Below are 51028 nucleotides of genomic sequence, written 5' to 3'. Positions count from 1 at the left end.
GGACACTGTGAAAGCTTAAACCAAGTTTATTCTTCCCAAAGGATCGAACAGCTGAACAGACAAAGACATGGTTACAATAGTGGTGGTATATGTACCCCACTTTAGGTGGAATCTCCTCCTTCTCGCTAAACATTGCTGTACATCTTTATTGCAAGGCAGGAAACCAAGTGATATGGGCAATAAACGGTTCCTTTTCCCTTAACGTGACCTGACCTCGACCCCCTTATCCACGGCTCTCTCCCCTTATCAGTACTGCCATGTGACTGCTTTCCCTGCATTCAGCCCCTCCCACCCACCATAACACTCCCTCCTACAGACATCTCCTGGTGTAAACTCTGGGCTATTGCACCCCTCATGTCTCTATTAGAACTAATGATTAATAATAGTTCAAGCTCAGAAATCCAAACCCATCAATAGTATAGATTCTGGAATGTTCATTCATGTTACTGCTTCTAACTCAAACACGACAGCAATTTAGTGATGGGTCCTTTGCTATTGAACGGATCTTTTTCGTGAACGTCAGGAACCAAATCGTGAAAGAGACGTTCATTTTGGCTCCCTGATTTGAACCTACTACTACTGCTTTTTGAGCTCAAAGTAAAGTTTTTCTGCAGATAAGATACAAAATAATTATCTAAAGAAACTGGCCATCTTTTATTTCACCTTTATTTAACCAGGTAAGCCAGTTCAGAACAAGTTCTCATTTACAACTGCGACCTGGCCAAGATAAAGTAAAGCAGTGCGACAAAAACAACAGAGTTACACACAAACAAACGTACAGTCAATAACACAAAATAAAATAAAAATATATGTACAGTGTGTGCAAATGTAGAAGATTAGGGAGGTAGGCAATAAATAGGCCCTAGAGGCAAAAATAATTACAATTTAATATATTAATATTGGAGTGATAGATGTGCAAATGATGATGTGCAATTAGAGATACTGGGGTGCAAAAGAGCCAGAGGGTAAGTAATAATATGGGGATGAGGTAGTCGGGTGTGCTATTTACATATTGGCTGTGTACAGGTACAGCTGCTCAGACAGCTGATGCTTAGGGTTAGAGAAGGAGATAAGTCTCCAGCTTCAGGAGATTTTTGCAATTCGTTCCAGTCATTGGCAACAGAGAACTGGAAGGAAAGGCAGCCAAAGGAAGTGCTTTGGGGGTGACCAGTGCAATATACCTGCTGGAGCGCGTGCTACTGGTGGGTGTTGCTAATAATTTGGAGAGGTAAAAAATGACCTAACATAATGGTAGCCTACCTTTTGCACAATATATTTGAGATTTGCTAATTTTTTCATGGTACTAGGTATATTTTTAAAATCATTTTAAACGAAGATTCAAAGGCCGTCACCGAAAAGACTTGGAATGCCCATAGCCACTTTTCCATCCACAGTTTTTATGAAAGTCATACCGTATTAATGAAAACCACGACAGTTATGGTAGAAAGAGGAAGGTTCGGTACAATTTCATTAATACCTACAGTGGGGCAAAAATATATTTAGCCAGCCACCAATTGTGCAAGTTCTCCCACTTAAAAAGACGAGAGGCCTGTAATTTTCATCATAGGCACACTTCAACTACGACAGATGAGATTTTTTTCTCTCCAGATGATCACATTGTAGGATTTTTAATGAATTTATTTGCAAATTATGGTGGAAAATAAGTATTTGGTCACCTACAAACAAGCAAGATTTCTGGCTCTCACAGACATGTAACTTCTTCAAGAGGCTCCTCTGTCCTCCACTCGTTACCTGCATTAATGGCACCTGTTTGAACTTGTTATCAGTATAAAAGACACCTGTCCACAACCTCAAACAGTCACACTCCAAACTCCACTATGGCCAAGACCAAAGAGCTGTCAAAGGACACCAGAAACAAAATTGTAGACCTGCACCAGACTGGGAAGACTGAATCTGCAATAGGTAAGCAGCTTGGTTTGAAGAAATCAACTGTGGGAGCAATTATTAGGAAATGGAAGACATACAAGACCACTGATAATCTCCCTCGATCTGGGGCTCCACGCAAGATCTCACACCGTGGGGTCAAAATGATCACAAGAACGGTGAGCAAAAATCCCAGAACCACACGGGGGACCTAGTGAATGATCTGCAGAGAGCTGGGACCAAAGTAACAAAGCCTACCATCAGTAACACACTACGCCGCCAGGGACTCAAATCCTGCAGTGCCAGACGTGTCCCCCTGTTTAAGCCAGTACATGTCCAGGCCCGTCTGCAGTTTGCTGATTAGGTTAGCCTCAAACAATCCCCACTGAATACAGGCTCTACTCCAGATAAATTGTATTACTTTAAATAATCATCACATGCATTCACGATCAGGATGATATGAAACTAGATTTGTACCACAAAGCAGGATAAATGATTTGCCTAAATATTCTGAAATAATTTTAAACTGTTTTAATTGGGCATGGGCTCGTTGACTCAACCAAACACATACGTTTTGCTTTCTTAGTGAACCAGAAAAGCAATAGTTATGGTTGCTTATCAAAGTTAGCCTGATTTCTAGTACAGTCATCTTTTTAGGTGCATTCTGTCGATAATGAAAAGCCTGAAACCAATACATCTGTAGTTTTTGTACACTTAGCTAAAACACATACAATATAGAGTAGCAGTCAAAAGTTTGGACAAACCTGCTCATTTCAGGGTTTTTCTTTATTTTTTAAAACTATTTTCTACATAGTAGAATAATGGTGAAGGCATCAAAACTACAAAATAACACATGGAATCATGCAGTAAACAAAAAAGTTAAGCAAATCTAAATATATTCGATATGAGATTCTTCAAAGGACCCACCATTTGCCTTCATGACAGCTTTGCACACTTGGCATTCTCTCAACCAGCTACATGAGGTAGTCATGGAATGGAATGCATTTCAATTAACAGGTGTGCCTTAAAAGTTAATTTGTGGAATTTCTTTCCTTCTTAATGAGCCGAGCAGTGGAAAAAAATAGTGGTCTGGGTCTGTTGTTCATGGTTTGGGCTAGGCCCCTTAGTTCCAGTGACCGGAAATCTTAATGCTACAGCATACAATGATATTCTAGGCAATTCTGTGCTTCCAACTTTGTGCCAACAGATTGGGGAAGGCCTTTTACTGTTTCAGCATGACAATGACCCTGTGCACAAAGCGAGGTCCATACAGAGGGGGTTTGTCTCAATCGGTATGGAAGAATTTAACTGGCCTGCACATTGCCCTGACCTCAACCAAATCAAACACCTTTCGGATGAATTGGAACATCGACTGTGAGCCAGGGCTAACCGCCCAAGATCAGTGCCAGACCTCACTAATGTTCTTGTGGCTGAATAGAAGCAAGTCCCTGCAGCAATGTTGCAACATCTAGTGGAAAGTCTTCCCAGAAGAGTGGAGGCTGTTAAAGCAGCAAGAGGTACCAACTCCGTATTAATGACTATGATTTTGGAATGAGATATTCAACGAGCAGGTGTCCACATACTTTTAGTCATGTAGTGTGTTTGAAATCGTAAAAGGGCATCCTCATAATTCTCAGTATAAAGCAACTTTATTTCTAAAGACATTCTCCAGCATCATTTATATATTGACAATAAGAATTGTTTCAACACCAAGTGATATTTGTCAACAGAATACCATAGAAGGTTCTTCCACAACCATAAGTTATTATGTCATACCTCTCCCAAAGTGTCACACAGCAGGATATAGTTCTTCATATTCCTACTTTCGGAGTTTAAGACGAACAAGGTTCGTCTCAATGATTTGTACATTATATAATCAATGTATACACAAAAACACACCACCACACCTAAAAGTATTCACAGGGAGCAGGAGAGAGGAGCATTGTTCATTTTGAACTGAGGTTGGTTTTTAAACAAGGTTTCTTGTTAATCTCAATTAAGGCTTAACTATGCAAAACAATCCAGTTGGGGAGCTTATGAAGGAACCAGCGTTTTCAACTTTTAATAGAACACATGAAAATAATTTAATGTACATTATACACAAAAAATAAAGTCTGAAGATTCACGTAATCACATGCTGCCCTCAGGGTGGGTTAACTTATGGAAAGGAGACCATCTCTGTCTCAAATGACACCCTATTTCCCCTGTAGTACACTACCAGAACCCTTTGTGCACTCCACATGGGCTCTGGTAAAACAAAATTAAAAACATGTTTTACATTACATGAGGTATAGGGTCTCATTTGAGATGTTCCTACTATAGTTGTCCACTCCACCGTTTGAAAGCCTATCACTGTCCAGTCCATGGCCAGAGCGAAGGCCGATAGACGTCCAGTCAGTGACCAGATCTCAGCTCTACAGTTGAGTTGTCAACAGTCAGTGACCAGATCTCAACCCTACAGTTGAGTTGTCAACAGTCAGTGACCAGATCTCAGCCCTACAGTTGAGTTGTCAACAGTCAGTGACCAGATCTCAGCCCTACAGTTGAGTTGTCAACAGTCAGTGAACAGAACGAAGCTCTACAGTTGAGTTGTCAACAGTCAGTGACCAGATCTCAACCCTACAGTTGAGATGTCAACAGTCAGTGAACAGAGCGAAGCTCTACAGTTGAGTTGTCAACAGTCAGTGAACAGAGCGAAGCTCTACAGTTGAGTTGTCAACAGTCAGTGAACAGAACGAAGCTCTACAGTTGAGTTGTCAACAGTCAGTGAACAGAGCGAAGCTCTACAGTTGAGTTGTCAACAGTCAGTGAACAGAACGAAGCTCTACAGTTGAGATGTCAACAGTCAGTGAACAGAGCGAAGCTCTACAGTTGAGTTGTCAACAGTCAGTGAACAGAGCGAAGCTCTACAGTTGAGTTGTCAACAGTCAGTGAACAGAACGAAGCTCTACAGTTGAGTTGTCAACAGTCAGTGAACAGAGCGAAGCTCTACAGTTGAGTTGTCAACAGTCAGTGAACAGAGCGAAGCTCTACAGTTGTCCACATTCGGTGATGACAATCTTCTTGCTGGGTTTGCCAGTCTTGGTGCCCAGCTCTCCCATGCTGCGAACCACATCCATGCCCTCTCTGACGAAGCCAAAGGCCACGTGTTTGAAGTCCAAGTGCTCAGCCTTCTTCAAAGTGATGAAGAACTGGGAGTTGTTGGTGTCTCGGCCGTGGTTGGCCATGGACAGCAGGCCCGGGCCTGTGTGGCGCACGTCAAAATTCTCATCCTCAAACTTGTGCCCGTAGATGGATTTCCCTCCTGTCCCATCCTGGTTGGTGATGTCTCCACCCTGAGGAAAGAGGACAATACAGAGACCGGACCAAGCAGAGTTATACATTCTTGCAGAGGTTTACAAAATGTTTTATGTTCCAAGAGGCACTAACTGTGACCTATGTTTTGGGAAACATGGTATTGAAGGTTATGAAAGCACTTTGGCTCTGATTGTTGTCTGGTTTGAGGCTAACCCCACTCTGGTTTGAGGCTAACCCCACAACTCCCCGCTTCTCACCTGACACATGAAGTCGGGTACGACCCTGTGGAAGACAGTGTTGCGCAGCCCGAAGCCTTTCTGTCCTGTACACAGTGCTCTGAAGTTCTCAGCTGTCTTGGGGACGATGTGAGAGAACAGTTCTATGGTGACCGTTCCCAGGGGCTCGTCGTCAGCGGAGATGGAGAGGTACACCTGGGGGCAGGGTTTAGTGGACTCTTTAGTACAATTATTAAACATTATTGTAGGTGGAGGGGACAAAAGTGGTAGGCGGTCCAGCTATACATTAGCAGACAGGGGAAACACTGACCTGAGGATTGGTGTCTCTGGAATGTTCCTGTACCCTGGACAGCTGGGGGGAGGAGAGGGTGGAGGCCTCTGATTGGCTCATTCGACTCTGACACTCACAGAAGATCTTCCTGAAACTCTCGGCCAGCTCCGCGGTCTTAAACTTGGCTGCCAACTGTTCCACCTTACCCTCACCCTCTGGATTTTTTTGTTGTTGATAAAAAATATTTATCAATTCAAATTATATACGAATCAATATATTTACGTATCTTTGTGTGTGTGTTGCCGAGCTATGTATAGACCTACCTGAAAAGTCAGTAGCTGTCCAGACTAGGGCTTGGTTAGAGGTGTTCATGGGTTTGAGCTCCATGCTCTGACAGATGGTGTGATTGGCACAGACCTTCAGCACCTGCTCCCTCCTCATTAGCACCCGGTAGAACCTCTTATCGGGGTGGAAGAGGATCTTGATGTCTCCCACACCCCTCTCCTTCCACTGGCCCAGGTCTCTCTCCCAGCGGTACAGCTTGGTACGCTCCTTAAACAGGATCTCCTCATCCTCCTCCCCTGACTTAGTCTCCACCTGCACAACACAGTTACACGCAGGTTAATGACGAGACCAAGGGCTCATTAATCAGGAGGGTGTAAGATTACAGAACTCATATAGAAATGTATTGAGTAGAACGTGCAAGATTCTCTGTCATATAGATAGTCTAGAGCTGGCATTACTCCACATTCTATGCCTCCACCTAGAACACATTTAGTCAGTTATAACGCTTGGAACTCATTATTAAAGGAAAGGTTCACCCATTTTGAATGTTATATTGTTTTTGTGCATCTATGAGTGATGTTCTATCGATTCCCTGGATCATTTCATGTTTTCATGTGTACCAGAGTTATTGTGGTACGAGCAGGCAGAAATGCCTCCGGTATGACGTAGCACTGTGATAAAGTCGCTCTCACTACACTGGAAATTAAGAGGAATAAGCCTTTTAGATCGCAAAATCATCTATCATACATGTCAGATTTCAATACTGGCTGATGTCACAACTCGGGAGGATGTCTTCTCTCAACGTTTCCCATGTACCTTAGAGACTCCACTCTAAGGCACATCGATCTGCAGTTTAAACACGGTGAGATTGTAGACTCCTAAATTGATAGTGCAGTTTGTTTAGCGCTGATATGATCTTCTGTATTATAGCGTGGAGCTATGTTTGCCCGTAGAGAGAGCATTGCATTGTGGATTTTGTAGACGACTTGAGATGCAACAAAATTCCATAACAATTTTCCATGTTGCTCCAAACCTTATTATGATGGCAAAATGAAAAATAAATTCACAAAAAATGTTTCTCACATTTGAGTGTTATTTAACCCTGTAAATTAAAGAATGAGTGGTTTTATTTGGATTTTTCCTTTAAAGAGCGAGCTTGGGGTAAGGCCCTGCGTTAGACTGGTGTCCTGTCCAGGCAGTGTACTTGTACAACAAGCTGCCTCACTACAGAAACCGGTCTGCTCCTATGAGCCGTTCTGGCTCGCACACGCCAAGGCTACTTACTTTACTTCATAACATGACATTCCCAGTAAGGGGAAGTGGAGATAGATGAGTAGCAGTGCATTGATAAGTACCTCTGGTAGAGAGACTATGGGTTCAAAGTCAATGCCCACATTATTAGTGTCCCCTTCATCACACTCCTCCTCCCCTCCCTCAGCTTTGGCTGGGGCTGCAGCTCCAAACAACGTAGCCCCGGCGTTCGCCCACGAGAAGTTGGAATCTAACAATGAAAGATAAAAAGGTTAAATGAAATGTTTGTTTTCACTGAAACAAAGCTCAGTTGTCATGGTGAAGAAAGGAAATCTTAAGAACACACACATTGAATTTTCTTCAGTCAATCGCATTCAGAAAACTTAGAAGTACCAACCTTGTTTTCCAAAGGCAAATTCCCCCCCAGTGTTCTGTGCCAGATCAGCAAAGGAGAACCCTTCCCCTCCTAGAGCACTGAAGCCCAATGAGCCAAATGAGTTAGGAGCATCTGTAAAAGAGAAAGTAAGGAAGAGAAGACAGCTCAGTTTGCTGCATTGGTGTCAGAAGTGGGATTGTGTTGCTGGGAGGACATAGAAGGCATTGCCAAGAGTTAAGTGAGGGTAGAATTCAAAAGGCTTTGCAGTGATAAATGTTTCATACCCTGAGTAGTGGTTGTAGTAAATGTAGTATTGGAGTCAGGCTCAGAGGTCTTCTTGGCAGACAGGTCTATAGGGCTGCTGCTGATAGCTGCAGGAGTAGAGTCTGGCTGATCTGGAGCCTGTTTCCCGCTGCTGGCAGCAGGGTTTAGAGTTTGACAAGAAACACAACTGCTTGCAGACTCCTCATTTCTAACAAGACACATGTCACACTCCCACTGCCCTGGCTTTTTGCCAAACTGTGCACCAAATCCAAAACCAAATGAGGGGGTTACCAAAGCTGGCGCACTAGCAGCAGGTTTTTCTGAAGGGTTTGGAGTGGTAGCCTGCTCCCTGCTGCAGGAGATGGCAGTCTGCGATGGTGTTGAAGTGGAGTCTGACTGATCTGGAGTCTGCTGCTCCTCTGTGGTGGACTGGACCTCTGCCTCCTGAATGGTTAATGACTGAACTGAGACCTGTTCTTCTGCTGTAGAGGACTGGACATCTGCCTCCTGGATGGTTACTGATTGAACTGGGACCTGTTCCTCTGCTGTAGAAGATTGGATGTCTGCATCCTGGATGGTAACTGACTGTTCTGTGGCCTGTTCCTGGCTACCTGGGCTTGGGATTTCAGCCTCCTGTATGGTTAAGGACTGATCTGGGACATGTTCTTCTGCTGTAGAGGACTGGACTTCTGCCTCTTGGATGGTAACCGGCTGATCTGTGGCTTGTTCCTGGCTACCTGGGGTTGGGATTTCAGCCTCCTGTATGGTTAAGGACTGATCTGGGACCTGTTCTTCTGCTGTAGTGGACTGGACTTCTGCCTCTTGGATGGTAACCGGCTGATCTGTGGCTTGTTCCTGGCTACCTGGGGTTGGGATTTCAGCCTCCTGTATGGTTAAGGACTGATCTGGGACCTGTTCCTCTGCTGTAGAATATTGGATGTCTGCATCCTGGATGGTAACTGACTGTTCTGTGGCCTGTTCCTGGCTACCTGGGGTTGGGATTTCAGCCTCCTGTATGGTTAATGACTGATCTGGGACCTGTTCTTCTGCTGGAGTGGACTGGACTTCTGCCCCAGACTGATCTGAAGCCTGTTCCTGGCTGCTGGGGTACTGGTCTGGGACCTGTTGTTCTGGCACTGTATCGCAGGTGCTGGAGGACACATCCTCAGGGTCTGAGCTTCTCTCAGCATCCTAAAACACAATAACTAAAACAGTTAACATTTGCTTGAGAGAACCACTTTTAATTTCTTAAAACCCAATGTCACAAAAGTTGTTTACCTTTGTGCAAACAAATGCATATCATATAATCTCACCAGAGCCTCCTGTGCTTTGCGGAACTCTGTCTCAAAGTCCTCTGGCTTGTCCTTCTCTGCCTCGCTGTCGCTGCCTACACCACAGAAGAAGGTTGAAGGCAGCTGCAGGTTCCTGGCTTTCTGTTCCTCCTCTGGAGTTGGCCTCTTCTCCCATAAAACCTCAACCTCCGGGTCCAGACCTTCAACACCTGCCTCGGCCTGGCCTGCTGAGAGGAGACGAGTGGGGCAGGTTATTCGTGAAATAACTTTTGAGGAGAAATTACACCCCAACCTGTTCTATTCATACCCATCTCTATAGCTGCTTTGGCCATGAAACTTACCAGAACCTGCACTTGCAGCCTCCCTCTCAGGAGGATCCCGGTACAGTTTTCCATTCAGGGCTTTAACTGCTGTCTCAAAGTCCTCATCTGCAATATTCACAGCACAAACTAACGTTAGCAACACTGTCAACTACAATTACCAAACGGTTGCTCATGCAGGTAGAAAAAGTTTGAGAGCGTTTCTCACCATCAGTCTGGTCGTCGCTGGTATATCCTGGTTCGTTCTGGTAGCAGAAGAAGGTGAGAGGCAGCAGGAGTTCCCTAGCCAGAAGAGCCTGCTCAACTGTTGGCTGCCTCACATACACCACTTCCACCTCACTGTCAGCCTCCGCATGGGAGGGTGCTATAACACAACACAAATGGTGAGACAACTCAGTCAGGAGGCTCCCTTCCTACAGAAAAGTGTACAGAACAGAGAGACATTGAGAGCAGGAACCGATTAATACAACTATATTAATCTCCAAGGTGAATTTGATTTATTATTATTGAAAATTGCATCTACAGAAACTGTAATATGACTTGACGTAATTATGCTCCAAGGTTATTGTTTGATTCTAAAAGGCAGGCTAACATTTTATTAACTAGAAAGTCACAAAACCATTTCACTAAGCAGATAGGTGCATGTCTAGGGTTAGTTCCTCATCAAAACACATGCTTCTAAAAAAAATTGACACCGTGCATTTCACCACACCGAGCGAGCAGTCTCCTATATCTCTGACAATGCTATTACTACTGAGTAAGTCAATCTCAAAAGCATCATAAACATTAGAACCATGGAGCTATAGTGTACTGTACATGAGGCCAACCATAGAGGATAGCAGTTATACCATTTCTTCCTGCTGCTCTAAAACCAATTCAAAGATTACTGTCCAGTGGTAGAACAAGTTTTGCTTGTGACATACAGAACATGCTACCGGAGTTTCAACTCTGGCTCTTTCACTGGGACATATTGTAAATCTCTGGAACAAACCGAACCAGACTGGGATTTGATTTTACACTGTTGCTACACATCCTGGACTACAAATGTGTGTGTGACAGCACATTTCTGTCAGCAAGCATGGCTGGAATCTCCCCGTGTCTCCTTTTAAACAGAGGGAGAAGTACTCTGAATCGCCGTCAACACAACTGGCTGCTACCAGGAACTTAGTCATTTCACCCCTCCAATAGCTAAACAGCTATCCTAACTTTCATCTGTAGAAATCTATATTTCACTAGAGTAAGTGTGACTGTTGAGTATCACACATGGGCATGCAGCTCATTAGGTTGTTGTACTATAGGTTTGTACAGTGCATTCAGGAAGTATTCAGATCCCACCCCTTTCCCACATTTTGTTAAGTTACAGTTACAAGTTACAGCCTTATTCTAAAATGGATAAAATAAATAAACAATCCTCCTCAATCTACACACAATACCCCATAATGACAAAGCGAAAGCATTTCTACAATAAAAATTAATAAAACACTATGCTTTTTTTTAACACCTTCTTTCTCCACAATTTTGTGATATCCAATTTATATTTACAGTCTTGTCCCATCGCTGCAACTCCCGTGCAGACTCAGGAGAGGCGAAGGTCGAGAGCCATGCGTCCTCCAAAACCCGATCCTGCCAAGATGCACTCTTTCTTGACACACTGCTCGATTAACCTGGAAGCCAGCCGCACCAATGTGTCGGAGGAAACACTGTAACTGGTGACCGTGTCAGGGTGCTTTCAACCGGACCGCCACAGGAGTCGCTAGAGCACGATTGGACAAGGACATCCCGGTCGGCCAAACACTCCCCTAACCCAGATGATGTTGGGCCGATTGTGCGCCGCCTCATGGGTCTCCCGGTTGCGGCCGGCTGCAACTCAGCCCGGGATCGAACCCGAATCTGTGGTGACGCCTCAAGCACTGCCTTAGACTGCTGCGCCACTCGAAAGGACCAGAATTTTTTGCATATTTCATTCAAATAAAAAACAAAGAACTTATTTACATAAGTATTCAGAACCTTTGCTATGAGACTCGAAATTGAGCTCAGGTGCATCCTGTTTGCATTGATCATCCTTGAGATGTTCCTAAGACTTGGAGTGCACTTGTGATAAATTCAATTGATTGGAAATGATTTGGAAAGGCACACACCTGTGTGTGGTCCCACAGTTTATGTCAGAGCAAAAATCAAGCCATGAGGTGGAAGGAATTGTCCGTAGAGCTCTGAAACAGGATTTTTTTCAAGGCAAACATCTGAGGAAGGGTACCAAAACATTTCTGCAGCATTGAAGGTCCCCTAGAACACAGTGGCCTCCATCAATCTTAAATGAAAAAGTTTAGAACAACAAAGACTCTTCCTAGAGCTGGCCCCCTGGCCAAACTGAGCAATTGGGGGAGAAGGGCCTTGGTCAGGGAGGTGACCAAGAACCCAATTGTCACTCTGACAGAGCTCCAGAGTTCCTCTGTGGAGACTGGAAAACCTTCCAGAAAGACAACCATCTCTGGTGCACTCAACCAATCAGGCCTTTATGGTAGAGTGGCCAGACAAAAGCCACTGCTCAGTAAAAGGCACATGACAGCCACCTTGGAGACAGGCAAAAAGGGTCTAAAGGACTGACCATGAGAAACAAGATTCTCTGGTCTGATGAAACCAAGATTGAACTCTGACGTGAATGCCAAGGTTCAGGTCTGGAGGAAATCTGGCACCTTCCCTACAGTGAAGCATGGTGGTGGCAGCATCATGCTGTGGGGATGTTTTTCAGCGGCAGGGACTGAGAGACTAGTCAGGATCAAGGGAAAGATGAACAGAGTAAGGCACAAAGATCCTTGATGAAAACCTGCTCCAGAGCGCTCAGGACTGGGGCGAAGGTTCACCTTCAACAAAGTAGTGAGTAAAGGGTGTGAATACGTTTATTTTTTATACATTTGCAAACATGTCTAAACCTGTTTTTGCTTTGTCATTGTGTGTAGATTGAGGGAAACAACAATTTTAGAATAAGACCAACGTAACAAAATGTGGGAAAAAATCTACGTCTCTGAAAACTTTCCGAATGCACTGCATGTTCCACTCGTTGCGTGCTGGTTAAGACCGGCTACCAGGCAAGGCCAGACAGGTGCCAGCTGTGTAGGTGACGTGTCACAGAACACACACAGTGTAGTGACAGAGTACCTGGGGGCTCAAATTGGGTGGATGAGGTGCTGGTCCAAAAAGTCTTTGGGTTATCTTTGAAAAGCCTAAAGTCCAATCCTACAAAATAATGGTTGGCATGTGAGACAAACTAGAATTGGGGGTGGTTGGATTAAGAAATGAAAATGTATTAATGCATCTTTGGTTAGCTTCCAGTTGCTGAACGTCATTGCATTAAGTAAGCGTAATGGATTAGGCCTATATCAATCTTTCTATATTTTGGTCCTGTCCCATAGAGAATGCTAGAGATATCTTTATATAGTTCCATTAAGTTCCATTATGGTGTCTGTAAACTCACGGGCAGCGCCATTGAGGCAATTTCCATTATTATTACCTCCTCCTTGGCAAACAAACTGAAAGGGTGCACACTGCCACCTAGTGTTTGCTCAGAAGTATAATTTACTGGCAGATGACTCGGATGAAATCATGTGATCCTTCCGTAACCCATAGAAAGTCCCACCCAGTTGACTACTTTAAGAATGGTGGGGACAGGGCATAGTTAGAGGACAAAAGTGTGACACCAATCTGGCCCTCGAGGACTGGAATTGCCCAGGCCTAATCTAGAGTCCTCTAACTATGTCCTGTCCCCATTTCTGCCTTCATGAAGACAAAGCCTGCAATAAAACCTGTGACTGCATTATTTTATATAATATGCTAAATGTAATGGATTATAATCCATTACATCAGCTATCATATCAAACAACCTATATCAAAATAGCAAATGTGAGGAAGAGTGGAGTTAGGCTAATGGGAGTGACGGTTATGTTCTGTCCTACGAACACAAGGCTGCTGGGAGGAGCAATGTGATAAACCAATGGGACATGAATGGAATCACAACACAATGGGTTCAAATTATGTGAAAACTCCATAATGGGCATCACCATTCAAAAACAAGCATTTTACACTGAACCACAAGATCAACAAAAACAATCAAGACAGGAAAACAAAAGGCTTACCCTTTTCTGAGATTTTGAATGCAGTTAAAGGCTGGGAGGTCCGACCGCTGTCTTTAACCTTGGAGCTCTCTGGAGAACTATCCTCCTTGGATGATGGTGGGCTGCTGCCGAAAAACTTTTGGAGAGAGTCTGTTCCAAAGAGGAACTTGGGTGGGGACATTACCATCCTGGAGAGGTTGAGAGGGCTATGTGGAGTACCGGTGGAGGACTTACAGTCAGGGGTGTGTAAAGTCTCATGATACAGCTCCGTCCGTTCTGTGGTGGTCTCCTCCAGGATGGCCACAGCAGCTTGTCCACACACGGTTGTCCCCGTCGCTATTGCTTCCTCCTGAGTAAGGGTCTCACTGGAGGTGGTTGGAGTGACCAGAATCTCATTCTCTTGGGCAGTTTTAGCCTGGTCAAATATATCTCTGAAGGAGTTAGCCACATCCTTCAGTTTGAATCTGACAGCTAACTGCTCAACATTTCCCTTAGTTACCTCGGCAAAGTCAATAGCGCTCCAGACCCAGGCCTTCTCAGCACCCTTCATCGGCTCCAACTTCATAGAAGATGTGACCCAATGGTTGGCACAGATTTTCAGGACTTGGTCTCTCCTCATGATGAGTCTGACTCGTTTGGTATCGCAGTTCTGCAGTATCTTGAGGTCTCCGATGCCCCTCTCTTTCCACTGGTTCAGGTCTTTGTCATAGCGATACAGCTTTGCCCTGTGGCTGAAACACACGTTTTCATTCTCCTCTCCAGTGGAGATCTCCACCAGGTCTGGCAGGGGAACCACAGGCTCAAAGTACAGGCCGTCCCGCTCCTCCTCCTGGCTAATGTCCTGCTCCTCGTCCGCAGACACCCCGCTCTGGTTCATCTTGGCCAGCGACTTGGCGGGACTGACGACAGGCTGGAAGCTGAAGTTGAAGCCCTCTGTGGATTCTCCAAAGCAGAATAGGTTCTTCCTGATTGGGCTGCTTGCCAGGGGTAAGGCGTAGACAGAGGTGTCAGCACTGTCGTCCAGAGCCTCCTCTCTCAGGTCATAGTTGTCCCATTCTAAGGTAGGGCCAGTGTTCTCTGCGTGGGGCTTGATATTAAGACCAGAGGTGTTACTGGCTGTCGTGATGTTAGCATGGCTGTCGTCCTCCTTGATCTTGGTTTTGTCATCGGTCAGGAAAGATTTAAGATCTTTCAGGCCGGACTTCATCTCCTCTGCCTTCTGGATGAGATGTGCAGTTCTACCGGTGTCAACAAGCTTGTGAGGAGTCTGCAGTGGGATGTCTAACAGGAGCCTCTGACACTCCTCAAACTTCAGCTTGAACTCCTCAGCCAGCTCAGGGGTTTTAAACTTGGCAGCGAGTTGGTCCAGTCTGGCATCTCCATCAGAGAAGTCATTAGCCAGCCACATCCAGGCCTTGTCGGAGCCAGCCAAGGGCTTCAGGTTCATGGTGGTGGTGATCCAGTGGTTGGCACACACCTTCAGGACCTGCTCTCTCCTCATCAGCACCCTGAGCCTGCCATTGGTGGCGTTCTTCAGGAACTTGAGGACCCCAACGCCCCTCTCCTTCCACTGGCTGATGTCTCCGTCAAACCTGAAGAGCTTCACTCTCTGGGAGTAGAGGGCCTGTTCGTCCTCTTCTCCTGTGACCAGGTCCACTTTCTCTGGCATCTGGACCACAGGCTCAAACTGGATATCGTCATTATCCTCCGTCTTGTATATGCCCTCTTCATCCTGGTCAGCTGAGGTGTCTGCCCTCTGGTTTGACTGAAGGGATGTGAACAGCTGCTCGCCAGCGCGGGTGAAGCCTTTGAAATTGGAGTCCGTCTGACCAAATTGGAAGTCTCCTTGTGAGTTTTTAGCCAAGTCTGCAAAACTGAAGTCGTTGGGTTTGCCAATGAAGAGGGGATTTTCATCCTGACCCGTCTTGTCCACTGACAGCACTGATGGATATACACTGACACCAGATTCCTTCTCTCTGTACTGCTCTACGATATTCTTCAGAAACATTGACGCAGACCCTGAAGCAGGAGTCTGAGTTTCAGCTGGTAGGATTTCCTTTGCAGTTTCCTGAGTGCCAAACTTAAAGCCACCTGCTGGGATGGGCATGGTGAAAGAGAAGCCTGCAGCACTGGGGGTACTGCTTTCAGCCTGTGGAGGGGTCTCAAACTTGAAGGATGCAGGGGAACTTTTATCAACTTTGCCTGTGCCAAACTGCAAAGAGCTGTCACCGTTGAAGTTCGCTTTAAACCCAGTGCCTGTGGGTTGAGTAGAGGCAGTCTGACTCCCGAAGTTAAAGCTGAAGGATGAGCTGGAAGTGGCGGCTGTGGCTATGCTCTTAACATTGGGATTGGGCATCTGACAGGAGACACATTGACTAGCAGAGTTGTTGTTTCTGACAAGACATGTGTCACAGTCCCACTGTCCCTCCTGCCTGGCAAACATGGCCCTAAGAGAGGAGCTGCTAGCATTGGGGTTGGGTGTCTGGCAGGAAACACACTTAGAGGCAGATGCATCATTCCTCACTAGACAGGTGTCACAGTCCCATTGTCTATCCTTCCTTGAAAAAGCAGCACCAAAGTCTGACACTGTTGGCTCTGTTGTTGGTGCTACCTCTACTGTTGATTTTGCTGAAGGGTTAGGAGTTTGACAAGAAACACAACTGCTTGAGGAAGCCTCGTTTCTTACAACGCATGTATCACAGTCCCATTGCCCTAGCTTTTTGCTGAATTGGGCACCAAATCCAGACCCAGTTGAGAGGGTTGCCAAAGTTGGGGCACCAGCAGCAGGTTTTCCTGAAGGGTTAGGAGTTTGACAAGAAACACAACTGCTTGAAGAAGCCTCGTTTCTTACAACGCATGTATCACAGTCCCATTGCCCTAGCTTTTTGCTGAATTGGGCACCAAATCCAGACCCAGTTGAGAGGGTTGCCAAAGCCGGGGCACCAAATGGCATGGTTGAGGGCTTTGATTCTGCTGCTCCATCTACATCTGTTTTGGCTACAGGGTTTGGAGTTTGACAAGAAACACAACTGCTAGCAGACTCCTCATTTCTAACAAGACACGTGTCACACTCCCACTGCCCTGGTTTTTTGCCAAACTGGGCACCAAATCCAGACCCAGACCCAATTGAGAGGGTTGCCAAAGCTGGGGCACCAGCAGCAGGTTTTCCTGAAGGGTTAGGAGTTTGACAAGAGAGACAACTGTTTGCAAATGCCTCATTTCTTAAAGTGCATGTATCGCAGTCCCACTGCCCTGGATTTATGCCGAACTGCACACCAAATCCAGAGCCAAATGGCATGGTTGAGGGCTTTGATTCTGCTGCAACTTTTGTGGTTTCTTGCCTCTTTCCAAACTGGGCACCAAAACCAGCAGCAGGTATATAAGTGGTGCCACTGGTTCCAAACGTAAAGGAGGAGGGTATCTGAGCTCCAAAAGACCCAAATCCTTTTCCAATAGATCCTGCGCTGCTGGTGTCTTTTGACGAGTCAGCTCCAAATCCAAAAGTAAATCCTCCCACTGAAGCTGCCCCACTAGTAAACCCTTTGATGTCAGTAGCTAGTGCGCTATCCAGCTTTGATGGGGCATTAGGGTTGGCAGTCTGGCAGGCAACACACTGCATAACTTTAGCTGCATTTCTTACACAGCACACATCGCAGTCCCACTCCCCGTACTTCTTTGCAAATTGGGCAGCAAAGTTTGTCGCCAATGGAGCAGAGAGCTCAGGAAAATTATTTTTCCTATATGACTGATCTTGCTGCATTTTTGGAGATTTGGGAACGATCTTCTGAGCCTCTTCAAATTTTGTCTTGAAGAGCAATGCCTCGTCTTCAGTTTTGTACCGGATGGCCAGTTGCTCAGGCCTTGGTTCCTCATCCGCATAATCAACAGCATTCCAGACCCAGGACTTGTCAGATCCAGCATTTGGTTTCAGGAGCATATCTGGCGTGATGTAGTGGTTAGCGCAGATCTTCAGAACCTGCTCCCTCCTCATCAGCAGACGCACTTTTCCTGATCTATTGTGCTTTAGGATTTTGACTAAGCCGATACCTCTCTCTTTCCACTCTTTTGTCTCCGCATCGAATCTGAACAGCTTGGCCCTGTTACAGAACATCTCCTCCTCTTCCTCCTCTCCAGTTTTCACATCTACTTTGTCAGGGAGGGGCACAATAGGCTCAAAGTGAGGCCCATCCTCATCCTCCTCCACATGAGTGCTGTTGTTATTGCTCTCGGCTCCCTTCTCCTCCTCTGCTGTGTTTGCCAGCCCAAATACCGGCGTGGTTACATCAGTGAAACTAAATGGCTGGTCAATTTTTCCAAACAGGTTTGGTTTGTCCTGGATTTGGATTGTGTCAGCAAAGGAGAACCCAGATGCACTTTTAGGGCCAAAGGTAAAAATCCCTCCCTGACTAGGAGGCTCTTGGGGCTTCCCCTCTGAGGGACCCTCAGATTTGGTGGGAATGTCTGATGTCAGAAGACCCAACAGGCTCTCATTGTTTTTGGACTTGAAGGTGAAGTCCCCGTCATTGGATTTAAAGTTGGAGTTGAATTTAAAGGCAGCGGATGATGGAGTGGACTGGGCGACTATTCCAGCACCAAAGCTAGGCAACTTAGGAGGACCAGCGGGGATCGGCTGGCCAAAAGAGATCTTCCCAAAGCCCACAGGCTTCCCCTCGATGCTCTTTGGTGGTTGGACAGGTACAATGGAGGGCTTGGTGAAGTAGCCAGGTTCTGGGAGGGGAGGGTTTGTGGTGGGCTGAGAGTGGCTGTAGTATTCCTCACTGTATGGGGAGAGTAGACTGGTTGCTGGCGACTCGAAGCGGAGAGGGGCGCCGAAGACCTGATCTTGAGGAGGGTAGATGCAGGCTGGTGTTGACTGTAGGGGAGGTGTGTTTGTGGGCTGCTGGTAGGCATACATGTGCTGCTGGGGTGGCAGGCGGTTGATTCCATACACAGGAGCCTGAGACACAAGAGAAAGAAATGTATTCAAACTAAAAACCTGTGCATTTCATATTTGCCACTGAAAAGTAGGGCTGGGCAATATCAAAATAAGTCAATTAATTCCAATGTATGTCTTCGCAATATTCCAAATGCCTGTATTGCAACAATCAAGTTTTTTTTGTATTTTTCCTTTTTATAAAGGAAACATCTCGTCTCCTTCGCTTCTTCTGTGCACCCTCCCATTGACACCAGAGATCTGTATATAATGACGAGATGCACGTCTCCGCCCTAACAATGGGAGTTGTTGTCACCAAGGCAGGAAGGCATGCAACAAAATTAATGCTCAGTTTGTCGCATGTGGCATTGCGGTATCAAGTACCGCTAGCAGCATTTTAGCTAAATACTTTTATACTAGCTGTCTAGTCTGTGTTTTATAAAATGTGCAATAAGCATAAAACACAACTGTATAAAGAAATTTCAACTTGTTTCTGAGAATTTAGGTAGGCCACTCGATTTCAATATCTGAACAAAGTGGACAAACTAACATGCTGTTCAAACAGTTGGAGGCAGACAGAAGGGTGTGTTGATAATCCAACTGTTCTGCCTTCTTAGCTAGAAAATAGATCCAGGTTAGCTAAAATTTAAATATAAAGATTAGCTAACTAGTCACTAGCACATGGACTTGTGCTTGAGATGAATTATGAGACCTTCATTCATTTTCTATAGCCTAATAGAATATAGCCTAGCCTGCTACAAGAAGTCATTATTAGTGAATGTGCATTTTGCATGATTCTGGTTAGACAGATCTGTGCTTAAAAAAAGTCAGGTTAAATAATTTAGATAAAATATTACATTAGTGTGTCTTATTTTTTATTTATTTAACTAGGCAAGTCAGTTGAGAACAAATTTCTTACTTTCAATGACGGCCTACACTAGCCAAACCCAGACGAAGCTGGGTCAAATGTGCGCCGCCCTATGGGACTCCCAATCACGGACAGTTGTGTTGCAGCCTGGATTCGAACTAGGGACTGTAGTGATGCCTCAAGCACTGAGATGCAGTGCCTTAGACCGCTTTGCCAATTATGATTGTGGAAGCCCTATATTTAGCCGAGGTATAACTTCACAAGCCCTGAATTCATTAGATTATTTCTGACTGTTTGAAATGCAGTATATTTGACCTTTTAACTGTACAAAGCTTACTTAGAGATTTCTTTTTTTTTTTTTTTTTTTAGATATACGTACTAGTCAACTATTTGGACACGTACTCATTCCAGGGTCTTTCTTTTTTATATTATCTACATTTTAGAATAATATTTAAGACTCTTCAAAGTAGCCAACCTTTGCCTTGATGACAGCTTCGCACACGCTTGACATTCTCTCAACCAGCTTCATGAGGTAGCCACATAGAATGCATTTAATTTAACAGGTGTGCCTTGTTAATTTGTGGAATTTCTATCCTTCTTAATGCATTTGAGCCAATCAGTTGTGTTGTGACAAGGTAGGGGTGGTATACAGTAGATAGCCCTATTTGGTAAAATACCAAGTCCATATTATGGCAAGAACAGGTCAAATAAGCAACGAGAAACAACAGTCCATCATTGCTTTAAGTCAATCTGGAAAATGTCAACTTTGAAAGTTTCTACAATTGAGGTCGCAAAAAACATCAAACGCTATAATGAAACTGTCTCTCATGAGGACCACCACAGGAAGGGAAGAGCCAAAGTTACCTCTGCTGCTGAGGTAACTTGCCAGCCTCAGAAATTGAAGACCAAATAAATGCTTCAGAGTTCAAGTAACAGACACATCTAAACTTCAACTGTTCTGTGGAGACTGCGTGAATCAGGCCTTCATGGCCGAACTGCTGCAAAGAAACCACTACCAAAGGACACCAATAAAAAGAAGACTTGATTGGGCCAAGAAACACGAGAAATGGACATTAGACTGATGGAAATCTGTCCTTTGGTCTGATGAGTTCAAATGTGAGATTTTTGGGTCCAACTGCCGTGTCTTTGTGAGAAGCAGAGTAAGTGAACGGATGATCTCCGCATGTGTGGTTCCCACTGTGAAGCGTGGAGGTGTGATGGTGCTTTGCTGGTGACACTGTCTGTGATTTATTTAGAATTCAAGGCACACTTAACCAGCATGGCTACCACAGCATTCTGCAGCAATACACCATCCTATCTGGTTTGCACTTATGGGGACTATCATTTGTTTTACAACAGGACAATGACCCAACACACCTTCAGACTGTGTAAGGGCAATTTGACCAAGAAGGAGTGTGATGAATCAGATGACTTGGCCTCCAGAACCACCCAACCTCAACCCAATTGAGATGGTTTGGGATGAGCAGGACCGCAGAGTGAAGAAAAAGCAGCCAACAAGTCCTCAGCATATGTGGGAACTCGTTCAAGACGGTTGGAAAAGCATTCCAGGTGAAGTTGGTTGAGAGAATGCCAAGTGTGCAAAGCTGTCATCAAGGCAAAGGGTGGCTACTTTGAAGAATCTCAAACCCCTTTTTTGGTTACTACATGATTCCATATGGGTTATTTCATAGTTTTGATGTCTTCACTATTATTCTACAATGTAGAAAATAGTCTAAAAAATATATTAAAAAACCTTGAATGAGTAGATGTGTCAAGAAATCAAGATATTAATTTTTAGGCCATATCACCCAGCCCTACTGAAAATACTATCCCACTTTAAGTAACTAAACCATTCTCAATTCTTAAAGAATCCCAAGGTATAAACACATACCTTTGTTGGAGTAACATTGGCTGCCGTACGAAGGAGATACTGTCCGGCGTTATAAGCAGGGGATTGATTGTAATACATAGAGGGTGCCTGTGTGGTGGCAACTGTAAACAAAAAGAGGGGGAAAGAGGGTATAATCAACATTCAGAATTTAATATCCTAGAAATATTGCCATTTCATTATTCCTTATATCAGTCAAACTACACAACTCAGTTGTTCCTACCAGTGAGGGGTGCTCCATGGAAGGTCTGTGCAGGGGGGTAGCCCACCTGCATGCTCTCAGCCCCGTACCCATCTCCATACATTCTTTGGTGGGGTGACGCCATGCTGTCTGACGAGTGATGCCTCAAGTCATGGACCTCATTCTGCAACACAACCACACAGCACTTAACACAGAAACCATACATTAACATCTATAATTTAATGAATATGCACACTTGACATGGCTAACATCCATCTCCCATATCCTCAAAAACAATGAGGCCAAGGGCTGACCTTGAGGCTCTCCACCTGCTGGCAGAGCATCTGCAGGAGGGACTTCTGGTCCTCCGCCCAATGAGGTGGCGTCTTTGGGGAAATCTGGAAATGGAGGATAGTTTTCCCCCATAAAGATATTTAAAATATTTATGCGAGAAAAACAACCTGTACAGTAAATCTGAGTGCATGTATGTTCATGTTTGAAAAATAGGAAGAGCAACCGTCTCACATATGTTTATAAGTCAACATTTATAATTAGAAGTACCAGGTGTCTTTTGGAGGGAGAGGCCAAGCTCTTGCTGGGGGAGGGGGTTAATGGGGCGAATTTGACACAAGAGATTGAAGCAGCAGGCTTAGTAAACTGAAGGCTGGAGTGGACCGGTCCGCCGTCGTCCTCTTCATCCATCGCTTCTCCACTCTCCTCCAGCTGCTGTTTCACATCGTTCAGGAGATCCATCACCTCCTCCATCGAAACGGGCAGCTGGAACATAACACAATGAATATGGTTGAATGTCATGCTTCCAACTCTTAAACTTTTGATTATATGTAGGTAACTGTAGCCTACTGTTCAGATGGGTTAAATGGAAACTCAAATCTGGACACTGACTGTAGGCCTATAACTTCTCACATAGCCTTAATATTAACTGCGGCAGGATTAAGCATTTCTTGCAATAAAATGATACACAAAATATAGGCAACATTTTGACTGGGGAAGAGGAGTGGAGAAATAAGATTTCTTTCTTTCAGCATCTTGAGAGAATGGGGATGCTCAGTTAAATACCATCGGTAGAGGTGCCATCTTTATCTTTTTGTTGTTGTTGAGTTATTGCATTCTCAGATGTCAACTAGATTGAAGCATTCATTCTATCAATTTATTCTGGTGAGCAAGGGTTTATTTAGTCTTCTAGGGCAACATTTAATGACAGAAGAGAAGCTGCATGTATTTAATTATAGCGAAGATGACTAACAAATAGCCTACCAAAATGTCAGAAATTATTACTAGAAACGTATCAAAATCATGCAACCCTATCAAAGAATGGTTCTGCGGTCTTTGACTATAGCCTATAGCACATATTCTATATTTGTGGGTTAGGGTTGGGTGCAGGCCTCAGATTTAGCAATTGCGGGCAAGTGAACAAATAGCTGACCGGCGCACCACTAGTGTGTGTGTCTAACCTTATCCATGTCATCAGCGTTGGCGTTGTAGATCTTGGACAGGTAAGTTCTGAACTTCCTGAGGAACATGATGCACCTGTCCTGTGTCTCCTCCACCCCGCTACCGGCCTCCTCAGACAGACGCTGGAAGATCTACAAAACACAGATATATCAAAAGACAATTCATAACAAACATATTTTGTATGGTAAAACAGAGAAAAATGCTGGCAGAATTTTTTACTGGGAGCTGCACTTAAAAGCATGGTGATAAAGTGCAGGTGACAGACTCCAAGACCAAGGTCGAGCAGTGAATCCCTCACTACATACCCTAGCTAGGTGCCAGTTAGACGAGATGCTGTTGATGGTCTCCAGGGTAGCGATAGCCTCCTCAGTCTTCCCCTCGATGTCCAGGAGGGTCGCAAATGCTATCTTGGCCTCCTCCTCAAAGCCCTTCACTGATGGGATCTGCGATGAACACAAACACACTAACCAATGAAAATAGAGAAATGCATACATTAAAACTGGTCTTGTCAATTTTCCAGCTTGGCAACAATGATTATATGGCGCCGCAGTGAATAGCGGCCGTTTTACAGGCTCCTGACCAATTGTGCTATTTAGTGTCTTTTTTTGTCCTAATCTGAACTTCTTTGTACATAATGTTTCCACTATTGTTTCCTATGACCAAAAAAAGCTTTTGAACATGAGAACAGCTATCACTAACCTCCATTTGGACGAGGACTTCTACTTCAATGAGTCGGAGGCAACAGACATGGATTATCCCGGACCAGGCCCTGATCCACGACACTCGTATAGAGGCCGGCACACGAGCACCCTGGTGAGACTGTTTCTACCCTCGGTTCTATTGGCGAATGTGCAATCGCTGGAAAGAAAATTGGACGAGCTCTGTTCGAGACTATCCTATCAACAACTAAAATACTATGCTTCTTGGAGCTACAGCTGAACAAGGATATAGATAATATAAAATCTACCTGGTTTTTCAATTCATTGACAGTACAGAACAGCAGATCCAGGGTGGTGGTGGTGCATTTCTTTATTAACAACAGCTGGTGCACATTCTCAAATATTAAGGAAGTATCGATGTTCTGCTCGCCTGAGTTAGTGTAACTCATGATAAGCTGTAGACCATACTATTTACCAAGAGTATTAATCTGTATTTTTCGTAGTTGTATTTACCGCCACAAACCGATGCTGGCACTAAGACCGCACTCAACAAGCAGTATAAGGCCATAAGCAAACAAGAAAATGCTCATCCAGAGGCGGCGTTCCTGGTGGTCGGTGATTATTTTTACCCCTTTTTTGTGATGTCCAAGTGGTCGTTACAGTCTTGTCCCATTGCTGCAACTACCCAACAGACCCGTGGCGAAGGTCGAGAGCCATGTGTCCTTGGAAAAACACATCCCTGCTAAGCCACACTGCTTCTTGACTCACTCCTCGCTTAACCCGGAAGCCAGCCGCACCACTGTGTTAAAGGAAACACAGTCCAACTGGCGAAGTCAGCTTGCAGGAGCCCGGCCAACCTCAAGAAGTCGCTAGAGCACGATGGGACAAGGAAATCCCAGCCAGCCAAACCCTGCCCTAAACCGGACAATGCTGGGCCCTGCGACAAACCATCAAACAGGCAAAGTGTCAATACAGGACTATGATCAAATCCTATTACACCAGCTCTGACACTTGTCGGATGTGGCAGGGCCTGCAAACTATCACAGAATACAACGGGAAACACAGCCGAGAGCTGACCGGTGACGCCAGCCTACCAAATGATCTAAATACCATCTATGCTCGTGTCGAGGCAAGCAACACTGTCCATGTGTGAGAGAACCAGCTGTTCCAGAAGACTATGATCTAAGACTTTTAAACAGGTTAACATTCACAAGGCCGCAGGGCCAGACAGATTACCAGGATGCATACTCAGGTTACAGCTTGTCAGTGCATGCTCTGTCTAAATGACTACCACTCCGTAGCACTCACATCTATATCTATTAAGGATCCCCATTAGCTGTTACCAAGGCAGCAGCTGCACTTCTTGGGGTCCAAACACATTAAGTTAATTACATTACATATAAAACAAAAAAACAGTACATCATATAACATTATTATACCACTACAAATCTACAATGCTCAGCAAAAACATCTCCTCCTCATGGACTGCACCAGATTTGCCAGTTCTTGCTGTGAGATGTTACCCCACTCTTCCACCAAGGTACCTGCAAGTTCCCAAACATTTCTAGGGGGAAATGGCCCTAGACCTCACCCTCTGATCCAACAGGTCCCAGACGTGCTCAACAGGGTTGAGATCGGGGCTCTTCGCTGGACATGGCAGAACACTGACATTCCTGTCTTGCAGGAAATCACACACAGAACGAGTAGTATGGCTGGTGGCATTGTCATGCTGGAGGGTCATGTCAGGATGAGCCTGCAGGAAGGATATCACGAGGGAGGAGGATGTCTTGCCTGCAATGGCAACAAGCTCAGTCCGATGATGCTGTGACACACCACCCCAGAGTATGACGGACCCTCACCTCCAAATCGATCTCACTCCAGAGTACAGGCCAACGGTGTTACGCTCATTCCTTCGACAAAACTTTGACTCGTCAGTGAAGAGCACTTTTGCCAGTCCTGTCTGGTCCAGCGACGGTGGATTTCTGCCCATAGACAACATTGTTGCCGGATATGTCTGGTGAGGGTCTGCCTTACAACAGGCCTACAAGCCCTCAGTCCAGCCTCTCTCAACCTATTGCAGACAGTCTGAGCACTGATGGAGGGATTGTGCATTCCTGGTGTAACTTGGGCAGTTGTTGTTGCCATCCTGTTCCTGTCCCGCAGGTGTGATGTTCGGATGTACCGATCCTGTGCAGGTGTTGTTGTGACACGTGGTCTGCCACTGCGAGGACGATCAGCTGTCCGTCCTGTCTCCCTGTAGTGCTGTCTTAGGCGTCTCACAATACGGACATCGCTATTTATTGCCCTGGCTACATCTGCAGTCCTCACGCCTCCTTGCCACTTGCCTAAGGCACATTCACGCAGATGAGCAGGGACCCTGGGCATCTTTCTTTTAGTGTTTTTCAGAGTCAGTAGAAGGGCCTCTTTAGTGCCCTTTGTTTTCATAACTGTGACCTTAATTGCCTACCGTCTGTAAACTGGTAAAAGGTTACTTCCGGCGCCGACAGAGATGGCCGCCTCGCTTCGCGTTCCTAGGAAACTGCAGTTTTTTGTTTTTTTACGTGATATTTCTTACACTAGTACCCCAGGTCATCTTAGGTTTCATTACATACAGCCGAGAAGAACTACTGAATATAAGATCAGCGTCAACTCACCATCAGTACGACCAAGAATATGTTTTTCGCGACGCGGATCCTGTGTTCTGCCTTACAACCAGTGTAACGGAGTGGATTATATGCAGCGACCCAAAAAAACGACTCAGAAAAAGAGGGAAATGAAGCGGTCTTCTGGTCAGACTCCGGAGACGGGCACATCGTGCACCACTCCCTAGCATTCTTCTCGCCAATGTCCAGTCTCTTGACAACAAGGTTGATGAAATCCGAGCAAGGGTAGCATTCCAGAGGGACATCAGAGACTGCAACGTTCTCTGCTTCACGGAAACATGGCTAACCGGAGAGACGCTATCCGAAGCGGTGCAGCCAGCGGGTTTCTCCACGCATCGCGCGGACAGAAACGAACATCTTTCTGGTAAGAAGAGGGGCGGGGGCGTATGCCTTATGACTAACGTGACATGGTGTGATGACAGAAACATACAGGAACTCAAATCCTTCTGTTCACCTGATTTAGAATTCCTCACAATCAAATGTAGACCGCATTATCTACCAAGAGAATTCTCTTCGATTATAATCACAGCCGTATATATCCCCCCAAGCAGACACATCGATGGCTCTGAACGAACTTTATTTAACTCTCTGCAAACTGGAAACGATTTATCCGGAGGCTGCATTCATTGTAGCTGGGGATTTTAACAAGGCTAATCTGAAAACAAGACTCCCTAAATTTTATCAGCATATCGATTGCGCAACCAGGGGTGGAAAGACCCTGGATCATTGTTACTCTAACTTCCGCGACGCATATAAGGCCCTGCCCCGCCCCCTTTCGGAAAAGCTGACCACGACTCCATTTTGTTGATCCCTGCCTACAGACAGAAACTAAAACAAGAAGCTCCCACGCTGAGGTCTGTCCAACGCTGGTCCGACCAAGCTGACTCCACACTCCAAGACTGCTTCCATCACGTGGACTGGGAGATCGTATTGCGTCAGACAACATTGACGAATACGCTGATTCGGTGTGCGAGTTCATTAGAACGTGCGTTGAAGATGTCGTTCCCATAAGCAACGATTAAAACATTCCCTAACCAGAAACCTTGGATTGATGGCAGCATTCGTGTGAAACTGAAGGCACGAACCACTGCTTTTAATCAGGGCAAGGTGTCTGGTAACATGACTGAATACAAACAGTGCAGCTATTCCCTCCGCAAGGCTATCAAACAAGCTAAGCGCCAGTACAGAGACAAAGTAGAATCTCAATTCAACGGCTCAGACACAAGAGGCATGTGGCAGGGTCTACAGTCAATCACGGACTACAGGAAGAAACCCAGCCCAGTCACGGACCAGGATGTCTTGCTCCCAGGCAGACTAAATAACTTTTTGCCCGCTTTGAGGACAATACAGTGCCACTGACACGGCCTGCAACGAAAACATGCGGTCTCTCCTTCACTGCAGCCGAAGTGAGTAAGACATTTAAACGTGTTAACCCTCGCAAGGCTGCAGGCCCAGACGGCATCCCCAGCCGCGCCCTCAGAGCATGCGCAGACCAGCTGGCCGGTGTGTTTACGGACATATTCAATCAATCCCTATACCAGTCTGCTGTTCCCACATGCTTCAAGAGGGCCACCATTGTTCCTGTTCCCAAGAAAGCTAAGGTAACTGAGCTAAACGACTACCGCCCCGTAGCACTCACATCCGTCATCATGAAGTGCTTTGAGAGACTAGTCAAGGACCATATCACCTCCACCCTACCTGACACCCTTGACCCACTCCAATTTGCTTACCGCCCAAATAGGTCCACAGACGATGCAATCTCAACCACACTGCACACTGCCCTAACCCATCTGGACAAGAGGAATACCTATGTGAGAATGCTGTTCATCGACTACAGCTCGGCATTCAACACCATAGTACCCTCCAAGCTCGAGACCCTGGGTCTCGACCCCGCCCTGTGCAACTGGGTACTGGACTTCCTGACGGGCCGCCCCCAGGAGGTGAGGGTAGGCAACAACATCTCCTCCCCGCTGATCCTCAACACTGGGGCCCCCAAGGGTGCATTCTGAGCCCTCTCCTGTACTCCCTGTTCACCCACGACTGCGTGGCCATGCACGCCTCCAACTCAATCATCAAGTTTGCGGACGACACAACAGTGGTAGGCTTGATTACCAACAACGACGAGACGGCCTACAGGGAGGAGGCGAGGGCGTCAGGAAAATAACCTCACACTCAACGTCAACAAAACTAAGGAGATGATTGTGGACTTCAGGAAACAGCAGAGGGAACACCCCCCCATCCACATCGATGGAACAGTAGTGGAGAGGGTAGCAAGTTTTAAGTTCCTCGGCATACACATCACAGACAAACTGAATTGGTCCACTCACACAGACAGCATCGTGAGGAAGGCGCAGCAGCGCCTCTTCAACCTCAGGAGGCTGAAGAAATTCGGCTCGTCACCAAAAGCACTCACAAACTTCTACAGATGCACAATCGAGAGCATCCTGGCGGGCTGTATCACCGCCTGGTATGGCAACTGCACCGCCCTCAACCGTAAGGCTCTCCAGAGGGTAGTGAGGTCTGCACAACGCATCACCGGGGGCAAACTACCTGCCCTCCAGGACACCTACACCACCCGATGCTACAGGAAGGCCATAAAGATCATCAAGGACATCAACCACCCGAGCCACTGCCTGTTCACCCCGCTGTCATCCAGAAGGCGAGGTCAGTACAGGTGCATCAAAGCTGGGACCGAGAGACTGAAAAACAGCTTCTATCTCAAGGCCATCAGACTGTTAAACAGCCACCACTAACATTGAGTGGCTACTGCCAACACACTGTCAATGACACTGACTCTACTCCAGCCACTTTAATAATGGGAATTGATGGGAAATGATGTAAATATATCACTAGCCACTTTAAACAATGCTACCTTATATAATGTTACTTACCCTACATTATTCATCTCATATGCATACGTAGATACTGTACTCTATATCATCGACTGCATCCTTATGTAATACATGTATCACTAGCCACTTTAACTATGCCACTTGGTTTACATACTCATCTCATATGTATATACTGTACTCGATATCATCTACTGTATCTTGCCTATGCTGCTCTGTACCATCACTCATTCATATATCCTTATGTACATATTCCTTATCCCCTTACACTGTGTATAAGACAGTAGTTTTTTTGGAATTGTTAGTTAGACTACTTGTTTGTTATTACTGCATTGTCGGAACTAGAAGCACAAGCATTTCGCTACACTCGCATTAACATCTGCTAACCATGTGTATGTGACAAATAACATTTGATTTGATTTGAACTGTTAGTGCCTTAACGACCGTTTCACAGGTGCATGTTCATTAATTGTTTATGGTTCATTGAACAAGCATGGAAAACAGTGTTTAAACCCTTTACAATGGGGATCTGTGCAGTTACTTGGATTTGACAAATTATCTCTGAAAGACAGGGTCCTGAAAACAGGACGTTTCTTTTTTGCTGAGTTTATGTATGTATGAAAGTGGAGGAGAGATTGAATTAATCCCTGCTTGTATTTATGGGAGTTATTGACATGTTGAATGCACCGAGCTGTCTGTTTGAACTACTGGAGCACAGCTCGGACACCCATGCATACCAAACAAGACATGCCACCAGAGGTCTCTTCACAGTCCCTAAGTCCAGAACAGACTATGGAAGGAGCACAATACTAAATAGAGCCATGACTACATGGAACTCTATTCTACATCAAGTAACTCATGCAAGCAGTAAAATTAGATTTTAAAAAACAGATAAAAACCTTATGGAACATAGGCAGACACATGATAGCATACACACACGTACACATGGATTTTGTACTGTATATATGTAGTAGTGGTGGAGTAGGGGCCCGAGGGCACACAGTCTGAATGTATTGTAATGTTTTGAAAATTGTATAAACAGTCTTAATTTTGCTGGACCCCAGGAAGAGTAGCTGCTGCCGGGACCCATAATAAATACAAATATAGATCCTGATTGCCTAGTCACTTTTAACCCGACCCACATGTACTGTGTACACAGTGTATTACCTCAATTACCTCATACCGCTGCTCATTGACTCGGTACTGGTACTCCTTGTATATAGCTTAGTTATTGTTTCTATTGTGTTACTATTTCCCTTTTTATTTAAACAAAATGTGTCTTACTTAACACTGCACTTCTGTGAATGGGCTCGTAAGTCTACACCTGTTGGATTCGACACATGTAACCAATAACATTAAATTTGATATCAAAAGTCTACACACATGCCAATGCTTTAACTCAGCAGACTAACAGTGTTGGTCAGAAAAACAGCTGTGGTGGTAGCTCACCTCTATGTCTCTAGAGGGGAAGTGTATGAACAGGGGGTCCAGGGGTCCAGGGATGCCACGTCTCCTCTTGATCTTGTCCAGCAGGGGGAGCACCACGTTCCAGTAGTGGACACTACGCCTTATGTATTCGTGGTTGTAGTATGAGTTCACACCAAACCCCTGGGAATTACATCCGAACAGATGTTTAATCCAAATGCAGAATTGTAATTCCTTCAAAATCATTCATTTTTACTAAGGACACCGCGTTCAGTGTCGCATTCTCAGTTATTTTGTTTTATATATAGTCATAATTTACTTTACCAAAGGGATTTTGTAGAATATTCTCGCTAGTCCGAGAGTTATAAATAATAATCATAAAGTTATAAATACTATTGAGTAAATGCGGAGGTAATAATTTCAGACAGACACCTAGCACATATCATGTTCACTAATGTAGTGTGTGACAGAAAAAGGCAGGTGTCTCATCTGGCTGAGGTGTGTGTACCGCTGAGCTGAGGTGCTGGGCCCAGTGTATGGGCAGGGCTGGTTGAAGGCCATGTTTCTCTCCGGCTCGCAAGGTGCTTAGTCCATGTTGAACCGTCATCCTCAGTTTGGCTGACATGCCAGGCCTACAAACACAGATACACAGAGAGTATTATACATACTAGCCCCGCAGACAGAAGCAGAACCTTAGTCATGTTAACCACAGAGCCATCAGTCAGCTTGACTTCTCCATCCTGGGCCTTTACATTTTAACACTGACCTTAAATCAGATCTTATGGTAACACTTTACTTCATAACCATGTCATAAAAGCTGACAAATTGTCATAACCTGTCATAACACTATCATGACCCATACATTTAGACCTGTTGTGACATATTGCATTATTTTATGGCTGTTATGACACCTACATAGGAGTGTCAAAATCCACATTTACTCAAACATGTTTTTTCCCTGCCAAGAAGTTTCCTTTAGTTTGAAAGTTTTTTTTTAACGTCCTTTGTTGTTGGAATTAATTATTTGCAGTCATGTTTCCCCCCCCCATCATATTTTAAATAACTTGTAGAAAATATACTTTATGGCAGTGTCATGAAGCATTGTGACCATCCTGTGTCACATTACTTGGACTAAGAAAATGCTTTGTCTCTGTCATGAAGCATTGTGACCATCCTGTGTCACATTACTTGGACTAAGAAAATGCTTTGTCTCTGTCATGAAGCATTGTGACCATCCTGTGTCACATTACTTGGACTAAGAAAATGCATTGACACGAAGCATGTCATGAAGCATGATGACCATCATAATCATATAAGCCAGATAGGCCTATCACGTACATGCCCTTATGTCAGTCAAAAAGAGGGTGTCCTGTCCTGCTCCTAAAATATGCAACTGCATTCATCCCATTCATCAGAAACAGAGCATTGGGGTAGGTGTGCACAATTAAAATAATTTAATATGGTGAATTTCATACTGTTGACAAGTTGGCTATAGTGTAATGGAATGTTTTGCCTTGTGTGGAAGGTTGAGATACTCTTATGTAGGTGTCATAACCAGCCATAAAAATAACGCAATATGTCACAACAGCTCTAAAAAACAAAAATATAAAAATGCAACATTTTCAACTAAATAAATTCATTAGGCCCTAATCTCTGGATTTCACATGACTGGGTAGGGGCGTAGCCATGGATGAGCATAGGCCCATCCACTTCTGAGCCAGGCCCAGCCAATCACAATGAGTTTTCCCCCACAAAAGGGCTTAATTACAGACAGAAAGACTCAGTTTCATCAGCTGTCCGGGTGACTGGTCTCAGAAGTGAAGAAGCCAGATGTGGAGGTCCCCGGCTGGCGTGGTCACACGTAGTCTGCAGTTGTGAGATCGATTAGACGTACTGCCAAATTCTCTAAGACGACGTTGGAGGTGACTTACGGTAGCGAAACGAACATTAAATTATCTGGCAACAACTCGTGGACATTCCTGCAGTTAGCATGCCAATTGCATGCTCCATTAAAAATTGAGACATCTGTAGAGTTGTGTGACCAAACTGCACATTTAGAGTGGCCTTTTATTGTCCCCAGCAGAAGGTGCACCTGTGTAATGACCATGCTGTTTAACCAGCATCTTGATATGACACACCCTTTAGGTGGATTGAATATCTTGGCAAAGGAGAAATGCTCACTAACAGGGATGTAAAACAGATTATGCACAAAATTTGAGATCCCAAAATCTGGGATCTTTTATTTCAGCTCATCAAACCAACACTTTTTTGTTCAGGATAGAGAGATATTTTGACAACCCCTTGGGTTGTGCTGTGGCGGAGATCTTTGTGGGCTATACTCGGCCTCGTCTCAGGATGGTAAGTTGGTGGTTGAAGATATCCCTCTAGTGGTGTGGGGGCTATGCTTTGGCAAAGTGGGTGGGGTTATATCCTGCTTGTTTGGCCCTGTCCGGGAGTATCATCGGATGGGGCCCACAGTGTCTCCTGAACCCTCCTGTCTCAGCCTCCAGTATTTATGCTGCAGAAGTTTGTGTGTCGGGGGGCTAGGGTCAGTCTGTTATATCTGGAGTATTTCCCCTGTCTTATCCAGTGTCCTGTGTGAATTTAAGTATGCTCTCTCTAATTTTCTCTTTCTTTCTTTCTCTCTCTCGGAGGACCTGAGCCCTAGGACCATGCCTCCGGACTACCTGGCGTTATAACTCCTTGCTGTCCCCAGTCCACCTGGCCGTGCTGCTGCTCCAGTTTAAACTGTTCTGCCTGTGGCTATGGAACCCTGACCTGTTCACCGGACGTGCTACCTGTTCCAGACCTGCTATTTTCAACTCTAGAGACAGCAGGAGCGGTAGAGATACTCTCAATGATCAGCTATGAAAAGCCAACTGACATTTACTCCTGAGGTGCTGACTTGTTGCACCCTCGACAACTACTGTGATTATTATTATTTGACCATGCTGGTCATTTATGAACATCTTGGCCATGTTCTGTTATAATCTCCACCCGGCACAGCAGGAAGAGGACTGGCCACCCCTCATAGCCTGGTTCCTCTCTAGGTTTCAGCCTTTCTAGGGAGTTTTTCCAAGCCACCGTGCTTCTACACCTGCATTGCTTGCTGTTTGGGGTTTTAGGCTGGGTTTCTGTAGAGCACTTTGTGGCATCAGCTGATGTAAGAAGGGCTTTATAAATACATTTGAGATGTGATATATAGTACCAGTCAAACGTTTAGACACCTACTTATTCAAGGGTTTTTCTTTATTTGGACTATTTTCCATATTGTAGAATAATAGTGAAGACAAAAAAAAACTATAAAAGAACACATATGGAACACCGCATTAAACAAATCAAAATATATTATATACTTTGAAGAATCTGAAATAGCCACCCTTTGCCTTGATGACAGCATTGCACACTCTTGCCATTCTCACAATCAGCTACATGGGGTAGTCACCTGGAATGCATTTCAATTAATAGGTGTGCCTTGTTAAAAGTTCATTAGTGGAATTTATTTCTATCTTCAGGCTTTTTAACCAATCAGTTGTGTTGTGACAAGGTATGGGTGGTATACAGAAGATAGCCCTATTTGGCAAAAGACCAAGTCCATATTATGGCAAGAACAGGTCAAATAAGCAAAGAGAAACAACAGTCCATTACTTTAAGACACGAAGGTAGTCAATCTGGAAAATTCAAGAACTTTGAAAGTTTCTTAAAGTGCAGTCGCAAAAACCGTCAAGCGCTATGATGAAACTAGCTCTCATGAGGACCGCCACAGGAAAGGAAGACCCAGAGTTACCTCTGCTGCAGACGATAAGTTCATTTGTTACCAGCCTCAGAAATTGCAGCCCAAATAAATGCTTCAGTTCAACAGACATCTCAACATCAACTGTTAAGAGGAGACTGTGTAAATCAGGCCTTCATGGTCAATTTTTGCAAAGAAACCACTACCAAAGGACACCAATAAAAATAAGAGGCTTGCTTGGGCCAAGAAACACGAGCAATGGACATTAGACTGGCGGAAATCTGTTCTTTGGTCAGATGAGTGCAAATATGAGATTTTTGGTTCCAACCGCCATGTCTTTGTGAGACGCAGAGTAGGTGAAAGGATGATCTCCACATGTGTGGTTCCCACTGTGAAGCATGGAGGTGGTGGTGTGATGATGCTTTGCCCTTGACACGGTCAGTGATTTATTTAGAATTCAAGGCACACTTAACCAGAATGGCTACCACAGCATCCTGCAGCGATACACAATCCCATCTGGTTTGCACTTATTGGGACTATCATTTGTTTTTCAACAGGACAATGACCCAACACACCTCCAGGCTGTGTAAGGGCTATTTGACCAAGAAGGAGAGTGATGGGGTGCTGCATCAGATGACCTAGCCTCCACAACCACCCGACCTCAACCCAATTGAGATGGTTTGGGATGATTTGGATCGCAGAGTGAAGGAAAAGCAGCCAACAAGTGCTCAGCATATGTGGGAACTCCTTCAAGACTGTTGGAAAAGCATCCCAGGTGAAGCTGGTTGAGAGAATGCCAAGAGTACACAAAGCTGTCATCAAGACAAGGGGTGGCTACTTTGAAAAATCGCAAACAACTTTTTTAGTTACTACATGATTCCATGTGTGTTACTTCATAGTTTATGTCTTCACTATTATTCTACAACATAGAAAAACATTTAAATAAAGAAAAACCCTTGAATGAGTAGGTGTGTTCAAACGTATGACTGGAACTGTATATGTCATGACAGTGTTATGACACTGGGTGTCAAGTAAAGTGTTACCGACATATAATATCAGTGACCAGTTCAAGTGAAGGAAGGAGGGGAGGAAGGGTGGGTGCCTGGGTCATTTTTACAGAACTTGTTTGTGTAGTCCCGTGTGGCTCCGCTGGGTCATTTTTACAGAACTTGTTTGTGTAGTCCCGTGTGGCTCCGCTGGGTCATTTTTACAGAGCTTGTTTGTGTAGTCCCGTGTGGCTCCGCTGGGTCATTTTTACAGAACTTGTTTGTGTAGTCCCGTGTGGCTCCGCTGGGTCATTTTTACAGAACTTGTTTGTGTAGTCCCGTGTGGCTCCGCTGGGTCATTTTTACAGAGCTTGTTTGTGTAGTCCCGTGTGGCTCCGCTGGGTCATTTTACAGAACTTGTTTGTGTAGTCCCGTGTGGCTCCGCTGGGTCATTTTTACAGAACTTGTTTGTGTAGTCCCGTCTCCGCTGGGTCATTTTTACAGAGCTTGTTTGTGTAGTCCCGTGTGGCTCCGCTGGGTCATTTTTACAGAACTTGTTTGTGTAGTCCCGTGTGGCTCCGCTGGGTCATTTTTACAGAACTTGTTTGTGTAGTCCCGTGTGGCTCCGCTGGGTCATTTTTACAGAACTTGTTTGTGTAGTCCCGTGTGGCTCCGCTGGGTCATTTTTACAGAACTTGTTTGTGTAGTCCCGTGTGGCTCCGCTGGGTCATTTTTACAGAGCTTGTTTGTGTAGTCCCGTGTGGCTCCGTTGGTAGAGCATGGCAGTATAAAAAAAAGCTGAAAATATATGCACTCACTCTGGAAAGTAGTGTCTGCTAAATTGCTAGAATGTAAAATGTAGTAAAACACTTGATTTCAGACAACTATCACATAACTACAGAGATTATAACCCATCGTGACTCACGCAGCTCGTTTGTGAATGAGCCTGTAGACTGCGTCCCACCAGTCCCTCTGTCTGTCTGTGAAGAGGTGGTGGAGGAGGGGCAGGGGCAGGCAGCGGGGCTCATGTTGACCAGTAGAAGTGATCCTGGCCCTCTCCTGGAGCTGGGTGTGACTGCACCACACCACCCCACACAGGAACACCTAGACAGGAGGGAATCACCCCAGTGTATTGTTAGAAGAAGGACCTAAACAAGTTCTTTGCATTAGTTTTTAGTGCATTACAGGTCATTGTATGAATGAAAAATTAAGCAAAAGGAAACCATCAATGATATGAAGGACAGTATTAAGATCGTTATAAGGCCGTAACTGAACAGCATAGATATTGTTAGTGCTGAGCGAATAAACAATATTTGTTATTTTCCTGTTTTTAAACAACTAATTGACTGACGTCATTCAATTATTTGAATTCCATTTCGTTACGTTTTTTTTCTGATCTCAATGCGCACATTGCGCTGCAGTTTCTCTAGAGGTAAATCAGATCTAGCCCAAAATGAGATGCGATGAGGTAGGGAGTTGTAGTTTCCAACAGGCCAATGTTCTACATAATTTAGTGCAGAAAACATGATAATAATCCATCGTGCAGCTAGTTGTCGGTGTGTTTCTTTTACACCTGCTAGGTAAGGGAAAGAAGAATGAGCGATCAAGAAGTAATTCCAAGAGAGCAGTTTCTTCATGAGGGAGACCCTGAAAATACATGATCTAAGTGATTGATAGTTTGTATTCAGCAGTCATAAAAGTATGCCTTATTTACTTCGAAGAACTACTAAAAATAGTGATTTTGTCAGACATCAGCTCTATAGAGATGAGATGACTTGAAATAAAGTAATCAAATAAAACAAATGTAATATACACAACTGAAATATTTTATTAAAGTAATGTGAATAAATGATGGTTAATAAGTGATAAGCAGTCATGGGCATCACTACCATCATGGGACTTTCATTAATTGTTATATTCTGTGATACACCATTCAACCCACATAATGCATAGTGCATTTAATGTTAAAAATAATCAAACCCGAATTCGAAAATTATAATTATTTTGTAATAATCTAACCAGAACAACCCCAAAGAGCACTAAATCACTCAGGACTAGATACTGTAGAGCAACCACGCCCACCTCCAGGTCTAGCAGGCAGATGGACTCTGGTGTGTTGGTGTCCAGTTTGGAGGTCTCCAGGTTGAGCCTGGGGAACAGCTGTTTGAGCCAGTCCCTCAGAGCAGGCCTCTGGGCCAAGAGAGACCATTGGAGGCCCAGCCAACACAGCTGCTGGAGGTCTCCACCATGGAGCTGGATGGAGCCTAGAGACAAAAAAAGTTAGAGATCTTATGTGTGAGATCAGCTGGGCTCCTGTTGTGTAGAGCCACACACACACATCATACCGTTATCCCATTTGGTAAGGTCAGATATCTCTGGAGCCTGTGTGTTGATGGAGCGGATGTCATCGTTGCCAATGAAGGAAGACCCGACCGGAGCCAGGGGCCCAAACAAAAACTCAAACAAAGCGCCCTGACCACTATGGTTCCCAAACGCCTCCACCACCTCTCTGACAAAGGTGTGTGTCTCGGGCTTGAGGTTGAGCAGCATGTGTCCTGCCTGGCTCTTTCTGTCACTAGACAACAGCTCCAGAGGCTGAGGAGGAGACTGGTCCCGTTTAGACACCTTGCTCTTTGGCCTGGGGACCTAAATATGACAAGTAGGAAGAATGAAAACAAGAAGTTGGATACACAGGGACTGTTATTTGCTACAAAGCCTCTAGCTTGTGTGTGTGTTACCTGGTAGGCCAGCAGATAGCAGAGAGCAGCCAGATCAATGACACCCCGCCATTGCTGTTCTCTCTCCTGAGCCATCTTCAGCAGCAGAGTGCCAGCATGCAGGTACAGATGTCCCCTCATCTCCACATAGACCCCAGACAGATCATCTGTTACACTGCCCTCTGCCCTCTTCAGGCCCTGCATCGCACAGTCAAAACTACACAGAAACAGAGAGAAATGGGGTTAAATACTCACACACACAGTGCTACAATCTAATAGGACTCTACAGAGTGGTGCTCTAATGAAGGAGCTCTGTTGGTAGAGTAGTACAACATTCACATGTCCCTGCCTAGCCTGGATGTAACAAACACACCTCCAGAGGGCCTGGATGCTAGGCTGCAGTCCTTTCCCCTGCAGAGTCAGTCTCAGCAGGCTGCAGTGTGCCAAAAGTAGCTCTCTCTGCCGATGTTGCCTCATCTTCTCATTGGACAAAACACTGGGCTGGGCTAGGGATTCCTGAGAAACACACAATTCATCACTTTACCATCGTACATGTCATTCCATAAGAACATAATTGTATTTTGTGAGCATCCTGCTGACCTGCAGAGTGTGTACTACAGTAGAGTACCAGTCCAAGCTGGATCTAAGCAGGCCTCTCTTCTCTGTGGCCAGACAGTGTTTGACAGCCTCCTCCAGCCTGCCATCGGAGGAGAACAACTGAACCAGCTTGATGTTGATATGGGCATCGCCAGGCCTCACAGCCAGCTCTGCCTGCAGTAGGTCAAACAACTGGTTCCATCCCTGTTGGCCCTGTTGATTCAGTAGGTGCTCCTAGAGGGAGAGTTAGTTAAGTAAAGCAAGGACTTTTAAAACAGTTGTTTCTAGCCACCATGCCCATCTGCTGCTAAACAACTGTTCCTAAGGGGAGAGACAGTGTGGAGGGCATATGCATTAAACAGCTGCCAGCTCAACAGGCACTCCTGACGAGGGGGTGAGTGGTGCAGTTAGTGATCATGTGTCAACCCAGTGCCACAGTTTGTAAACAATCCTCCAGTCACAATGCAGTCTTTAGCCTTGACCCACTATTTTAGGTTAGGCAAACCATTTTAAACAACCTAAAAATAATTTTAATACAGGAAATCAATACTGTGTTAGAGCTCTTACCTTGAGCTTGAAGACAGCAAGGTGTCCAGGCAGCAGCTTGGCAGCTTTCTCCACCCAGAACTCTGCTCTGTTGTCTCTCTCGGTCTTACTGACCAGCAGCTCAGCCACCTTCAAAACCAGGTCCCTCTGGGCTGGGTTCAGGTCCACAGAGCGCTGGATGGACACACGGACACACAATTAAAGAGCAGAAAGCATCGTCAGATAGCTGTGAACCCCCATTGCATATAGGGCTGGGCAGTATGGAGTAAAACTGCATCAGAATGAGTTGCCAATTCCTTATATAATTGTGTTCTATGCTTATTGCACATTTACTCAATAGTTAGCATAATAGTATTTGGCTAAAATGCTGCTAGCAGTACTGCAATGCCATGCGTGACAAACAGCATTCATTTTCCAGAATGAATGTTCATTGATACTCCCGTTTTAGTAGTGTCTGCTCTGCACACAATTTCAGGAGTAGAGACATAAAAAGGATATAATTAGAAAGGTTAACTTCACTATTACAGTAAAATAATGTCTCTGTTTCTGTGTCCATATGACGGTTTCTGTTGGACCAAACCGCTTGTCAGAGGAAGAAGTGATCTCCTATCTTTGTTGTGGTGAGTGGCAGGGGCTTGTTGTGTGTAAACAGAGAGAAAGAGGCAAAGAGAGAGGTTTCACTTTTGCCAAAATCGGTCTTCCCTCCTTTGGGACAACAACTCCCATTGTTAGGGAAGAGACATGAGCATCTCGTCAGTATATACAGATCACTGGTTTAAATGGGAAGGTGCACACAGCACAGAAGGAGCTAAGGAGACAAGACCAAAAAGACACGAGAACAAGCGGACATAAACGGACCATAAAAACGAGAATCTAAAAAAATTATTGCAAAACAGGCATTTGGAATATCACGCTAAAACATTAATTTGATATATTCCCTAGCCCTAATCGCATACACAACTGGCATATTTGTTTCTTCAAAAACAAATAAATCATATCAAACTGGATGACTGCCAACGCCTAAAGGACAGGGTAATAGGATACTATAGCAGTAGTATGTATGTAAGTGAGCAACTGAGAAGGATCTTACCTTGTAACATCCTATGGCCTTGTTGACATCACCTTCCCTCTCATAGAGTTTGCCCAGGAACTTGTGTGCTTTGGGGTCTCTTTCCGCCACCTTCAGATATGCTGATACATGTCTAACAGAGGGGACCAGTCATTCAGAGTAGAACCACAATACACACAAAAACGGCATCGTTACCCACTTCAATGTCATCAATGTCTGCGTTGGTTGTGTTCAGGGCTTACCTTTTAGCAAGTTCATACTCCTTAGCCTCGAAGTATAATTTAGCAAATAAAAATCCTTTAATTGGTTTCTGTGGGAAGATCATATAGGCCTAATTTAAAGCAAGGTTACACTCTTGGATATAACAACTAGATCGCTAACGTTACAGATTACATACATATGACATTTTTTGTTAGCTAAAAATGGTAGCTAGTTAGCCAGCTGGATCCATTCATGTATACATTGTTGTCTATGTACACATCAAGTAAGAAAGGTAATGATGGCTCTTTTCCAATGGATCGTAGGAAGAGTGACATAGCCATAACGTTAGTTTGTTAGCCGGCATAAAGCAAGCTGATGGACATGTTTCAAAAGCTAGCCAGACAGCCTTTTCAACGAGGAAGTGTTCCTTGCGATGGAATAACTTGAGGTGTCCCAGTTCACATTTCAGTTAGCCAAGATAGTTAGCCAAAATGATCCGTTAGCTACTTATTGTTTCAAAGTTAGTCTATTAATAGTATTTTTGATAGCTACGTTAAAAGCGTTATGTACTATTAGCTGTAATAGCTACAAGCTAGGTGTAGCTAAATGCCAGGCCAAGATGGCAGTAGCAGTTGGCTTAGCCTAGCTAGCTAGGTAGTATACGCAGGCTGAAGAGCCAGTTGGGGCCGGGTTTGACTCACCTCTTTGAGTGAAGGAGAGGAACTCTCTACTGAATAAATATATTCGTCCACTTCGGCCTTATTTCGCCGCATGGCTGTGTAAAGCGTATTTTCTTATAATTCAAAACTAAAATTGCATAGAGTGACAAAACTCATCCGGGAAAAGCAGGAATCGTAAATATTTCCTCCACTGCTTCGCTAATTCGCCCTTTCTCCCCGCTTCTGCCGCGACAACGTCAAATGGCAGCGAGAAACACACGTGATTTAACCATGACCTGTGATTGGTCGATACTTAGCGGATACGTTTTGAAAACGCACAGAAACGCAGCAAAAAAAGAAACATCCTCTCACTGCCAACGGCTATTTTTTAAAAACTATTTTCAGAAAATGTATGTGGAAATATTTGTATGAACATAACAAGATTCAAAAACTGAGACATAAACTGAACAAGTTCCACAGACATGTGGCTAACAGAAACGGAATAATGTTTCCCTGAACAAAGGGGGGGGCAAAATCAAAAGTAACAGGCTGTAAAATAGTTTCCTATTTGAAGAATTTGGGAGTAGATACAGTATACAGTTGAAGTCGGAAGTTTACATACACTTAGGTTGGAGTCATTAAAACTAATTTGTCAACCACTCCACTGCCGGGGCGGCAGGGTAGCCTAGTGGAGTGGTTGACAAATTAGTTAGGTTGCAAGTTCAAACCCCCGAGCTGACAAGGTACAAATCTGTCGTTCTGCCCCTGAACAGGCAGTTAACCCACTGTTCCTAGGCCGTCATTGAAAATAAGAATTTGTTCTTAACTGACTTGCCTAGTTAAATAAAGATAAAATAAAATAAATTCTTGTTAACAAACTATAGCTTTGGCAAGTCAGTTAGGACATCTGCTTTGTGCATGACACAAGTAATTTTTCCAACAATTGTTTACAGACAGATTATTTCACTTATAATTCACTGGGTCTGAAGTTTACATACACTAAGTTAACTGTGCCTTTAAACAGCTTGGAAAAATTCCAGAAATTATGTAATGGTGTTAGAAGCTTCTGATAGGCTAATTGACATAATTTGAGTCAATTGGAGGTGTACCTGTGGATGTATTTCAAGGCCTACCATCAAACTCAGTGTCTCTTTGCTTGACATCATGGGGAAATGAATAGAAATCAGCCAAGACCTCAGAAAAAACATTTGTAGACCTCCACAAGTCTGGTTCATCTTTGGGAGCAATTTCCAAACGCCTGAAGGTACCACGTTCATCTGTACAAACAATAGTATGCAAGTATAAACACCATGGGACCACGCAGCCATCATACCGCTCAGGAAGGAGACGCGTTCGGTCTCCTAGTGATGAACGTACTTTGGTGCGAAAAGTGCAACTCAATCTCAGAACAACAGCAAAGGACCATGTGAAGATGCTGGAGGAAACAGGTACACAAGTATCTATATCCACAGTAAAACAAGTCCTATATCAACATAACCTGAAAGGCTGCTCAGCCTCAGCCAGACTACGGTTTGCAACTGCACATGGGGGGGGGACAAATATCGTACTTTTTGGAGAAATGTCTTCTGGTCTAATGAAACAAAAATAAAACTGTTTGGCCATTATGACCATTGTTATGTTTGGAGGAAAAAGGGGGAGGCTGGGGGAGGCTTGCAAGCTGAAGAACACCATCCCAACTGTGAAGCCTGGGGGTGGCAGCATCATGTTGTGGGGGTGCTTTGCTGCAGGAGGGACTGATGTACTTCACAAAATAGATTGCATCATAATGCAGGAAAATGATGTGGATATATTGAAGCAACATCTCAAGACATCAGTCAGGAAGTTAAAGCTTGGTCGCGAATGGGTCTTCCAAATGCACAATGACCCCAAGCATACTTCCAAAGTTGTGGCAAAATGGCTTAAGGACAACAAAGTCAAGATATTGCAGTGGCCATCACAAAGCCCTGACCTCAATCCTATAGAACATTTGTGGGCAGCTACACCAGCTTTGTCCGGAGGAATGGGCCAAAATTCACCCAACTTATTGTGGGAAGCTTGTGGAAGGCTACCCAAAACGTTTGACCCAAGTTAAACAATTTAAAGGCAATGCTACCAAATACTAATTGAGTGTATGTAAACTTCTGACCCACTGGGAATGTGATGAAAGAAATAAAAGCTGTAGTAAATCATTCTCTCTTCTTATATTCTGACATTTCACATTCTTTAAATTAAAGTGATAATCCTAACTGACCTAAAACAGGGAATTTTTACTCAGATTAAATGTTAGGAATTGTGAAAAACTGAGTTTAAATGTATTTGGCTAAGGTGTATGTAAACTTCCGACTTCAACTGTATTTCCTTTCTTAGATACAATCATTGCTAGAACGCGCAAAACAATTCAACCCGACCTCAATAATTGGAATAATATCGCTGTTGCTTTAACTGGCCGGATATCAATTTTCAAAATGAATATATTGCCACAGCTAAATGTCTGTAGTTCAATGCTTCCCATGGCTCCCCCTTCTGGCTATTGGGATCAAATTCATAGTGCGGTTTCAAAATGTATATGGCAAGGTAAACGATCCTGGATAAAATTTATACATTTACAAATAGTGAAAAACAGGTCTATTCGTACCAGACATTAAATTGTATTTCCAGGCTAGCATTTCGTCCCATCGTAAATTGGTTTAGACATGATTCTGTCTTCTGTAGAGAGAGATATTGTTTATCCTATTGCACTGGAGGAGGTGGTCTTCACTGATATATCCCTTAAACAATGTAAACTACGCTTTGGTCCTATTATTGCTTAAAAAATGTTTATTTGGTGCAAAATGAAAAAAAACAATGTAACTGCGATTCAAAATGGTATACCCCATGCATCAGTATTTCAGAATAATGTCTTGTGATCTGGAGGCCTTTTGCATCACCCCAATGGTCCAAATGCGGAGTCCGTACCACATTACCCCCCTCACCGATATCATGGACAGTAATGGTTTGAGAACATTCCAAGAAAGATACATGCACATTACCAGGCAAGTCATTTTTCCTATATTTACAATTTAAGTCAGCTATGCACTAATTGGTCTTTTGACCAATCACATCAGATCTTTTCATGTCAGCTTTTTTTCCAGAGCTGATCTGATCGGTCTTAAGACAAATTACTGAAAAAAAGATCAGAACTGTCTAAACACAGTCTACATGTATAGCCAAAGGCTGGTTCAGCTATATGGCCCCATATAAATATATTCAATAAAAATACTACACTGAACAAAAATATAAACACAACATGTACATGACCTGAGCCCTAGGACCATGCCCCAGGACTACCTGACATGATGACTCCTTGCTGTCCCCAGTCCACCTGGCCATGCTGCTGCTCCAGTTTCAACTTCCACCTGACTGTGCTGCTGCTCCAGTTTCAACTGTTCTGCCTTATTATTATTCGACCATGCTGGTCATTTATGAACATTTGAACATCTTGGCCATGTTCTGTTATAATCTCCACCCGGCACAGCCAGAAGAGGACTGGCCACCCCACATAGCCTGGTTCCTCTCTAGGTTTCTTCCTAGGTTTTGGCCTTTCTAGGGAGTTTTTCCTAGCCACCGTGCTTCTACACCTGCATTGCTTGCTGTTTGGGGTTTTAGGCTGGGTTTCTGTACAGCACTTTGAGATATCAGCTGATGTACGAAGGGCTATATAAATAAATTTGATTTGATTTGATGTAACAATTTCAAAGATTTTACTGAGTTACAGTTCAAATAAGGAAATCAGTCAACTGAAATAAATTCCTTTGGCCCTAATCTGTGGATTTCACATGATTTTGAATACAGATCTGAATCTGTTGGTCACAGATACATGAAAAAAAGGTAGCGGCATGGATCAGAAAACCAGTCACTATCTGGTGTGACCACCATTTGCCTCATGCAGCGCAAAACATCTTCTTCGCATACATTTGATCAGGCTGTTGATTGTGGCCTGTAGAATGTCGTCTCACTCCTCTTCAATGTCTGTGCAAAGTTTCTGGATTTTGGTGGGTGTTTCAATATGCTTGTGTTGTAGTCACGACAGACAAAGGTATATAGTTAAAACCTCTACAGGATCGGTGTCCGCGGGACGGTTGAGCTAATGTGCGCTAATGTGATTAGCATGATGTTGTAAGTAACAAGAACATTTCCCAGGACATAGACATGTCTTATAAGGGCAGAAAGCTTAAATTCTTGTTAATCTAACTGCACTGTCCAATTTACAGTAGTTATTACATTGAAAAAGTACCATGCTATTGTTTGAGGAGAGTGCACAACAACAAAAAACTGATCACAGCAACTGGTTTGATACTTTCACCTCTGAAGGTAAATAATGAACTTACATTCAGAAATCTTGTCCAAATTTTTCATCCTGAGGGTCCCAGAGATAAAATGTAGCATAGTAGTGGGTAAACTTACATTTTTTATTACCATATCATTTTTGTATGTTCTCTATAGTTATGTACTTGAAAACATATCAACAGAGAGCATCCTGACCAGTTGCATTACCCCCCTTTGCTGCTACTCGCTGTTTATTATCTATGCATAGTCACTTTACAAATTACCTTGACTAACCTGTACCCCCGCACATTGACTTGGTACCCCCTGTATATAGCCTCGTTATTGGTATGTCATTTTCTTGTTATGTACATTTAAAAAAAAATACTTTAGTTTATTTAGTAACTCTATTTCTGTCACGACTCCTACCGAAGGTAGCTCCTCTTCCTGTTCGGGTGGCGCTCGGCGGTCGTCGTCACCGTCTACTAGCTGCCACTGATCACACTGCAACATATTTTTGTTCAAATATAGTTAAATACTGTGACAAACTAAACACCTTTTTAAAAGGTCAAAAGGGATATGATGCTTTCTTTTCTGGCAGTTCATTCCTTACTAAGAGGATCTATAGATGGAGGAAGTAACACTCATCAGAGGATAGGTTTACTGAGCTTATACACACATTCCCACATCTTACAGTACTCATAAATCCACTTTAATACACACCAATAGGAAAAGGAAAAATGGACATTGCAGTTACAAGAAAATCCATATATCAACGGAATTGTTTGTCTCTGCAATTTTTTTTTCTCCATTTCAAAAGACAAAATAATGCATGACATGTAAAAGCATGAAGAAAATTATTGGCAGATATTGTTTGATTCCATTACTATTATATAAAGGTGTATTAATGTTTATTCTGAGCATATTGATTGTGAAAAACACAAAAACAAACGTCTGTCATCCAACAGTTGACAGTAAACAGTAAAAAACGCCCTTCAGTGACAATAGACCTTACATATTTATATTTATATGAAAATTGTACATTCATATAAATATAACACCATGTACAATGTTGTGGACTGTCACGCCCTGACCTTAGAGAGCCGTTTTATTTCTCTATTTGGTTAGGTCAGGGTGTGATGTGGGGCTGGCATTCTATGTTTTGTTTTCTATGTCTCTTTATTTCTATGTTTTGGCCGGGTATGGTTCTCAATCAGGGACAGCTGTCTATCGTTGTCTCTGATTGGGAATCATACTTAGGTAGCCCTTTGCCTCCTTCAGTGTGGGTAGTTAACTTTGTTAGAGGCATTCATAGCCCTGTTAAGCTTCACGGTCGTTTTGTATTGTTGGCGACATTTCTAATAAAGAGGAATATGTACGCTCACCACGCTGCACCTTGGTCCGCTTCTTACGACGCCCGTGACATGGATGCCCAAACATCTCTATATGAGATATGCATAAACGTGTCACCTCATTCAGTATTATCTTTGGATAATATTTCAATACATCCTGAAAAATGTACACAATCCTCTTGTACGAATATGACTCTTGTTTCTATATGACCTGAACTGCTGGGATGGAGGCTACTTTCTCAAGAAGCTTCCCATCAGATCTGGGTCAAATAGTACTGTTCAAACATCAGATACTTCAAGTACTTGACATGCTCTTGATTTAGCTTACTGGTATACAGGGTGGGCAAAGTTTGCAAATTTGGCACAATTCCAATGGTTCCATTATAATAAGCAAGCTAAATCAAGCGATCTTCAAGTATTTGAAATAGATGTATATGTGTGTATATACATACATACATACATACGGTGCGTTCGGAAAGTATTCAGACTTACGTGACAGACTTATTCTAAAATGGATTAAAAAAAATGTTTTCCTCATCAATCTACACACAATACCCCATTATGGAAAGCAATAACAGGTTTTTAGAAATGTTTGAACATTTATTACACCCCCCCCAGAAATAGCTTATTTAAATAAGTATTCAGACCCTTTGCTATGACACTCAAAATTGAGCTCAGGGCATCCTGTTTCCATCGATCATTCTTGAGATGTTTCTACAACTAAATTGAAGTCCACCTGTGGTAAATTACCTTGATTGGACATGATTTGGAAAGGCACACACCTGTCTATATATGTTCCCACAGTTGACAACGCACGTCAGAGCAAAAACGAAAGGGATTGTGTCTAAGCACAGATCTGGGGAAGGGTACCAAAACATTTCTGCAGCATTGAAGGTCCCCAAGAACAGAGTGGCCTCCATCCTTCTTAAATTTAGACACCCTATGCCTTGATGACAGCTTTGCACACTCTTGGCATTCTCTCAACCAGCTCCATGAGGTAGTCACCTGGAATGCACTTCAATTAATTAACAGGTGTGCCTTGTTAAAAGTTCATTTGTGGAATTTATTTTCTTCTTAATGCATTAATGCATTTGAGCCAATCAGTTGTGTTGTGACAAGGTAGGGGTGGTATACAGTAGATATCCCTATTTGGTAAAATACCAAGTCCATATTATGGCAAGAACAGGTCAAATGAGCAACGAGAAACAACAGTCCATCATTACATTAAGATGTGAAGGTCAGTCATTTCGGAAAATTTCAAAAACCATCAAGCTCTATAATGAAACTAGCTCTCATGAGGACCGCCACAGGAAAAGAAGACCCAGAGTCACCTCTGCTGCTGGGGATAAGTTCATTAGAGTTACCAGCCTCAGAAATTGCAGCCCAAATAAAAGTTCAAGTAACAGACACATCTCAACATCAACTGTTCAGAGGAAACCGCATGAATCAGGCCTTCATGGTCTTTGCTGCAAATAATCTACTACTAAAGGACACCAATAATAAGAAGAGACTTGCTTGGGCCAAGAAACACAAGCAATGGACATTAGACTGATGGAAATATGTTCTTCGGTCTGATGAGTCCAAATTTGGGATTTTTGGTTCCAACTGCCATGTCTTTGTGAGACGCAGAGTAGGTGAAAGTATGATCTCCACATGTGTGGATCCCGCTGTGAAGCATGGGGGTGGTGGTGTGATGGTGCTTTGCTGGTGACACGGTCAGTGATTTATTTAGAATTCAAGGCACACTTAACCAGCATGGCTACCACAGCATCCTGCAGCAATACGCAATCCCATCTGTTTGCACTTAGTGGGACTATCATTTGTTTTTCAACAGGACAATGACCCAACACACCTCCAGGCTGTGTAAGGGCAATTTGACCAAGAAGGAGAGTGATGAGTGCTGCATCAGATGACCTGCTCTCCACAATCACCTGACCTCAAACCAATTGAGATGGTTTGGGATGAGTTGGACCGCAGAGTGAAGGAAAAGCAGCCAACAAGTGCTCAGCATAGGTGGGAACTCCTTCAAGACTGTTGGAAAATCATTCCAGGGGAAGCTGGTTGAGAGAATGCCAAGAGTATGCAAAGCTGTCATCAAGGCAAAGGATGGCTACTTTGAAGAATATAACATCTGAAATATATTTTCATTTGTTTAACACTTTTTTGGCTACTACATGATTCCATATGTGTTATTTCATAGTTGTGGTGTCTTCACTATTATTCTACAATGAGGAAAATAGTAAAAATAAAGGAAAATCCTTGAATGAAAGTTGTGTCCAAACTTTTGACTGGTACTGCATATATCTATATATATATTTATATTGGATCCAGTTCTGCTGCACAGTAATGTGATTATGTGTAGCATCAGTAACATAGCCCAGGTGTCTGTCTGTTTCTACTTGTATGGCATGACATTGATAAAGTAGTTGGCTAAGGCAGAAACAACCTTATCAATACTCTTTATTCACCTGACAAAATACCAGGACCATTGATGCATACTTAAATATACAAGTTGGGTTATGAAGGGACATGAAGGGACATTTTAAGCTAAAATAATTATGAAATATATGAGATACATTGACAAGTATATCAAGGATATATATGAATATAATATGAATATGTATTCAGACAAAGGCACTGATTTGGGGATGACCCTTTCTTGTGTACAGTCTCTCTCTCTGCTCATGGGTTGTCACTATTTAACCAGGCATGAAAGGACGGAAGGATATTGCAAATCTGATTTTCATCAACCTATGAGGGGTTGGGTAGAGTGGTTTTAATCCCTAAATTTACACCAAGAACAAAGGTCATGTGCTTGCTCAAACACTCTGATATCACTTTTGTCTGTTCTAGCATGTCTGTCTGTCTGTCTGTCTGTCTGTCTGTCTGTCTGTCTGTCTGTCTGTCTGTCTGTCTGTCTGTCTGTCTGTCTGTCTGTCTGTCTGTCTGTCTGTCTGTCTGTCTGTCTGTCTGTCTGTCTGTCTGTCTGTCTGTCTGTCTGTCTGTCTGTCTGTCTGTCTGTCTGTCTGTCTGTCTGTCTGTCTGTCTGTCTGTCTGTCTGTCTGTCTGTCTGTCTGTCTGTCTGTCTGTCTGTCTGTCTGTCTGTCTGTCTGTCTGTCTGTCTGTCTGTCTGTCTGTCTGTCTGTCTGTCTGTCTGTCTGTCTGTCTGTCTGTCTGTCTGTCTGTCTGTCTGTCTGTCTGTCTGTCTGTCTGTCTGTCTGTCTGTCTGTCTGTCTGTCTGTCTGTCTGTCTGTCTGTCTGTCTGTCTGTCTGTCTGTCTGTCTGTCTGTCTGTCTGTCTGTCTGTCTGTCTGTCTGTCTGTCTGTCTGTCTGTCTGTCTGTCTGTCTGTCTGTCTGTCTGTCTGTCTGTCTGTCTGTCTGTCTGTCTGTCTGTCTGTCTGTCTGTCTGTCTGTCTGTCTGTCTGTCTGTCTGTCTGTCTGTCTGTCTGTCTGTCTGTCTGTCTGTCTGTCTGTCTGTCTGTCTGTCTACTTCCGGCCCACGGTCTCTGCCAGCTTCTTGAGCCTCTTCTTGAGCTCCAGAGGAAACTTCTCGTAACACTTCTTACACACCGGCTTCATGTCAAACTCCACAAACTTGTTCCTGTAAGGAAGAGACAAAAATACAATCTTTATGATCAGGGTTCTGATTTTATTTGTCTTTCATTTATTTATCCATATATCACAAGTCTTAAATTCTAGCACTACTTTCCCTTCGGCTCCCCCTCCTGCCCCCTCTCTTCCCCCTGCTCCCTCTCTTCCCCTTCTGACCCCCTCCTGCTCCCTTTCTTCCCCTTCTGCTCCCTCTCTTCCCCTTCTGCCCCCCTCCTGCTCCCTTTCTTTCCCTCCTGCTCCCTCTCTTCCCCTTCTGCCGCCCCTCCTGCGCCCTCTCTTTCCCTTCGGCCCCCCTCCTGCTCCCTTTCTTCCCCTTCTGCCCCCTCCTGCTGCTCCCTCTCTTCCCCTTCTGCCCCCCTCCTGCTCCCTTTCTTTCCCTCTCTTCCCCTTCTGCCGCCCCTCCTGCGCCCTCTCTTTCCCTTCGGCCCCCCTCCTGCTCCCTTTCTTCCCCTTCTGCCCCCCCCCTCCTGCTTCCTCTCTTTCCCTTCTGCTCCCTCTCTTCCTCTTCTGCCCCCCTCCTGATCCATCTCTCCTCACCTGCTCCCTCTCTTCCCCTTCTGCCCCCCTCCTGCTCCCTCTCTTTCCCTTCTGCCCCCCTCCTGCTCCCTTTCTCCCCCCTCCTGCTCCCTCTCTTCCCCTTCTGCCCCCCTCCTGCTAACTCTCTTTCCCTTCTGCCCCCTCCTGCTCCCTCTCTTCTCCTTCTGCCCCCCTCCTGCTCCCTCTCTTTCCC

At 44.3% G+C, this 51028-nt stretch overlaps 2 protein-coding genes across 10 annotated transcripts in view; both read right to left on the bottom strand.

Annotated features, from left to right (window-relative positions):
• Positions 1 to 3112: 3112 nt before the first annotated feature.
• Positions 3113 to 41291, bottom strand: LOC112224848 (E3 SUMO-protein ligase RanBP2). 2 transcript variants are annotated; one of them, XM_042306444.1, is made up of 30 exons: positions 41075 to 41291; positions 40415 to 40482; positions 40194 to 40305; positions 39125 to 39277; positions 38561 to 38791; positions 38334 to 38476; positions 37982 to 38177; positions 37589 to 37889; positions 37326 to 37507; positions 36169 to 36347; positions 31033 to 31156; positions 30549 to 30707; positions 23234 to 23371; positions 22928 to 23059; positions 22017 to 22232; positions 21770 to 21853; positions 21498 to 21639; positions 21278 to 21378; positions 13607 to 18542; positions 9685 to 9840; positions 9498 to 9584; positions 9178 to 9383; positions 7885 to 9055; positions 7622 to 7732; positions 7329 to 7474; positions 6012 to 6285; positions 5728 to 5903; positions 5439 to 5612; positions 4920 to 5219; positions 3113 to 4304 (listed from the first exon to the last, which is right to left on the bottom strand). In XM_042306444.1, exons 1-30 carry the CDS (start codon positions 41144 to 41146, stop codon positions 4299 to 4301), a joined length of 10476 nt encoding a protein of 3491 aa, XP_042162378.1. In that variant the 5' UTR covers positions 41147 to 41291; the 3' UTR covers positions 3113 to 4298. The 2 variants fall into 2 exon arrangements, with proteins under 2 accessions (XP_042162378.1, XP_042162376.1); XM_042306442.1 differs by having other exon boundaries at positions 3113 to 5219.
• A 7837-nt stretch (positions 41292 to 49128) lies between these two features.
• The window catches only part of LOC112225521 (LIM and senescent cell antigen-like-containing domain protein 1), a 72421-nt gene continuing 70521 nt past the window's right edge, over positions 49129 to 51028 (bottom strand). For 5 of the 8 annotated variants that reach the window (XM_024389548.2, XM_024389550.2, XM_024389549.2 and 2 more), the window contains one exon: positions 50146 to 50287. Coding sequence is in view for 4 of the 8 variants with exons in the window: in XM_042306438.1 (XP_042162372.1) it covers positions 50173 to 50287 (115 nt within the window). In the remaining 4 variants the exon portion in view is untranslated. Of the gene's footprint in view, positions 49563 to 50145; positions 50288 to 51028 lie in introns of those variants that run through there. The other 3 variants (XM_042306440.1, XM_042306439.1, XM_024389547.2) reach the window with 3 other exon arrangements.

Source organism: Oncorhynchus tshawytscha, linkage group LG26, assembly GCF_018296145.1.
Source record: "Oncorhynchus tshawytscha isolate Ot180627B linkage group LG26, Otsh_v2.0, whole genome shotgun sequence".
In the NCBI taxonomy this organism is placed as follows: Eukaryota; Metazoa; Chordata; class Actinopteri; order Salmoniformes; family Salmonidae; genus Oncorhynchus; species Oncorhynchus tshawytscha.
This window is presented reverse-complemented; position numbering and strand designations above follow the sequence as displayed.

Excerpts from the sequence above, each read along its gene's own strand:
- LOC112224848 (XM_042306442.1), bottom strand. The coding sequence starts at position 41,146 with ATGCGGCGAAATAAGGCCGAAGTGGACGAATATATTTATTCAGTAGAG. Across the intron at positions 38,178-38,333 it reads AGCATCCAGGCCCTCTGGAG|TTTTGACTGTGCGATGCAGG; the intron begins GTGTGTTTGTTA and ends GTTTCTGTGTAG. Across the intron at positions 37,890-37,981 it reads GCTATCTGCTGGCCTACCAG|GTCCCCAGGCCAAAGAGCAA; the intron begins GTAACACACACA and ends TGTCATATTTAG.